General features: G+C 40.3%; 5 protein-coding genes and 1 pseudogene across 8 annotated transcripts; 4 read left to right on the top strand and 2 right to left on the bottom strand.

Moving 5' to 3' along the window:
* Positions 1-231: 231 nt before the first annotated feature.
* Positions 232-4,325, bottom strand: LOC143421986 (cilia- and flagella-associated protein 337-like). The gene is made up of 9 exons (XM_076892049.1): positions 4,258-4,325; positions 3,630-3,882; positions 2,350-2,403; positions 2,175-2,258; positions 1,953-2,018; positions 1,331-1,561; positions 573-658; positions 385-477; positions 232-301 (listed from the first exon to the last, which is right to left on the bottom strand). The coding sequence occupies exons 1-9, from the start codon at positions 4,323-4,325 to the stop codon at positions 232-234; spliced, it is 1,005 nt and encodes a 334-aa protein (XP_076748164.1).
* A 7,307-nt stretch (positions 4,326-11,632) lies between these two features.
* Positions 11,633-14,736, top strand: LOC101464815 (high mobility group protein B1-like; annotated as a pseudogene).
* On the top strand, positions 14,598-18,353 carry hmgb1b (high mobility group box 1b). Of its 2 annotated transcripts, none has more exons than XM_014410092.3 (5): positions 14,598-14,777; positions 15,868-16,023; positions 16,123-16,268; positions 16,381-16,555; positions 16,654-18,353. In XM_014410092.3, exons 2-5 carry the CDS (start codon positions 15,877-15,879, stop codon positions 16,789-16,791), a joined length of 606 nt encoding a protein of 201 aa, XP_014265578.1. In that variant the 5' UTR covers positions 14,598-14,777; positions 15,868-15,876; the 3' UTR covers positions 16,792-18,353. The 2 variants fall into 2 exon arrangements, with proteins under 2 accessions (XP_014265578.1, XP_014265579.1); XM_014410093.3 differs by lacking the exon at positions 14,598-14,777 and adding an exon at positions 15,128-15,241.
* Positions 18,354-19,601: 1,248 nt separating this feature from the next.
* On the top strand, positions 19,602-31,414 carry LOC101465395 (protocadherin Fat 4). Of its 3 annotated transcripts, XM_076873339.1 has the most exons (12): positions 19,602-19,877; positions 20,048-20,288; positions 20,478-20,819; positions 22,320-23,230; positions 23,340-23,514; positions 23,631-23,811; positions 23,953-24,203; positions 24,327-28,658; positions 28,766-28,867; positions 30,178-30,479; positions 30,991-31,076; positions 31,189-31,414. In XM_076873339.1, the coding sequence occupies exons 1-12, from the start codon at positions 19,824-19,826 to the stop codon at positions 31,379-31,381; spliced, it is 7,170 nt and encodes a 2,389-aa protein (XP_076729454.1). In that variant the 5' UTR covers positions 19,602-19,823; the 3' UTR covers positions 31,382-31,414. The 3 variants fall into 3 exon arrangements, with proteins under 3 accessions (XP_076729454.1, XP_024660842.2, XP_076729455.1); XM_024805074.2 differs by having other exon boundaries at positions 19,602-20,288; XM_076873340.1 differs by lacking the exons at positions 19,602-19,877; positions 20,048-20,288 and having other exon boundaries at positions 20,596-20,671.
* A 1,839-nt stretch (positions 31,415-33,253) lies between these two features.
* LOC105941129 (protocadherin Fat 4-like) lies at positions 33,254-38,114 on the top strand. The gene is made up of 4 exons (XM_012921632.2): positions 33,254-33,373; positions 33,468-33,682; positions 33,761-34,016; positions 34,272-38,114. Exons 2-4 carry the CDS (start codon positions 33,470-33,472, stop codon positions 35,624-35,626), a joined length of 1,824 nt encoding a protein of 607 aa, XP_012777086.2. The 5' UTR covers positions 33,254-33,373; positions 33,468-33,469; the 3' UTR covers positions 35,627-38,114.
* Positions 38,115-42,493: 4,379 nt separating this feature from the next.
* On the bottom strand, positions 42,494-44,421 carry LOC101465681 (olfactory receptor 1500-like). The gene is made up of 2 exons (XM_024805073.2): positions 43,483-44,421; positions 42,494-42,580 (listed from the first exon to the last, which is right to left on the bottom strand). Exons 1-2 carry the CDS (start codon positions 44,419-44,421, stop codon positions 42,494-42,496), a joined length of 1,026 nt encoding a protein of 341 aa, XP_024660841.2.
* Between the last annotated feature and the right edge of the window lie 14,095 nt (positions 44,422-58,516).

The following is a 58,516-nucleotide window of genomic DNA, read 5'->3' as shown; positions in this document are numbered from 1 at the left end:
ATTTGAATAGCCAAAATGTTTTGCTTAAAGTCACAAAAATATGTCACAAAAATATCTTCAAATGCATTCATAATATATACAGAAACAAAACTTGAATTTAAGTGAGTGTAAGTATTTGAAAAAGCAACATTACCTGAAAGTATCTCCAGCAGAGGATATTAAAATAATAGTCACACATCCCTGAGAGACAAAGCAGTTAGATCTCTGCCAGATTTTTGTTTGATAATTCAATCAGCTTTTAATAACAAGACCTACTTCAGAGTCTCCATACAGAACACAGCATTTATCCTGGCCATTGTAGCTATGAGCAGAAAAACAAACACCGTGTAAAGAATTCATTTAGGTAATCATAAGACGATGCTAGCGTGAAGAATTGCTGCTCACCTGTAGTCCACTGTCAGGGGTATTGTTTCTAGTTCACTGATCTGACAATAAGGCTCCAGAGAGAAAAGGTTATAAAGCTGGAGCTCTCTGTCCCTGCACAATAGTAAAGATATCTACATAAACAAACTTAGCAGAGCCCAGGACCTGTAGTTAATGAGACTAAATTTTATTTCACCACTTCTCATTACCCTGTCGCGATCATCAGCTTGTTGTACTCGCTCATCAGAGCAAAGTCACTTGCCCATTTTGACTTTGTATTTGTTGGATCTTCATTCTGTGAAAATTAACAAATACATTAAAAACTCATATTTACAAAATTCAAGGTCACTCTGAAATGACAATTGACCTGCTGTTCTGAGTTTGCTGTTTGTTATGTTAGCTAAATAATATGAATATGCTACAATCACCGTTAGAACAATTTTAAAGGTTTAAATGCTTTTCAAAAAAATTTTTTTTATTTAAATGCCCTCGTCGCTGATGTGCTGCATATTCTAGTATCAGTAATTATTTCCACAGTGTCACAATACCTGCCTCTTTTAGGAATTTACTGGTCTTTTTAAAAATATATACACTGGCAAGCTGGTTTGAAAGAATGTTCAACAGGAACTATTTAACTCAAGGCTGAATGCAACAGACTTTAAAAAGTCCATCCATCCATTCGCTTCCGCTTATCCTTTTCAGGGTCGCGGGGGGGCGCTGGAGCCTATCCCAGCTGTCATAGGGCGAGAGGCAGGGTACACCCTGGACAGGTCGCCAGTCTGTCGCAGGGCCAACACACAGGGACAGACAACCATTCGCACTCACATTCACTCGCACATTCACACCTAGTGGTAATTTGGATTATCCAATTAACCTATCCCCACAAGTTGACTTTAAAAAGTCATCAGGAAGTAATCATGGTGTTGACAGTAAGCATTCAGGTAAATGTGCACAAGCTGAAACATACAAACAGGTGTTTGGTCTTCTGGGGTTTAAGTTCAGGACTCCAGTGGCAAGCACACCCGTCTTCTCGCACTGTTACGATGGTGCCATCATGAGTAGACTGGATGTTGACGATAGGAATCCCGTGATTAAAGGAATTCATGGTGGCTGGCAGAATGAAGGCCACCTGGTTGTTGCGTCTTGCAGTTTCCTCCTGCCCTTTATACTGCTGCAGCATGTATGTGCAGAACTCACCCTGTATCACATTATGTTGTGTGTTAGAAAAGCCAGTGTTCTTCTGTATATTATTATTATTACAATTGTATCAGTTCTTTAAGGAATTATTTTTAGCCTTTTCTTTACTAACCTAAAATTTTGCAATTAAATTAAAGGTCATAATCCAATGTCCAGGGAAGATACATTACTATTACTGCACAAGGTGAATATATTAGTTTACAGTCAACCTAGGGCTAGGAGCACTCTGATAATTATTAGTTATACTTGGTTCACAAATCCCCACTAGCCAAAGTAATTTTACTGCTGTCTAGCTTTTGTTTTTTTTTTAATTGCATAATCCTGGTGTTTACATACATGGGAAAGTGTTTTGAAGGGGTGTATGCTTCACAAAAAAACATAAATAATCTCACCCATGAAATCGTCCCTTTGCCTAAATAATCAATCTTCTTAAATAACCCTTGAATCTCCATGTAGGTCTGTGAAATTTAAAGAGTGGAAGAATGAACTGACACTTTTCTACGGTAAATTCTTCAGGCAATTTCCTTAATTGTAGATAAAGGGAAATACAGACGAGGCAGATTTAAAAAAAATTCTGAGACAGAGATGCAAAAAGAGGTGTGATGCTATCTTACTGCATTAGGTAAATCCAAACACTTCTTCATCATAGGTCCAAATTTGGCCACATCAATGTATCTCAATCCACCTGATTCAAATTCCTTTGCAAGAAAAAAAATTTAAATCACATTTCAGAAATGAATAACCAGACAATACATTTTTTTTTAAAAAACAGAAGAGATCACACAATACCTCAAATGCTAGTTTCAGTTTCTCAAGGGTCTCAAGTGATATTTTCTCATCAATCTTAATCAGAAGGAGGGAATTGTGAGTTATTATGCAAGGCAACCTGGATTATTAGAATAAATCAGCATGGTGAAAAATAAAACAAGTAATTAAGTGTAATTGGCAAATATGCTACTTCCATTTTCTTTCACTCCATTTAAGCAGTTCTTAAAATCTGAGTGCTAAAAATGCAATTTAAAAGTATTTTTTTTTTATGTATATATTTATTTTACACTGAACCATTATCAGCACATATGATTAGGGCTCAACCTCAGAGTATAATTACTATCTGTAATGGTCACCACAGGCACCACCAGCAATGTCATGTCTCGAAGATGCTTCCACAAGGCCGGATGGCAGGCCATGCTCTCTGTGTTAATGGCCTATCCTCAGATTTTCCATGGTTTCCTAGCAACTGGTCCCTGATCCATGAAGCTCTTTGATCGATCATTAATAAATAACACGGATAAACAGCCTAATTCCTCAAGGATGAAACTAGGGTTGAGGTTTCCCCACGGTATCTCCTGAACTGGGGAGATAATTGTTTAATCAGTCAGAGTGATGGAAGGACTAAAAGTGTTCACATAACCTCGACTGCTTTGCAGATCCCTTTATAAGAGATGCATAACTTTGAACTCCTGAGCCTTTTCTGCCTAATCTGTTAAGGCGCACTGCTCATTACATTAGCTAGGAGTCTGACTGACATCTGCAACTGAAACCCACAAAGTTGAGCTGCTGCATTTGCACCAGCCTCCCACATAATTCTATCATTTTTGTCAGCTTGAAAGCTTGAATTTGAATCTACTGGGGACCTTTTAAGTAGTTGGCTCAGCCACAATGTTTGTTTTACTTTGGCCTGAAACATGGCCATCCTGGGCTCTGGGATAGATTGTCCTGCCCGATGTGCTGTCAGGGAGCAAGTAAATTGATCATCAACTTGATTTAAAATGGCATTTTTGGCATTAGCTCACATCCATGCTGCTACTGGTAGGATGTGCTTCAGCTGTAGTCAAGTTTAAAAGCTCTTCGAGATCTGTAACATGGTCTGTAAAGTCAAGTTCAGAACTGCAGCACTCTAGTGACATCTTCAGGTTAAATGTAGCAACTCTAGAAAAGAAAGCTCATGGGCAAGGGGTGAAAATATATAATGATGTTATCCCATCTGGACTTTGTTCTTGGAGAGATGGTTTGGTTAACATTTATTCACTCATTTCATTTCGCATTTAGCTTGATATTTAGATTTTTACCTTGAGGTTGTAAGTTGAATTGATGAGGTAATATTGCTGTCTCGTGATTTTCTCATTATCTCCGAGTGTGACAGAGTGCCTCCGTCTGCTCTGTTTGAGCAGCTCTTTCACCAACCAGTCAGGCTGTTCTTTTCCATCCTCGCTGTCAGTCAGTTGTCTTGGTACTGAAGAATCATCTGCTTTCTCATCCCGATATCCCAGCCCAGATGTGTTTCTTGTCCTCTCCTCTAAACCACTCAGTTCTGAGAGGATGCTGGAGGATTTGATATATGGGTAAGTAACGTTTAACCTTCAGTTATACAAGAAGGGACTTATTAGAGGAATCAAAATTCTCACATGTTTGAAAAAGAAACATTAGCGATGTTGCATATGATCTGTTTAATCCTAGGAATGTGATTATGATTCCCAGGTGACAGTGCTTCCTGCATTACAGGATAACTACTAAGTACTACCACAGATGGCAACACAAGCCCCATGACTACAGCAAACATTTTGTAACCAAGACTGAGAATAAAGCAAGGCTTCAACTTTTATCACTTGTCTAGACATTTAAACTCTGTTAGAGCTGACATTTAAAAGCAATGTGATTTCCAGTGGCGGCAGGGTAAACAATAACAGAGCAGATTACCTGTGTACATGTTGAGTCTCTAATCTTCCCGAAGCTGAAGAAGAGCGAACCTTTTTCCCCAAAGGCATTCTTTTTAATTCCTGTATCTTAAAGGTTGGTGTGACGTAAAAGGCACATTTTAGTGTTAAACATTTCTTCAAAGAGACCTCCAAACAGACGTTAATCAGTCAGATCTTACACTAGCTCACCTGATACTCACTTATGCATTACACCTGAACAGAGCAGGTGGCCCCGTGGTAACTAAGACACCAAAAGTGACAACTGAGACTACACAGCTTAAAACAAGACCCAGTGCTTGCAAAGAATCAGGGCTGTGACCATGTAAACATTGCAAATGGATAGAAATAAGCTATTGAGATATTGTTCTGTATTTTAAACTACTGTGCCACATTTTAACTTTCACTTCATTTAATTTACATTGCAAACCTACAGTTGCTAATATGTGTCAACAAAGGTTAAGCATTTTTCTTTTATTGTTATCAAGCTGTATAAGAATTGAGTTAAGTCCGATTGGGGAATATATTTTATATAAAACTAAGAGAAGCACGAGAACATTTGATTATTGGGCACAGACGTTAGGTCACAATATCACGCACACAAAAACTAAATCAGCAAAAATGAATTCTTTCATGTTTAATTCATAATATTATTGTGCTGATTTTACAGACTGAACTGAGATTACATAAAAACACAAACAGCTAATATAAAATGATGAAATTCAGTGAGGTCCTGGCCAGCTTGATCTCCACTCTGGCGAGTCTGAGTTACGCACAGCTGCTGGAAGTTTATTGACTTTCTCCTTATTGTTTGGACAGACATCTTTACTCAAAACCACTTTTAGAGCCTCCTGCTCTGTAAAGCCAAAAGATAAAAACCAACATAAGCACATCTGTCAAACCACAATCACTGAACAATCTGTTATAAAGCTAAAACATCAAAATAAATAAATAAATAAATAAATAAAATAAACTGGTGCTAACCCCTTTTAGGTAAAATTCTGTGTAACTGCTCCAGCTCCTGGGGTGTCAGAGACTTCATCACAGATGTGACAGTATTGACTGGCTTTCCGAAAAAATGGTCATAGGTTGTTACATTAGCACGATTCTTCTGAATCTGCAAGTTTCTTGGTACAACAGTGGGAACTGTAACATAGACAATCATCATCTAATACACTGCAAATCACCAGAGCTGCTGTTTACATGCATCTTCTATAGTTTTTGAGTAGACAGTACCTATACCGGGGCAGGTCACATTTGGATCTGTTTTGCAACAGCGAGAAACACTGACCATGAGTTCAGATTTTTGGTTTGGCTGGCGATAATTGGCCCTCATCACAGTGTCAGTAGAGAGTGATATGCGGTGCCTGTTGTGCATAGGTGCAAACCATCTGGCTGCTTTTTCAGTGTCATTGTACTCTGTCAAGAAGAAAATACCATGACAAAATGAAAATGAATGGCAAATGGAAAATGAACTGTAGAGAGAAATGTCATGAAATGTTATGACATCTGGATGTGTGTGCACAGATGTAGTCAGCCATTCTGACAAGTTCTCGTACATGAGATTGACTGAAAATTGTGTACCTTGAGGTGTACCCATGAAGTCACATTTGTAAGTGGAGAGGTACTGTGCGGTTAGGGCCTTACGGATCTCACCCTCAGAAGGGAGGCATTTCAAAGGGAATGCAATATGGTCAGAGTTTCTTGCAACATCCCTTGGCAGCCTCCACATCATGAAAGACTTGGGGGAAAATAGCTTAATTTAAAGGTTACAATACACTGTGAAAGGTCAAGCATGCCATTTCACTATAAATGTAAAAACTGAGGGTTGGTGCCAACCTTGCTGGGATGTGGGTTATTTCTCCTCTGCCCTGAGGCTGTTCCTGTACGAATGCATTCAGGTTTACAGGCAGGCTTCCAGCTAAAGTCCTTACTGTATATACTTGAACCAAAAGGTCCAGACTGTGAATATGAGTCTATCAATGACGTTGACAGGGGCTTCCTACATAAGTACCAGCACAGACACATAATTACACACACAACCATGCATAATATGTATGCTTATTTAGAGCCTCATAAGTCCATGATTTTACTTACAGGAAAATATCTGCAGCTGAACTTGGCTGGTAGACGAATTGCCTTTTGTGAGTTGTTTCATATGGATCCCACCACTGTTTCCCCCCTGGAAAAAATACTACTATACTGTAACTACTTTTTTAAGTATTTCAATCACTGTAGACATGGCACATCTAAAGCTGAGTTCAAATTAAACTTTTTGATCTACATAGTAACGACAGTATAACAAAGGCTACTGTATACCTCTGTAATGTAACTGTGCTTAAAATAAATGTTACTTTTTGATCCATTAAAATGTAGACTTGTACTAAAAAATGAATCTGTACTTCTAAGTTCTGTTGTTCTCTGTAATTTTAATATTATCCAGATTTTGCTTGAAATATTAACATGGACTTGGACAAAAATCACATAAAACAAAAGCATACTGGAAAATTTACTGTTAGTCAATTTGGTCAAAATTGCCAGGTAAAACATGAGTAGTAATTGGTGCATCTTTTTAATAAGAGAGTATAAAATGGGATATTGTGACTGTGGTGCATGTGCTTGTATTATAAGGATTTGTTAGAGGTGCCTTATATACACTGAACAAAAATATAAACGCAACACTTTTGTTTTTGCTCCCATTCCCCATGGGATGGACGTAGAGACCTAAAATTCATTCCAGATACACAATATAACCATCCCTCCCAAACAGTGGTCACAAATCAGTCCAAATGTGTGGTAGTGGGCACATCTGCTATATTGAGATAATCCATCCCACCTCACAGGTGTGCCACATCAGGATGCTGATCTGACATCATGAGTAGTGCACAGGTGTACCTCAGACTGCCCACAACAAAAGGTCACCCTGGAATGTGCAGTTTTTTGCGCTATTGGGGGTCTGGGGACCCAGAACCGGTCAGTATCTGGTGTGACCACCATTTGCCTCATGCAGTGCAACACATCGTCGCATGGAGTCTATCAGATTGTCAATTGTGGCCTGTGGAATGTTGGTCCACTCCACTTCAATGGCTGTGCGAGGTTGTTGGATATTCGTGGGAACTGGTACACGCTGTCGTATACGCTGGTCAAGCACATCCCGAACATGCTCAATGGGTGACATGTCTGGTGAGTATGCTGGCCATGCAAGAACTGGGACATTCTCAGCTGCCATCTGCCCTGAACAATGTGAACCATGATTCATCCGTGAAGCGCACACCTCTCCAACGTGCCAGACGCCATCGAATGTGAGCATTTGCCCACACAAGTCTGTTACGGCGACGAGCTGGAGTCAGGTCAAGACCCCGATGAGGACGACGGGCATGCAGTTGAGCATCCCTGAGACGGTTTCTGACAGTTTGTGCAGAAATTGTTTGGTTGTGCAAACCAATTGTTCCAGCAGCTGTCTGGGTGGCTGGTCTCAGACGATCTTGGAGGTGAACCTGCTGGATGTGGAGGTCCTGGGCTGGTGTGGTTACACGAGGTCTGCGGTTGTGAGGCCGGTTGGATGTGCTGCCATATTCTCGGAAACGCCTGTGGAGACAACTTATGGTTGAGAAATGAACATTCAATGCACGGGCGACAGATCTGGTTGACATTCCTGCTGTCAGCATGCCAATTGCACGCTCCCTCATTGCTTGTGGCATCTGTGGCATTTTGCTGTGAGACAAAACTGCATATTCCAGGGTGGCCTTTTGTTGTGGGCAGTCTGAGGTACACCTGTGCACTACTCATGATGTCAGATCAGCATCCTGATGTGGCACACCTGTGAGGTGGGATGGATTATTTCAATATAGCAGATGTGCCCACTACCACACATTTGGACTGATTTGTGACCACTGTTTGGGAGGGATGGTTATATTGTGTATCTGGAATGAATTTTAGGTCTCTACGTCCATCCCATGGGGAATGGGAGCAAAAACAAAAGTGTTGCGTTTATATTTTTGTTCAGTGTATATAGTAACAGACATATAAGGTGCCTTATATCCAATGTTCTCTCTAATTTTTCATGTGTCTGAGCGAACGCACAAACTCCCTGAGCGGTCCCTTGGACCACTGTGAGCAACAGTAGACGTGTGCACTGTGGTCACGCCAGCATCGAATCCATCCAAGTTACATGGTTTATTAAAATAATCAAATTACAGCATTTACATTTATGTTAGACTCCTTTTAACTGCTTTATCCCACTTACAATGAAAATGTAAAAACATCTTGTTCATGACCTGTGTAGTATGTTAACACTATTGGAAGTAAAAATAACTTGAACTCAAATTTTGAAAACAAAACTTTCTTTTTTTTTTTTTTTTTAATAAAGCGGACTATGAGTCTGTGGTCTGGGAGAGAGTCCTGTAACTCTCTGTCTGCAAAATAAAGTATACAAAGACCAATGTTGGGTAATTAATTATATAGTTACTTCTTTAAAAAGTTACTGAGTTTTGCAAACAACAAAGTTTTTTGCAGCTGTTTACCTAAAAATGCTGCCAAGGCGTTTTTTAAATAAACATTTCAAAATATTTACAGAACAACCAGCTGTTCTGCATCAAATTTGATGCCACACAAATTATTTGTGCTACTCCAAAAAATCATTTCTGTCCACTGTGAGATAAAGGAGAACATCAAAAGCCTGATACCTGCAGGCCTGACAACAGGAGATGTATCACTGCTGTAACACCTGTAACATTCAGCAGTCGCCTCATTGTTCTGACGCACACAACAAAACTATTGACTACACTACACACTAACTACACAAAATTTGCTCTAAACGTTGCAAATCTCTGGCATTTCAAAACCGTCGTCACTCCTAAAACTTCCTGGAGTGCTTTCAAGCGTTTTCCTTATATGTTTTTACCGTTCCTTCCCGCAGTAAATATAAACAACGATAGTAATCCAGAAGAAAACCAAACATTGCATATATTTTTATCATAACTCTGGTTTTACGTGGCCTATCAACACAATTTAAAAACTGGTATAAAGTCCACACTTTTTCCGTCAATTGTTCCTTCTGTCCTGCTCACATCTGCAATGGTTGTACACGTTGTCATTAACGTGGCTTCACTCCACAACAGCCACGCGGCGCCGCTTTTCTAGCTAAAACACCGGTGTCGGCACATAAGGACGCTGTCATAGCCTATCAACGACGTTGATTAGCTGTGCATTTACGTGAATGTGAATTGCGTGATTGGCTGGACTATGGGATAAGGTGGCATCGTTCTAATCCCATACTGGAGCCGCCAGTCACTTATTGACTAACACTTCAAAACAGAATTGTCAAAGTTTTAATTTTAATTTCAATTCAGGTTAGATTTTTTTTTTGTGCGCAACGCAGATTTTTTCTGCGCAGGGACCGTGCCATCAGCGCGCAATTGCGCACGCATGCAGTTTAGAGGGAACATTGCATATGTCTGCTATAGGTGATAGTGGGCAAAACAATTCCTAACTTCTCAAATCTTATAATCTGACAAATACTCATATTACAACCACAAACAACTAAAAATAACACCCCAAAATAATAAAAACTAAACATTTTAAAACAAGAAAAAACAAAACATAAAAAAGCAGATAAGTAAGTTTAAAAAACACAAAACTGGTATAACATGTACGTTAATTAAACAAAACCTTTTGATGTTACAATAACATGCAAAATAAATGCAAGAAAACATTTTAAGTTCCATACTGGGTTTCTTTTTGTGTTTACCTATCCTTGGTTTAACATTACCTTGCGTTGCCATTGGTGACTGGTGGTTTGTTCTAGCATCTCCTCTTATAGCTGATTTCAGTGTACTTAAATCCATTTAATTTTTAGATGAAAAGTTACTTCATTGGTATCCTGATGAAAAGCATATGCTGACAATTCCTGTGAGTATTAAAATTAGAGCATTATACGTACACAAGCTTTATCTACACAGTGTCAAAGCTGATCCAAGCAGGATGTAGTATGCACTGTGGTTATGGAGACCTACAACATTTAAACAGAAGCACAGCAGGGGAGATGTTGAATTAAAAATTTAGCATTGTTACAGGCGCCTTATATGTCTGTTACTGGTGATAGTGGGTAGTAACTAAGTACATTTGGGTATATTTTTCGGTAATCAATATTCAACTCATCAACAATTCAAAGAGAAATAACTTACAGCAATAGATTTAATAGTTCCTGAACATTTTATAAATAAAAAACATTAAAAGAGAAATGGGCAATTCTTCTGTACTGCACTTCTTTCAACTGTATTACACATCTTTTAACTGTATAAACTAAACTTTAGATAATATCATGATTTGTTTTTTCTAAAAATAGTACATGACATAAAATAAGATATTTCATAGTTGCAGGAGGTAAACATTTAACATTTTGGCTTTGTTCATCCATCCTTGTCCACACAAAAAATGGACTTCAGAAGTTTTTACTATTAGAAGTCACCTCAAAGCTTTGCTATTATTACTTTTGCTGCTGCTAAAAATGATAACACTACATTCCCTAACTTAAAAGTGAGTGCTTCCTAAACCTAATAACTAGTTTGACCACTTTTGGCAGCAATGACTATAGTATATACAATCAAGCATTTGTGATAACTGGCAATGAGTCTTGGGATTGCTTTAATTTAGGCCCAGTGAAGGATTTTAAAACATGAATGACCTGTTTAAGGCCACGCAAAAGCATTTCAATTGGATTTAACCTCGGTCTCTGAGTGGGCCGCTCTAAAACCATCCTTTTATTTATTATTTTTTGAGACATTCAGAGACTTAGTCTTGTGCATAACCAAACTGTACTTCACAGCTTTGGGTCACAAACTGATGGCCGGATATTATTCTTCAGGATTTTCTGATAGAAAGCAGAATTCATGGTTCCATCAGTTTCGACAAGAACCTGAAGCAGTATAGCATCCTGAAATCATCACACTAGCACCACCATGTCTGACTGCTGGTATGATGTCCTTTTTATGAAATGCTATGCTAGTTTAATGCAAGGCTTCCAAAAAGTTGTACTTATGTCCCATCAGTCCACAGAATATTTTCTCAAAAGTTTTGGGATGTTCTTTGGAGGATGTTTTTTGGCAAATGCAAGACAAGCCTATGTATTCTTGTTGATCAGCAGTAAACTCACCCATGGATGCTACTTTTTTCCCAGTCTCTTTCTTATTGTTGAATTATGAACACTGACCTTATTGGCACATTCCAGTTACCTCATACGTTGGGTGACAGAACTCAGGAGGGCTGTTACTCCCGAGTTAAAATAAATATAAAGAAAAACAGGATTTGATTTGCTTCTCAACAAGGAAGAGCCATTCCTGTGTCGCAAACAATACAGCATAATACTTGCTTTTTGTAATATGCTGTATTTGTATTATGCACAGCTGCAGGTTGGTGGGGCTGGTACTTTCAGAAAAGAAAATTGGAGTCGAAGGGACATTCCAGACCAACAAAAAAAACATCTTAAGGCAACTGTTGTTGTAATTAAATATTTTTTTTCTAAATTCAGTATTTAATTTTTTAGATTGTTTAAAATTGGCTGTGTTTCTCCAAAGACAATGTCTCCAAAAGAGAAAGGCAAGTTTGAAGACATGGCCAAGCAAGACAAGTTGCGTTATGAGCGGGAAATGAAGAATTACGTGCCTCCCAAGGGCCAGAAGAAGAAGTGATTCAAGGACCCCAATGCCCCCAAGAGACCACCGTATGTGCCATAATCTACACTTTCTCATTTTCTTTCAGACTGTAGGGGTATTTTGAGCAATTAAACGGCAACGTTTTTGGTTTTTTTCCGTTTCCTTCTTTTCCCCCCACAGGTCTGCATTTTTCCTCTTCTGTGCAGATTTTCGCCCAAAAATAAAAAGTGAAAATCCAGGCCTTTCCATTGGGGACACAGCAAAGAAGTTGGGAGAGATGTGGAACAGCTCATCTGCGGAAGAAAAGCAGCCATATGAGAAGAAGGCTGCCAAGTTGAAGGAGAAATATGACAAGGTGATAATCCAAAATGATTATCACCTTGTCATATTTTCCCCCCACAGGTCTGCATTTTTCCTCTTCTGTGCAGATTTTCGCCCAAAAATAAAAAGTTAATTAATTGAACTGAAATAAATATAACAATTGCAACTGGGAACTTGGAAATTCCGACTTAATCTGAAATGCAGGATAACTGAGGGAAGTGAGACTGCGAGTTTTTTTTAGATATTGCTCTGGGTTCTTTTATGACCTCATGGACGAGTTGTCAATCCAGTCTTTTGAGTCATTTTAGTAGGCTGGAAAATCCTGGGAAGGTTTCCTGTACAAAGTTGTTGCATGATGTGCTTTTTGAGATCTTTAAGACCACTAGTGGTGTGCGGATCGATACTGAAATATCGATTCTTCTGATACCAGTAAGTTATGTTGTAGAATCGATTCTCATATTAAAATATCGATATTTTAGTACTTTGGGGTAAATTTGTAGTTTATCATTAAAAGGAACACAGTAGAAAGAAACTATATCATTTGGATCGTCTAAATTGGAAGGAACTACTTCCTCTTACGCCTTTCATAGTCATATGTGAAACACGGCTGTACATGATACTACATGTTACATGATGATGTGTTTCCCTCTTTATGCACTGAAGCTGGCACGTTCCCTGAGTTTTTCCAGCAAGATGGTGCACCACCACATTATGGGTGCCAGGTCCGAGCATTCCTAGATGAAGTTTCCTGAAAAGTGGATTGGTCGTCGTAGGCCAGTTGAATGGCCCCCAAGGTCTCCCGATCTGACCCCCTTAGACTTTTATCTTTGGAGTCATCTGAAGGCAATTGTCTATGGTGTGAAGATACGAGATGTGCAGCACCTAAAACTACGGATACTGGATACCTGTGCTGGCATTTCTCCTTCGGTGTTGTTATCAGTGTGTGATGAGTGGGAGAAGAGGGTTGCATTGACAATCCAACACAATGGGCAGCACATTGAACACATTTTATAAGTGGTCAGAAACTTGTAAATAACTCATGAAAGAATAAAGTTACGTTGAAACCAAGCACACCATTGTTTTTCTTGTGACATTACCAATAAGTCTGATGTGTCACATGGCCCTCTTCCTATTGAAAAAACAAAAGTTGTATCTAAGATGGCTGACTTCTAAATGGCCACCATGGTCACCACCAATCTTGAGGAGTTTGCCCCCTCACATATACTAATGTGCCACAAACAGGACTTTAATATCACCAACCATTCCCATTTTATTACGTTGTATCCATATAAATGGCCCACCCTGTATAAATGTGTGGCAGCCCCTTGGCGTACGCACTCACAACAATGGCAGAGTGTTAACGGAGTCATGTGTGGACGTATTTTACATCCACAAACAGCCAAGACGCGGTTTGCGATACATGTGGCAAGACAGTGAGGTGTTGTGGCAACACCACTAACCTCGTCAAACACCTCAGAGTAAATCATATCACAGAATATGATGAGCTTATGTTGAGGTGAACTGAAGAGGAGGAGAGGGACAGGTGCTGATAGGGCGAGACAGACGTATCTCGCGGAGTCCTTTAGTGTTGCAGGCAGGCAACATGCTCAAATAGAGCACAACTTCAAGTTTTTTTTTTATTTCTATATGATAATTCTGCATTATTAAGCAATAAGAACAAGTAGTCTAATGTTCTGTAATCATTATGAAGCTATATTATTATATTATTATTACAATTACATAATACAATTATATATTGTATTATGAAATACAATGAAACATTAAGTTTTCGTACAAAGTATTGGTATCGGATCAGTATCTTCGATACCACCCTGGATTTTACTTGGTATCGGATCGGAAAAGAAATCAGTGGAATCGCACATCACTAAAGACCACTTCATTTTGTCAAAACCTAATTAAGTGCTTTCCATAGCCAGTGAAATTGAACTCCGCTTTTCAAAAAAAATGTGTTAAATCATACCTAATTCATTAATATTTAATAATAATTAATATTTCGCTGGATAAATGAAACTATCATTTAAATTTTTTTTAATTTATTCTTGTCTAATATTAAAACTTGCTTTAACATGTACATGTGGTAAAATAGACAATAAATAAATCAGAACGGGGACAAACACACTTTCTCAAAGCAGTGTGTTACGTAAACGATATGATTCGCTGATAATGCTCCTTTAAGGTAAGCTTAGGAGTAACTTCAAATTGCTAGTCTTTCCTTTTTGTTTTTTACTAATGGGCTCTGCATTTCTTTCCGTTTGTGTTTCCCTGCAGTTAAACTCACTGGCATTCAAGCCGAGCGCCATCACACCGCCGTGTTTTGAACAACCAACCGTTCAACAAGCAGGACTGACAGCGCGTGTCCAATAAGATACTCCAAGGAGTTGGCGGCAGCCAATGTCCGACAGCCGGTGCCCAACACACAGAATAAACACAGACGGATTCTCGCAGCCGAAAGACCGCGCACTGACGGTGCTTTTCGTCCCATTGTTTGAGACGTACCGACGTGCGGCTGGCCTCATATAGCGCTGTAGGGGTAAGCACTATAAACGTAATCTTAAACAAAGCGAATAGTGTGCGGCTCTTATGAATGAAACGATTCTCTGGGATATGCTTTGCACAGTATACATTAACGTTGTACGTAGTTGGTTGCATGGCTGAGCTGAATGGGATGCTAACTCAGTATCACGCTCCTGGTGTTTAACGTTATCTTGCTAACTTGGCTAAGTAGTTACCGTACAGTGACATTCACCACGGCCATGAGTAATAACTAAAATAAAGTGGCCATTGGGTTAAAGGACAAGAGCCCTGATGGTCGAGTTAACTGTCTGCCACACTTCGCTTAACGTAACGTCCGCTGCTGTGGTGCGTGCTAAAGGTGGCTGGATGCTACCATAAAGGCTAGCACTAGCTGGCTGTTGAATGTAGGTTAATACCGTTGACTGGTGCTGAGGCAACCGGAGTACGGTGATACAGGCAGAGCATCATTCTCCGGCATTAGTACGACTTTCACTAAACTTTTAGTCGAATAATATTTAGCGTTTAGACAGGTGACAACAGTAACAGGCAAATTTGTTCTGAAGGACGTAAGGGGTGTTTGAAAAACGGGCAGCTAGCCATTGTTAGCAGTCTAATCAGCCATTTTCATAATCGTCTCCCGAGATGAGCACCGTGACATGCTAGCCTAGCTTGAAGGCTAACGCTGATAGCAAGAGGACACAAAGCAAGATGGCTAAAAGCTAATGAACAATCAAATGAGGTGGACGCTAATGTGTTCACGTAGAACCTTTAGCCGGTTAGCTTCACGTTATATTGTCGGAGTGCTAAAATTAAGCAGTACTATACTGTTTTTACTAGCTTGTATAGGTAAACGTTTGATCTAACGCGCCAGTAGAGTAATGTGTAGCTGATTGTAGTTTTAATAAATGCTAGCCTCTTCATACAATGGATCATCAGTCACCCCAGGCACCCTCCTCCCACCACCCAGTTTAAACAATAGATGTGAGGAACTGATGGAGTAGGAGGCAGACTATTGGCGAGGGCCATTCAGATTCTATTACTTACATTGCATGAAAGTGCTGGTATACTTTGAATTTAAAACTGTATTTTCTCTCCTTAAAATTTAGTAAGCCAAAATGGGGAAGGATCCAAAGAAGCCGAGGGGCAAAATGTCCTCATATGCCTACTTTGTGCAGACGTGCCGGGAGGAGCATAAGAAGAAACACCCTGATGCCAGTGTCAACTTCTCAGAGTTCTCCAAGAAATGCTCTGAGCGATGGAAGGTAAAAGGAATTATTCATAATATTAGATTTTATTTTCAGTTTTCTAAATTCAGTATTTTATTTTTTAGATTGTTTAAAACTGGCTGTGTTTCTCCAAAGACAATGTCTCCAAAAGAGAAAGGCAAGTTTGAAGACATGGCCAAGCAAGACAAGTTGCGTTATGAGCGGGAAATGAAGAATTACGTGCCTCCCAAGGGCCAGAAGAAGAAGCGATTCAAGGACCCCAATGCCCCCAAGAGACCACCGTATGTGCCATAATCTACACTTTCTCATTTTCTTTCAGACCATAGGGGTATTTTGAGCAATTAAACGGCAACGTTTTTGGTTTTTTCCCATTTCCTTCTTTTCCCCCCACAGGTCTGCATTTTTCCTCTTCTGTGCAGATTTTCGCCCAAAAATAAAAAGTGAAAATCCAGGCCTTTCCATTGGGGACACAGCAAAGAAGTTGGGAGAGATGTGGAACAGCTCATCTGCGGAAGAAAAGCAGCCATATGAGAAGAAGGCTGCCAAGTTGAAGGAGAAATATGACAAGGTGATAATCCAAAATGACATGGAAGTTAAACTTGTTGATTTGATAGAAAAATGTTATTGTCTGTGGAGCATGGAAAAGAGCCTATCTCTCTGTTACAGGATATTGTTGCTTACCGCACAAAGGGAAAAGTGGATTCAGGACCAGCTGCTGCAGCTGATGATGATGATGATGACAATGAAGAAGAAGAGGAGGAAGGAGAAGAAGAAGAGGAAGATGAGGATGATGATGATGAGTAGCTCACTTGGGGATGGGACCTGCAGTTTTGTTTATGCCATATATCCTTATATCTCAATTCACCATCTTGAAAAACCGAAGTCAGATTGACCAAGATCATGTGTATATTTAATGTTTTTAAGATGTACAGTGTTATTCTCCTTTTCTTTTTCTTTTGTTTTTTTTGTAAAGTCAACACTACATATCTTACGTTTGGAATTTTCTAGTGGTAGTACTTTATCCCTGCCATATTATGTAACAGTCTAGGAGGACTACAAATAAGTATGAAAGTAACTAGTCCTTAGGTGTTCCAACTCAAAAATGAGATTTCTGAGTTGCTAGTGTATTTTTGTTTATTTTGAAAAATATTTTTTTATGTGCTGTCCCAATGTCTTTTTATTGTTCTTTGAATACCACTCTAATATCAAATGCAGCTGTCGACATTCAAGAATGTCTTCAATAAAGGTCGTTTTTTTTTTTTTTTTTTTAACAAGTTTGTTTTTTTTTTTCCTCCTAATTTTAATCATCTCACAATATCTAAAAACTACCAAACTTCAAACTTCCATGTATTCTATATTCATTACATGCAAATAGGGCCCTTCAGTCCATCTGTAATTCTGTGTTGGGTGTTTCTCATCTTCCTCTTGGGTTCAGGTTTGTTAGCAGCCCAATAATGCGGTCAGCAAGCTATTTGATAGTTTTGGCGCTGTGGGAAGCTTCTAGGTCTTGCTGTAAAAGGAAATAAGAATCTCTATAAAGCCTGTCAGCAGTGGAAAGCAAGAAGTACTCTAAAATCTAGTGGTTCAGTATTAGGAATGCGGCAGTTGTAGCTCCTTTCCTAGTACTGAGCCACTAGATGTCCATGTGTGGTGGATCTTAATCCTCTGTCACCGGCCTCAGTTCTCTGTTTGCAAAGCTCTCCCAAGTTCCTGATTTGACTTACCTTGACAATCTTCTCTTTATATCACACTTCCCTTTTAGACAGATGTTTAAATACAGCAGTCTGCAAACAACTTGCCTTTTTCACAAATGAGACTTAACCTCTTGTGGAGGATAACCATCATTATCTGCAAAACTGTCAAGTCAGTAGTCCATTTTTTAAGTCTTGAATAATAAATGTACCTTTTTCAATCAAGTTCACAATACTAGTTAATCTATGAGTAATTCAGAGTTTGAGGCTTTTTATGTAAACAGATTGCTAATGGCACAAATGACTAAGGATAATTGACAAGTAATAATTCTTACTTACCAGTACTGGACTCATAGTATTATTAAACCAGAAGGTCAGATATTTGACAATAGCAAGTAATACGAACACAATTAAGGATATCACATTGTTCTATTGGAAAATAAACAAACTTTTATTGATTTTAACAATTTAAGAAAAAGATATTGCCTAATGGCTGTTATTTCCAAAGTGCTAAGGCATTCACATCCTCAGCAATGTTTTATAAACTCTCTGGAAAGTAAGAAACATCGATCATGCTACAGTAGTTTGAGCAACCTCAATCCAGAAGGTGGCGCCATGATATAAAAAACCTGTATGTGTATGTGTGTGTGTGGCATTAAAAAACTTTAAACTACACTTGTTTTGTCATGCGCACACAAGTGACAAGTCCATATAGGTTCTACAGAGTGTTTTTTTTTTTTTCAGGATGATAATGACTCCATCTGTAGGACACGGAGGATCACTGCCTGGTTTAAAGGGACAGCTGTTAGCAGTCACCCAAAAAATGATCAAAACACCAGATTAGGGAATTTCTTTTGTAGGAATAGTTTTTGCTTTCCTCCTGGGGAGTTCCAGAGGCTTGGATAATCAATGCAAAAAGCACAAGAAGATGCTCCACTACACAATATTATTATGGATGTCTTTTATTCCCAGCCAAGTACCAAATGAACATAAGAAAAGTACTCCTTCTCCGAGTGCTCTCTTTCCCAAGGCAGGGACCTTTTGTGATCCCTTGGTCGTATTGAGTTGCAATTCCCTGTAACTGGAGGCAAGCTCACAGGCACGGTGGCCTCACCATCACTTAGAGGGGGTTCACATGTCCATTCATCAGGCTTTTCTCAGTAGTGTTTTCCCTTGCAGTAACCGTTCTTAGAAGTGTTAGCGAATATGAATGAAACCTCTGTGTTCTCCTTTCAGTAGGTCTGACACACAAACAAGCTCAGTGTTCCTGCATGTAGTTAACATTAGGGTCACAACAGTTGTTTTTTATTGAAAGCAAGCATAAAGATGGTAAAAGCCCTGTTTCTTTAGAAAGAAGAGTTTAGTGAGTCCAGCAGCAACTGAATTTTGAATATTAAATAAAAAGTTAATAATTCAATATCAGTTGAAATGATTAAAAATGAATTACATTTGCTCTAAAAGATATTGCCTTGTAGTTGGCAAATGGTTTCTGTCTGTTTGACATTGCTCTACAGTATCATGTCAAGTCAGTTTTGAGACCTGTGATTCTGAATAGTTTTTTCCCCTTCTTTTCACTCCCTTTTTACCAATTGAATGAATGCCATTCTGTCTCTGAATGAACCCCCCCCCCCAATCTGATATGCAACAACAAAGTCTGCCTCTAGGCTACCTAACTGCAGGCAACTGTTCAGAGAGTCCATTTCATGCCTACGCTGAATAACCTCAATAGCAAAATCCATGTCGAGAATATAAAACATACTGATTCAGTAAACCATAGCTGGATATACTATTAATGCTTTTTACCTGGTAATTTTTCTTCAACCGTTTGCTTTTTTCACAAGCAAATAAATAGAAAAGAAAATGTAATCTGCTTCACTCTCAAGTCCCATGAAACTTTTTTTTCCTCCCCAGCTGCAGGATTTGCATAGAGTGATGTCAAAGAGGCGTGTCAGTCAGGATTACAAACTGAACAGATTGAGTAATCACCATGGATACAGCTTTAATACTTTACCATTTGTTGGGCTTGTGTGGGGGCTGCACAGTTATGGGATTTTACCTTTTAGTGCCACGTCTGTTTTGTGTGCTATTATTACTTGATTTTGTAACTATGGTCAACAAAGAGGTGCTGAAGAAGTAAACTTTATAATGGATTCTACCGGATGTAGGAGGAAATATATAATTATTATTATTCACTTTGTGGTAAGTTGGCCTGTTGGTTGATGTGTTTTGATAACTGGCTTCAAATTTTGTTTAGATGTCTATTTGTGTTTAAGGCTTCCAGCACATTTTACATATCTCCAATAATTTCATTACTTCAGAAGTTGACAATTTATGCTTGCTTCGAAACTGTGACTCCTTGCCTTCTTCAGGTGTTTATTACTACATCATCTCATAAACTTTCATCTGGAAATAGGGTGAATGTAAGTAGTGTGAGGGAGCTTGCAGATATCGTACTAGGGCAGCATACGCTCCCCTCCTGGTATCCTTCGTCTGTTGATGCTGTGCTGGAGCATGGTGAAGTAAGCCTACACCCTCATAACAGATGGCAAACACAGATGGCTTTCTTCAAAACTGTTTACTCGTTTCAAGTGAAAGAAGACACACTACCAGGTTAGTCATCTTTCCCCATGTAAGCGCATATGCATGTTAGCTGAGAGATTATTTTTTGAAATATTAATGTGTAACTTTGGGTCCCCATTTCAAATATACTTCAAATTATTCCATTTTGACATAACTTTGCTGCTCAATCCACTATTATTATTATTATTTATTATTTATTTATTTCCACTGTGTTCACAGGAACAATTGTGGGAAAAGTGGAAACACAGTTTGAGAGTCTCACAGCTATCACATACTCAGTTCAGGAGGATGACGGTGAGAACCTATTCCTTCTCAGCCCTTTCTCGGGGGAGTTCCTATTAACCCGCAGCCTGGATTTTGAAGCACAAAGGTTCTACATTCTCACAGTGGAGGCGCAGCAGGGGGATCTGCAGGTATCTGGTATCAGGGTGTATTTCAATTTGCTAGATGTGAATGACAACCTCCCTGTTTTCAGTCAAGATACCTTTTCTGCAGTGTTATTGGAGAACACAAACATTGGAACTTGTTTCCTGTCTCTGAATGTGTCAGATAAAGATGAGGGTAAGTGTGCAAAGTGAATATAAAATGTTACTACCATCATACGTTCAATGGATTTTACTTTCACCTTAACCCTTTTACACATAGTGATCACTACATTGGACAGCTATTCAAAGGCCGTTTTCTTGTATTTGTGTCAGTGTGTACTTGCACATAAACCATTACATTGGAAACTGATGTGTCACTCCATACCCTGCCACCCACTCCAAAGGTGATGTTGTCCACCTAAGTGGGCATTTAAAAGACAAGATGTTAAGAAAAAATGAAATTCAAAAATATTTTTTCATGCCTACAGATGAATAAGAAAACTTAAGAAAACAATCCTGATTGAGGTTGTCATAATTCATGCACGAAAGGGTTAAAGCAACATTTTCCTAATCTTCTGTTGTCCAATTTTGGTGAGCCAATGTGAATTTTAGCCTCAGTTTCCTGTTCTTAACTGACAGGAATGACGCTCAGTGTGGTCACCTGCTTTTGTAACCCATCTGCTTCAAAGTTTTGAAGTATGTAGAAGAGCAGAAGAAATGTTCTTCTAAATATTTTGGTAGTAGCAAGTGATTATTTAAGTTACAGTTGTCCTGCTGTCTCTGCTTGAAGCAGTCCAGCCATTCTCTTCTGACCTCTGGCATCAACAAGGCATTTTCTCTAACAGAACTGCCACACTGGACATTTTCTCTTTTTCAGACCATTCTCTGCAAACCTTAGAGATGGTCTCCAGATCCATCCAGCACTAACAGTCACACAACATTCAAAACCATTTAAATCACCTTTCTTTTGCCTTCTGACACTCAGTTTCAATTTCAGCAGTTTGTCACGACAATGTCTACATGCCTAAATGTGTTGCTGCAATGTGATTGGCTGATTCCTTTGTGTTAAAGAGCAGTTGAACAGCTGTACCTAACAAAATGGCCAATGACTGTACATTATATTACATAAAATATATAAATGAATCCTGCATTTGTAGTAATACAGGATACATTCTATCCGCATTGCATTATTATTATTATTATTTTATTGGAGCTGCTCCTCAAGCAAATGATTTATACATTCATCTAGTCAGTGGGGATCATACCCATAACCATCCCTGTATTTCACTGTTCAGATAAAGTTAATGAGAGGCTGTTGTCAAGTATTCTGTGGAATAGTGTATTTGTTAAGAAAACATATTTCATATAAATAAAATGACAGAAAGGAATCAGCAGCTAGATTGAACTTTAGCCCTGTAAGTCATTGATGTAAAACCACACATTTTTCACAGTTCACATTCAAGCGCCTCATTTTGCCCTTCGATTTATACAGGTTTAAGACAACTGCAATGAAAATATAAGGATTATGATACAAATGTGTTTTCAGAAAGTATAATATAATGCATTTATCATTTTTAGTTATGCTTCCAAGAAAGGTCTATAATCGATGTCTATAACTGATATCTTACTTGACAACAAGTCTAAACCCATTTTATCCTTTTTAATAATTTACATGCTATATTTTCTTGTCTGCAAGGTGATAATGGAAAAATGACACTGAGAGTGATCAGTGGTGACGACGAGGAAGTGTTTGTCACAGATTCAACTGGTACCTTATGCCTTAACAAACCTCTGGACAGGGAGAGACAGTCCTACTACAATCTGACTGTGGCAGCCAATGACTGTGCCCAGCCTGCATCTTTACAATTCACAAGTACAGCGCGTGTTATTGTGATTACTGAAGATGTCAACGACAATGCTCCAATGTTTGTGTCAGCCGAAAGTGTTAGTATACCAGAAGACACTGCACTGCATTCTGTTGTAATAACTGCTCATGCTGAGGATGAAGACGCTGGATCCAACGGGAGGGTTTTGTATTATTTAAACACCTCCGGTGGGATATTCAGCATTGATAACAGAAGTGGAAAGATATACCTGGAGGAGTTATTAGACAGAGAAGAAGTAGATACTCTGACTGTTACTATAATAGCTACTGATGAAGGCTTACCCATGCTGGCAACCACTATGAAACTCACAGTGCATGTTGAGGATGTGAATGATCATGACCCTGAGTTTTTACAAAGCAGTTATAACCTGACAGTCAGAGAGGATATCCCCAGGGGAACAAGCCTGCTGCAGGTTCAGGCTCACGATCAAGACATTGGATCCAATGGACAAGTACGGTACATGTTGGCCCACATTGGTCCATTTGTGGTGGACATAATTCGAGGAGTTCTCACAGTCATGGATGAACTAGATAGAGAGAGGGACTCAAACTACACATTGATGATAACTGCTGTAGATCGGGGGAACATACCCAGATCTGCTAGTGCTGCAATCCATATCACAGTGATGGATGTCAATGACTTTGCACCCCAGTTTGTTCCAGAAACATTGACCATTCATGTGAAGGAGAATGAGGAGGATCCAACTCAGCTAACATATCAGGTGCAGTAAAATTCTGCTGAAAAACAACAGCATTTTAATGTTTGTCTTTTTATTTATTTATTTATTTTCTGTTATTGTTTTTTTCTTTTTGTTTTTAAAATTTTGCCAGGTCTCAGCTTTGGATGAAGATTTAGGAAACAACAGTCAGCTTACCTATTTTATAGAGAAAGGAAATGGATATAATTTATTTTCTATCACTCCCAGTGGCACATTTCATATTTTGCACACCTTAGACAGAGAGAAGGAGTCGCTATATATAGTCACCATCACTGCTGTTGATTCAGGTAACTTATATCCAAATAAAATTGCACGATACTTAATTCAGTATGGAAATAATGGTCTATGTTTTTCTAATACTCACTTCACACTGTTTGATGATGACTTCCACTGTCATTTGAAGGACTGCCATCCCTAACAGGCACTTTGACTGTGCACATCATAGTTGACGATGTCAATGATAATCACCCAGAGTTTACCGAGGAAGTCTACAACACCATAGTGCCTGAGGACAGTCTTATAGGCACTGTGTTTGCTGTGATAATCGCTTCTGATGTCGACGAGGGTGTCAGTGGGGAAGTAAGGTAAATGTGATAATTTGTTTCTTAAAACAAAATGCTTTTATAGTATTTTGATAATCTTCTGAATTTAATGACTGTGTTATATTAGAGTAACTTTCAGGGTTTTGCATAGTGCACTGCTTTATTTTTATTTGTTTTGTTTAGCTATTCTATGGAAAACCTCAATGTGCCTTTCGCCATTGATGAAACATCTGGAGAGCTATTTACAACAAACATACTGGACAGGGAGACAGTGGCCATTTACAATTTGGAAGTGACTGCGAGTGATAAGCATCCCATTCAGCCTCTGTCCAGCTCTGTGCTTGTTACTGTACTTATTGGAGATATTAATGACCACTGGCCCCAGTTTATGAATGGGCCTTATGTGGCCTATGTGCCAATCGAGTTAGCTCCAGGTGAGAGATTACCTTTCTATTTGACAGCTATATGTTTTATTCTGGGTAATATTGGCAATCGTATTAATATTGTATTATCCCCCCCCCCCCCCCCCCCCCTTTTTTTTTTTTTTTTTTCTGCAGGCTCTGTTGTTTGTGCAGTGAGAGCATTAGATGACGACACTGAGATCAATGCAGAACTACATTATTCGTTACAGGGAGAAAGCTCTGATATGTTTTCAATCGATCCTTACAGTGGCACTGTTTTCACTTCAGCAGCTCTACAGTCAGTGGATGATGTTATTGTCACTGTGCGTGTGGAAGATTCTGGGGAAGATCCCAAATTTGACACCACAACTATTAGTGTCAGGTTTCAGAACACCGCTGATTTCCCAAAGATGAACGTGGATGTTCTGAGTTATTCCCTCACAGAGGATGAGCGAGTGGAAACACTGGTGGCTGTGGTATCTGCCCTGAGTATTAGAGCTGAACCTGTCACTTTTTATCTCGCTTCTGGAAACTTTGAAAACATGTTTCACATCGATCATTCAAGTGGAGCCCTGATAGTAGAGAGACCATTGGATTTTGAGAGCAAAAAAGAGTTTCCTTTGTTGATAGAAGCCAGAGACTCAGGCCTGCCTCCTTTCTCCTCTTTTTCTGAAATTCACATAAACATCACTGATGCAAATGATAATTTCCCACAGTTTACTCAAGCTGAGTACAGGTGTGAGGTTTTTGAGAACTCCCCGCCTACCGTGGTTTGTGATGTACTTGCAATTGATGCAGATTCTGGCTATTATGGCACAGTGCAATACAACATAACAGACGGAAACCACGGTAACTTCTTCACAATTGACCCTGAAAATGGTTACTTGAGTACCACTGTAAGTTTAGACAGAGAACATATTCCTGAATTTAATTTAACAGTTGAAGCAGAAGAACTAGAAAACATGCTTCACAAAGACAAAGCAACTGTTATCATCACTGTTTTAGACAGAAATGATAATGCCCCTCTATTTTCTCAGATTTTTCTCACAGAGGTGTCTGAAGATACCCCTGTTGGACAGACAATTATAAAAGTCACCTCTACAGATGATGACACTGATGCCAATGCAGTGATTAATTACTTGATAGTTGAGCAAAGTGATGACATGCTTTTTAATATTGATTTCACCACTGGCTACATCACCGTTGAAGGAGTTTTGGACAGGGAAATGCAGGATCATTATATCTTTAAAGTAAGTGCAAATGATTCAGCATGGAGTATAAGCACAGATGTGACTATAGTCATTTTAGACGTCAATGATAACAGACCAGTATTTTCTGAACATTTCTATAACATTATCCTCCCTGAAACAAAAGATGAAGAGGCATTTGTTTTGCAGATTCTTGCTACAGATGCAGACATTGGGAAAAACAGTGAGATTTTCTATGTTATTGACCCTCCACATGAGGAGTTTTGGCTGAACGCTACCACTGGTGAAATCTATACAAAGCAGCCCATGATGTTACGTGACTGTAATTTTGAAATCTATCAATTTATGGTTACTGCTTTTGACCGTGGCAGTATCCCCCTACATAGTAATGTCACTATCAGAGTAAGATTGGAACACTACAACAACCACCCTCCTATGTTTTTCCCTTTACAACCCTTGATGGCTATTCCTTATCACCTGGCTGTGGGAAGTGAGGTGGTCCAGTTTACAGCAGTAGATCTGGATGTCAATGGCAATAGTAGCATTAAGTATTTTTTGAATGGAGGAAATGCATCTGATTTCTTTTGGATTCAAGGTGACACTGGAAAACTAATTTTAAATCAGACTTTAGGAGAGAATGAAAATCAGATCCTCACTTTAATAGCTGTGGCTGAAGATGAGGGCACCCCCCCTTTAACATCCCAAGCTGAAATCACTTTCCAAATTACTGGGAGGAATCAATTTACTCCGAGCTTTAGCGAATCTTATGTTACTTTCTCTGTCCCTGAGGACCTGCCTGTAGGATCAGTAATAGGAAATATTCAAGCAGAAGATGGGGATTATGGTCCCAATGGGGAGATCACATACAACATTACCCCAGAAAATCAATTTTTACCACTATCTGTGGGAGAATTTTCAGGACTGATAACACTGATCAGAGAGCTTGACTTTGAAGAACAAAGTATTTATCATTTCCAAATTAAAGCTAAAGATGAGGGCTGGTTCTCTAAAACTGGCACATTAAATGTCACGGTGTTAGTCATGGATGTGAACGACAATCCCCCAGTCTTTTCATCCTCAGAGTACATAACATCAGTTCGTGAAAACTCAGCTGTTGGAACGAATGTTCTCGATGTAACAGCCACAGATATTGACTCAGGTGCAAATGCACAAATATTCTACTCTCTCATTGGTGGCCATATAGATAAATTTGCAGTTGATTCAGGAAATGGCACCATCACCACTTTGGCCATGTTTGATTATGAGCAAGAGCAGATGTTTGATTTAACAATCAAAGGTTCCAATACTGGAGGACATGCTTTATTTAGTTTAGCACATGTTGTCATCCAAATCTCAGATGTTAATGAGTTCACGCCTAGATTCATCAAAAAAGAATTTAACTTCTCAGTACTTAAAAACGTGCCTATTGGAACTGTTGTTGGAAAAGTGATGGCTACAGATGGTGACCGAGGCACTGAAGGTCAAGTGTTTTACTTTTTGTTTGCCAGGAAAAAAAAAAAGAGCTTTGAAATTCACGAACGTTCTGGAGACGTATATACGACCAATAGTTTGAGGAAACAAGGCAACAGCCATGTAGTTTTGAAAGTTCTGGCCAAGAACTCTGGTGTTATTACTGGCACAGATATAGATGAGACTTTTGTCCACATCAGTGTGATTGACACAAATGAAGCTCCCATGTTCACATCTCCCCGCTATATGGCGAATGTTACAGAAGACACCCCAATTGGGACATCTGTTGCAACTGTGAGTGCTGTGGACGAGGACTCCATTGTTAACTGGAATCATTTCTTCTTCACCATTGAGCATGGAAACACCAATTTCTCCTTCTCTATTGATCCATCTAATGGTATCATTTCTGTGAATTCTCCACTGGACAGAGAAGTCTGGCCAGTCTATAATCTTACTGTCATAGCCACAGATAATGGCTCTCCACCAGCCACTGGGACTACTAATGTCATTGTGACTATTGGTGATATTAATGACAATGCCCCCAAACTCACATCAACTGAAGCTCATGTGAGAGAAAATCAACCTGAAGGCACCATAGTCACTAAATTAACTGCATTTGACTCTGATTTACCACCCAACCAAGGCCCTTTTATGTACTGGTTATTAGACTCCTCGGTGGCCAGTGCTTTTTCTCTCACTCCTGATGGAGTTCTGCTCACCACCCGCCCAATTGATCGGGAACAAATCTCTGCATATCAAGTGCTTGTGGCTGTCAGGGATTCAGGATTTCCCTTGCCACTATCATCAACATCAACCTTCCACATCCGGGTTGTGGATGAAAACGACAACCCTTCAATGGCAAGAAATATCTTTATTGAGGTGAAATATTTTGGTAGTTCTTTCCAAGGTGGCATGATTGGTAATGTCCATCCTGAGGATCAGGATGAGTCTGACAGATTCAACTGCACCATCAAAAGTGGGCCAACTCACATGTTCACAATCCTTAATGGCACATGTGAGCTGTGGTCTTTTCCCTTTCAAGGCGAAGCTACGTTTAACATCTCCATTGAAGCTACAGACCAGCTGCACTTTCCCGTAAACAACAGCGTCTACGTTAACTACAAAGGTTTTACAAATGCTTCTATAGACAATTGTATATTATTCTCTTTGTCATCATCTTCAGTAGAGCAGTTTTTGTCTAATAACTATTTGAGGTTCGTAAAAGCTCTGGACAGTCTGTTTAACCTACAAGCCTCTAAGACTCATGTATTTGGAATCAAACATATTGGGTGGGAAATCCTTCTGTTGGCTGCAGTCAAAAATTACAACGGTCAGTACCTTAGCAGAGAGGTGGCGAGTGGTATATCATCTGGACACAAGAAATTACTGGAGGCTCAGAGCAATGTGACAATTTCTCACATCACCAGTGATCCATGTCTGAGCAGCCCTTGTCAAAATGGAGCATCATGCCACAAAAATATTTACATCAGCCAGGAGGTTGCTGTCCTTGAAAGTGTAGCGGTCATCTTTGTTGCACCAAAGAAAGAGATTTTTAACTGTACTTGTCCATCCGGATTTACTGGTTCACTGTGTGAAGAAGAAATTGATGAATGTGAGCTAAATCCCTGTGAGAATAAAGGCACATGTGTGAATACAGTGGGAAGTTTCTTCTGTCACTGTCAGGTTGGCTTCTCTGGTTCCCACTGCGCTGCTGATGTCAATGGATGCCTGAAGGTGAAGTGCCAAAATGGTGGGACTTGTATCCCCTCCGAGGATGGATATCAGTGCCACTGTGTGCCTGGATTTGGAGGTACATTTTCTCATGTATAGATAGATAGGAAAAAAATTAATATGTGAGAACCAACTGTTAATTTGTTTTTTAAAATAAAACTTCTTTTTTTAATTTAATTGTTTCAGGAGAAACCTGTGATGAGTTCATAGACTACTGCAAATCATCACCCTGTGTTCATGGTATCTGCATTAATTCACAAACAGGATTCTCTTGTAATTGTCACTTTGGTAAGAATGATACATAATGCTAGATGTACATTTGTCTACAAAAGTGTAAAATCATAGGAAAGACACACTTTCTTGCATATATTTAGAAAAAAAGGGTTGCTTGTAACAAACTGTATACAAATGATGGACATAGCAAAGCTGATGACACCCACTCTTTAGTTATGTCTCATTGTGAAGCTTTAAGCTGAGCATTTTTTAGCATCATTTTTAATCCAGGAAGAGTAATAACTCGTCAGTCACAAGGTAAACCCACTCTAACACCTAATTTATGCTTCAACTGGAAACTTCACAATGTAACCTCCAACATAAGTGCAAACTCGTCAGTCCCCTTGGACACATGTAGGTTACACTGTAGGCTCTACAAAGATCTAAATCAGGCCTAAAGCATGCCCTGCTTTATTTTCCTTCTTGACTCTAACTGGGGCCACAATTTACAAAATAAGTATAAAATCAACACAAAAATATTTACTGAGGTCGAAGCATGGGTACCAAAGTGTCATTTATCCACTGACTGATGTACAGGCCTCTACTTTATGGCTCGTAACTTTGTCAACACATCTGTCAATCAAAGTGACTACCCCTAACTTGAAATTTAACAAAATTCAAGAGTGGTTGTATCACCAAAGGTGGTGTACAGTGGTTAAAAAAAAAGAGAAATTAACTATTGAGACCAAACTCATGTTCTGTACCTGGCTATAATCATGTTCATTTTATCCTTAAGTTGATTATTTTAAAACATACAAGTCAATGGGAACAGACTGATTTTTGGAGCCAGTGTCAAGTAGCCATTTAAAGAACGGCAGTTTTTGTGTGTGTGTGTGTGTTCATTTTCATCCACAGCAGACATACATAGCTTCGGTCTAAAAAGTGAAACCAGTACAGAATTGACTTAAATCTGCATTCATTGTCATGTGTACCAGTTTGTGACTCCTCTGGGTGCAAAAGATGTTCTCAACTCGCTTGGTCTATGAAAGCTTTCCTCATGAGATTCCGGCTGAGCCACTAGTTTCATGTCATACTGAATATAAGATGAGATTAATTGTGTAAACTATGATGCATATTAGTGTCCAGAAGAAAGATAAAGCTTGTCTATATGAAGTATTCCTTGCATTATCAGCAAGATCCACTGTTTGCTTGTTATACAGTTTCAAAACACCAAAATAGCAACAGCAAAATGCTCAGCCTAAGACCTCAATGGGTGATATCAGTGGCTATATATGCTATCTGTTTATGCGCATATATGAAATATGCTAAGAGGTTTTCTAAGAATTAAATGGGAAAAAATAATATGGAACTCATCTTTATGTTAGGAGTCAGTGGAGTCCGGTGTGAGGATCACAGTTATGGCTTTGAGGAGCTGTCCTTCATGGAGTTTCCACCACTGGATCGTAGGACTAATTTAATCTCTTTGGAGTTTGCCACAATGCAGAGGGACTCCCTCCTCCTCTACAATCCAGGAGGTTCAAACAGCAGAGAGTTCTTTGCACTGGAGATACTGGATGGAGCAGTACATCTCTCTTATGATCTGGGTTCAGGACCTGTGAGGTTGCAAACATACAAGCAAGTTGCAGATGGATATTTTCACAGTGTTATTGCCAGGAGGATTGGCAGTGTGAGTTTTAAATATATCAGTATAAGAAAACAACAATGAAAAAAACCAACTGCCAGGTCACAGGGTTGCCTGCAGAGAAATGTTTACTCATTAGAGTACTTTGCATTACATGAGCAACTTAGCAATACATTTACTTCTGAGTATACTGATCTTTTAGATCAGCAGTTTCTGAAACACTTAGATCAGCCCAACTGGCACCAACAACAATGCTATGTTTAAAGTAATTTAAATCATCTTACATTCCCATTCTGTTGCCTTAATCCCTTGAGGTGCTGCCATGATTAGTTGATTAACAATGAGTTTGACTGTTGTACCCAACAAAGTGGCTAATAGTATGTCTACTATCAATGGATTACTCATTTAAATAAGAAAATGACTGTTTACTTGAACTGCAGAAGTAATGTTTTGTTTCTTCATTGAAAAAGTAATTTGAGTACTTTAATACATTAGCATGTTTTATTGAATTTGAGTTACATTCATATATCTTTTTATTATTTATTGCATTTCACAGATGGGTTCACTGCATGTGGACAACTGCACGGATGACGAAAACAATAGATTCTGTTTTTCAACGAATGATGGAAGTATTTCAGAAAGGTAGCAGTGAAATATTTAATTGGAATATTCCGCATTTCTAATTTTCATCTTCATGTAAGCAATATTTTTCATTTTTCGATTTTTTTCTTTCTTTGTCTTTATCGCCAAATAGGACACTTGATGTTGGCAACAGTAATATGACCTTTGGAGGATTAAGAACTACTGAAGCTATTTTAGTGCATCCTTCTCAGATAAGAGCCCATGACTTTGTTGGATGTATCCGAAACTTTCATGTTAATGGCATCCTCCTGAGACCCTCAATGGCTCTAGCGGCATATAACATCTTTGACAGGCAGGCTTATTAAAATTAGTGCATGTAGATGTCTTTATACTTTAAACATTGCTGGATACATATTTGATACATATTTGAGCTCATATATATATATATATATATATATATATATATATATATATATATATATATATATATATTAGGGGTGCAACGATATTCGTATCGATATTGAACCGTTCGATACAGTGCTTTCGGTTCGGTACGCATATGTATCGAACAATACAACATTTGTAATTTATTTTATCAATTTTCCTTCTGACGATGCTGTCTGTGTTGAGCGCTCAGTGAATCTGTGTTCGACTACTCCGCCTAGGCTGCACTGTCCAGCGCAGATCCACTGAGCGCTCAACACAGACAGCATAGTCAGAAGGAAGAGCGCAGGGCACCTCCCCCACCCTCATTCAGTTCTGGCGTTTGGAATTATTTTGGTTTTCATGTGACGTATGACCCTGAAGGTAAGCGAGTCATGGACTAAAGTAAAACAGTATGTTGGATGTGCCATGCAATGCTCAATTACATTGGTGGGAACTAGTGTGTTAGCGCAGTTAGCTCGTTAACGTGTTGGCCGTCTAGCCCCATGCACGGAGCGATCGGCGGTAGCTCGTTAACGGAGATTTGCCGTGTTGTGGCGTTAAGGTCATTTCAACGAGATTAACCTGAAAGCACTAGTGGGAACACAACGAATATGACTGCACATTTACGCCGACATCATCCTAGTGCAAAGACAAGTGGAAGCAGACAAAAAAAAGCAAGCATGCTACTAACTTTAGCCGAGTCATTTAGACAGCTGTTAGCACATGATTCTCCTTATGCTGCTGAGAATATAGCCCGGAAGAAGCGGATAGTATAGCTTTTATTTTGGAAAGAGCCATTTCTCTGTAATAAACTCTCTTTTCCAAAGATGAGTGATTCCTCAATCAGATACAGGGCTCGCAATATCGCTAGCCCGACGTCCCGGAGCTAGCGATTTTTTCAGTCGGGCTACCAAAATCTATCTCTGCCCTGCCCGTCGGGCTATTGTAGGAAAAATATATGTCAATGCTTTTGCATTCTTTCAGAAATGTAGCTGGGTAATTATGTCATTGGCATCGGTGAGCCACTGTCAATATGTGACATATTGAAGTCGCGTTTGAATTTGCGCTTGTTTTTTTGCTTTCACTTTGCAATTGTGCGAACTGTGTATAGAGAGCGACAGCACTGATCTGTGAGTGATGATAATTTGTGCACCAATTCCTCTGACATCGTCTTATTAATCGTTAGCTTACTATGCAAACATGACAAGTGAAATCTCCCGCAGCAAGCTTAAACATGTGAGAGGTTGATCGCGCAGAGAATCGCTGAGCTTATGTGAGTGAGTGTGTAAAAGCATTTCAGTTCTGCTGAGCCAAATAAGACAGGTCAGGGTGAAGAAGTGACAGCCAAAGAAAAGCTTACCACAAAACGGAGAAGTTATGACAAATCAGACTATAAGGCAAAAAGAAAGTGCAGCTTTATGGTTTCATGGACAAAAGAATTTCTGTGGCTGCAATATGACGAGCTAAATAACCAGGGCTGCACATAAGTGGTCCGCAGGTGCGCATTCGCTGTCAAAATAAAAAACACGCACAAGGGTTAGGGTTAAATTTAAAAACTGTACTTTTGAGTTAAAATATATATTTATAATTTTAATAAATGACAAATTAAAAATGCATGAACATTTTTTTGTATCGAAAAAATATCGAACCGTGACACCAAAGTATCGAACCGAACCGTGAATTTTGTGTATCGTTGCGCCCCTAATATATATATATATATATATATATATATATATATATATATATATATATATATATATATATATATATATATATATAAAATGTCTTACTGTTTATCTTTAGGTGTCCTCGAGCAGCAGTGTCATTATGCTATAGTGTCCCATGCAAGAATGGTGGTGTGTGTCATGACCTTTGGTCCAACTATTTTTGCGAGTGCAAAAGCCCTTTTACAGGAAAAAACTGTGACAAAGGTATAAATAATAGTGCATATGATATTGAGCTTCTGTTTTAAAATCAGGTGCAGAAGATTAAATTGAGTTTTTTTAAACTCTTTTTTTCAAACAGAAATGTCAGAGGAACTTGTTTTGAAATTTAATGGCAGTGACTACATTGATTATGTTATTAAGGAGAAATTTAAGAGAGACTACCTAATGAAAGAGATTTTGGATGAAAATTTGGGATTAAACAGAGACCAACAAACGATTAACATCAAGTTCAAGACCAAACATGATGGTGTGCTGATGTTTATCCGTGGACAGAGAGCATATATTATGCTGAAGGTAGGTGAAATTCATTTAACTATATACACGTCTTGTATTCTATATTCAAGTATGAAACTGTTTTTCCCCTTTATTCAGATAAAAGACAAGAAGCCTGTCTACATTTTTGAAGATGCACTTTTGGGACACCTGTCAGACTTCTCTGTGGACCGTCCTGTGGCTGATGGAGTTTGGCATCTCCTCTCCTTGTTCAGCAGGGGACAGAACACTTTCCTCTCTGTGGATGGTAAACCAGTTTTGAACATCACTGGCCAAAGTATGGATCTCACTCCACTTAGCGTAGAAAAGATCACTCTTGGTGCTGCTCCCACAAGAGAAACAGTCAATCAATCAGGTAAAGTTTATTCTTAAAGTCAGTTTTTAAAATGCCAACTTTTGTACAACATGTGAAATGAAGGCCAGAAAATATACACTGCATACAGTCTTGTCATTGCACTTGATGAGAGTTTTGGATAACTGTTTAATCAGACTGGATCTTCTTACCTGTTTAAACTGATCACTCTAAAAGCAACATGTACCAGTAAAGTTAAACTGAAGGAGTAACGTGGAAGTAAGTGGACCTCTGAACCTTCTTTGTTTTTTATGACAGGGTTCAGTGGATGTGTGCAGTATTTCAATGTGACAGGTTACTCTCTGCCTGTCAGCGGACACAGCATAATGGTGGATGTCAGGCCAAGCTCTACTCTCACCCAGACCAACTGCAGCTTTCCGCATTTTTGCCTCGCTTCAGGATGCTCTGAGAAGGATGGTCCCAGCAGGACTTGTCTCTCACACTGTCAAAATCACTGGACATGTGAACCTGGTGTGCAGAACAACTCCTGCATCTGTTTACACAATGTTACTGACCATTTCTGTGATATATGCATCTCCACAAAGGATAGCCATGATCACTGCTCTGAAATGCAAGGCAACCTGCCACTGTGGCTCATTGCTGTGGTTCTTCCTCTCATTGCCATTCTGGTGATTGCAGTAATGTGTGTTGGCCTTTACAAAGTAAGACATTCTCATTCAAGATGTCAGAGTGCGAGCTTACCAGTGAAAACAGAGCATGGGGCAGACAACAAAGCATTTTCGTTTGATGACAAACGAAAATGCACAATGCCCACAGAAGCTCTGTCACCAGAAAAAGGGAACAGACCTGACCTCATGAGTACCAATCAGTCAAAGTCAAGTGCAGAGATATACTGTGATAACAGTCTGTCAAATGTTCAGCCATTACCAAAGAGTGAGGTTGAGTATTATGAAATCGGCAGCATCTGTAGTGCATTTCATTCAGATGATACCTCACTGAAACTCAGCTGGCAGAAGCATCTATACAGCTCAAAATGTGTGAAAGCTGATCCGAAACAGTGGGGAGATTTGAGGATGCTGTTTGCAGGATATAAGAAAGAAAGCTCTAGTGATGACAAAAGCTCCCCAAAGCCTCAAAATGTTACTTTGATAAATGAACAGTTGCTGAATAAGTTTCATTCAAAACAGTCCCAGCAGACAGATTCTTGTTACACAAAGAGATTCATACAGCCAGAATTCCTGGAGCCAATGCAATGTCTCACTTTTGAAGAAATTAGCAAGCTAAACACACCTGTGAAAAAAACATTGCATCAGTCAGCTCTGAAATGTGCAGTCACAGACCAAATCACAATGGTGGATGACTCATGTGATAGTGAAACACAAGGCGTGCTTATGTGCTCAGAGTCTGAGTTCAGACAGTTTTCTGTTGTCACTGGTGGGAATTACATACATGACCATTCATTAAGGCAACAACAGAACCTACCTTTCAACCCAGAGAGTATTCCCTTAGGTATATTTGAGCAGTGGGAAAATATTTTAAATATGCACCTACCTTTTAGCAGCTATGCCCCTGTATTTGAAGATATTGCATGCCTATCCAGTGAAGCCAGTAATAGTAATGACATGCAAAGTGACATAGAAGAAATTATTTGATTTTCATATCACCCATATAGATTTAACAAAGGTTTCATCTGGATAGTCTAACTGTTGCACATTTTAGAATTTTTGATATTATTATCTATAGTTAAAATGTCTACTTGATCAATAACATAACAACATAAATTAATTACTGAGTGGACAAAGAACCTGTTCATTTTTACTTCATCAATGTGTTGCTGGTTATCTTTAAAGACTTGTCAGGTAAAAGTTAATTATGTATCTTCAGAATAGCCAGAGATTTTGTCTCACAGTTCACTTTATATGAACACACATAGATCAATAACAGCATTTAATCTTAATGGACAATAAAATTGTTCATAGGCTTCAAATTGTTCTCAATATCTAGACATATTTCTTTCACCGATTGTTTTTTAATCAGTTTTTTGATGCTGCACGAAGATGCTGTTTGCATACTGGGAATAGGGAACTAGTTAAAACATGCAAAAGAAAGGTTTATACTAAAGAGTAGGGATGGGTACCGGTATCCGGTGCCATGATGGCACCGGTTCTGACATAAACGGTAGTACCCAGACCGAAAAGCAGCGCACATTTCGGTGCTTTATTTCGGTGCTTTTTTTTCCTTAGCTGTGATACACTTTAGATTCTAGCCAATCATTTTACATTTCCAAGGATAGTAGGTGGGTCCAGGTATGTACGTTCTTTTATTTTTTATTTTTTTTTATTTTATTTTATTTTTTTCGCCTGTCCCATTTGGTTCTCTAGCCATCAGAATTGTTGTCTGAAGACCAACAAGGATACCCAATGGATTTACTTTGCCAAATGGATCATCGTGGCATTGCCGTATTGGTCCATTTGGTCGATCTTTGTTTTTATTATTTATTATATTTTATTTTCAGATGTTACAGACGGGACAGTCATGAGTGAGAGATAGGAAAGGGAGAAAGAAAGAGGAAGGGAAGGAAAAACAGAAGGGGAGAGGGACAATGAGAAAGGGGGGGAGAAAAAAAATAAAAATCTCCTGGATCACCTGTTGAGAGAAGAATAGAAAACAAGCAAAAAAAGACAAAAAAAAACAAAAAACAAAGCAACATACTAAACACAACACCATCGCATTAATCTAGCTAAGTGTAAACAGCAGTAAATACTAAATATTCAATGTTGTTGTGCAGCACGCAGGACAGATGTGCTTCGAAGTAGCAGCCAAGAAAGGTGTAATTTGGGTCTACGAGCAGTGAACACCCGTGTGCATACCTGTGTGGATCAGCGCGCTTGTATTCCAAAGGTTTCTCCATGTAACGATCTGCTAGGGAGTGTGGGGGGGCCACAGCCCCGTCCTCCAGGGTGTGAAGCAGGTATGGAGGAGATCAAAACTCCAGACATCCAGAGGCCCCCAGAACACAAGAAACCATGGAAGACCAACAGAGGGGCAGCCGCGCCACTGTTCCAGTAAGAGCTGAGGAGAGTCCCAGATGAGGGTTCACTCAGCAGCCGCGGAGCAGAAGCCAGGGGGAGTTGCAGTGACGCGCCCGTGAGCTCCGCCGGCCGCCAGCTGTGCCTGAGTGACCGAGCCCCAGGCCGAGAGGCCGGGGGCACCCCACCCCCGAAGTGGCCCGAGCGAGCCCCAGGCTCCAGGCCCCGATAAGCGGCCGCCAAGGAGTGAGCCGGTGTGTACCTGGACGCCCACCCCCAGACACAAAGAACCACCAACGCACCGACACCTGAGGGAGTCCGCCACCGGCAGGGGAAGTGGTGGTAGGTGGAGATAGGCCTCCAAACCTTGGAGGGCCTGAGGTGTCCCCAGAGAGGTGGCGTCTGATACCCAACCTGACATATAGACACAGACATACAGGCACACACAGACACAAACATCCATTCCCACCCTCATGCTCTCATATGCACTCACTCCACACTCAACCAACGTGGAGACAGACATAAAGAGACGCTGTACACACGATCACACTCCCCAAGCGTACTCTACAAACCGGGTCTAGGTACCCTTGCTCCTGGAGGGGGGAACTGCACCCAGACCCAGGTGGTGTTACCCTTTTCCCTGCGGTGGGGAGAGGCAGACCACCCCGACTCCGTAGCAGCAGGGAGGACCCACACTCCAGACCGCAGTCGGACGGCCAACTCCACCTAGCCCTCCCGCTCCAGCAGGCTGCAGAGAATGGGGGTGGGAGAAGACTCCAAACCTCCCTCCACCCGCTCATTGTAGTGTTGATGCATGTGTGTTCTAAGGTGCAATTAAAACCCAGGAGGGCATGGAGCTACCTGCCAAGGAGCAGCAGGTAAGCGCATAGTCCCTCCTGATAGCCCTCAATGTCTAAGTGTATTTAAAATTGAGAGGTGGGCAACGACGCCACGGGTGAGGTGTACACCCTGATGGTAATTTGGACTCCGTGATTGTGCCCACCCCCAAGATCCTATATGTATGTGTAATGAGAGTGTGAATAATGTGAATGTCTAAGTTGTGGGATAAAATTGAGGCAGAGGCAGCCAGAAGGGGACAGAGGGGGGGGGGGGGGGGGGGGGTAGCCTCCTCTGCACCCTGGTGACATACCCCTACTCCAAGGCCCTGCATGTGTGGGTGGTTGTGGTGGAGCGGGAAGAGAGAGGCAGCTGGAGATGGGGAGGGAAGGAAGGGAGGGGCAGGTAACCCCTCCCTGGGGCTAGCTCCCCCGCTGACCCCAGTAGGCACTCCCACACTCCGCGACCCGCCAGGGAAAGGGGGCCCAGGCCCATCCAGACCGGGGCCCAGTGCAGCAGCGCCTCCCGGCCCCACAGAGCCCGGGACAGTCCACCCAACCCCACCACAGAGAAAACTGCACCCACCCCACCATCCACTCATCTTCCAGACTACATAAGACAGTAAACGCCCAGGCTGAGATCTTCCTCCACCTCTCCTGTATCTCCCCCTCCTGCAGAGAGAGTTCCTGAAGAGAGGAAAGCTCCTGCAAGATGTGACCATCTCCCCCACCAGTTGAAGAGCCCCCCAGGTGGTTCGACGCACCGGCGGCACTCCGCTCCAGGGCCGGGCCCCCATGCACCCACCCGCCCACAACCCCGGCAACACACCAACCAGGATCCAAGCCCCCGAGGCCCGGCCCGGGCCCCAGCCCAGAGACGGAGCGCCCCCAGAACCTCACGCCCATCCCGGACCCACCCAGGGCCAGCCAGGCTACCAGGTCAGTAACCCACGTCCGTCAGCACAGACCCTCCCCTAGCCCCGCTGCACGCAGCCGCGAGGAAACAGTCACCTGAGAGCCAACAGAGCCCCCAACCGGACATGACCGCTACCCCGGGTTGAGCCCCCCAAGGAAGATGCCTCCGGGGAACCCCCCGACGCCCTAAGCCTGTCCCTACCCCCACACCAATCACAACAGTGAAGGCGGGACCAAATTATGACCCCCCACCCCCACTAGGTGATGGAGCTGATAAAAGGAGTCCAGAGCAATTGATCTGATGTGGTGGCAGAGGCTGTATCTAGACTAATGTAATCTAATAGATAATTTCTATATTGGTTAGAATTAAGATTATTTTTATTTTTCCAGTTCATGAGGACTGTTTTCTTGGCTATGCATAGGGCAGTGAAAATCATATGGGCTATATTCTTTTCTGAAGTGACATTATCTAAGCTGCCCAGTAAACACACTAAGGGGGAGGTTGGAATGTTACATTTCAGACACTTTGATAAGTCTTCACATATCTCGCGCCAAAACTTTTGCACTGGTGGACAGAACCAAAGAGCGTGGATGTAATTGTCTGGTGTATTGCCTTGACAGTGTGAGCAGTTGTTGGAAGATGTAAAGCCCATCTTGAACATCCGATGACCTGTATAGTGCACTCTATGTAGTATTTTGTATTGTATTAATTGCAGACTGGGATTTTTAATTAATTTAAAGGTTTTTAAGCAAATCTGAGACCAGAAGTTTTGGTCTAAGCTGACTGATAAATCTGCTTCCCACTTTGCAATAGGAAGGGATATTGATTCATCTAATTTAGAAAGTGTTCTGTATATTTTAGATAATAATTTGGGGGATTTAAGAGTAAGAAAATGTGCCGCACTTAGTGGTGTTTGTAATTCAACTTGACTGAGGTTAAATTTCTTTTTTACTATGGATTTAATTTGTTGATATTCTAAAAATCTTGTCTTGTTGATCCCATATTGTGCAACTAGTCTGTCAAATGGAATAAATTCTGTTCCCTCTAATATATGTTCTAAGTATTTAATTCCTTTACAACTCCATTCTGGGAAATTAATCATATTATTGTTTTGTAATATGTCAGGGTTATTCCAGATAGGTGTACGTTTGCATGGGATTAATGAAGACTCCGTTATTTTTAGAAACTCCCACCATGCTGTCAGAGAAAAGCTGATGTTGATACTTTTAAAGCATTCATGTCTTTTGATGTTTGAGCTAATAAATGGTAGGTCTGAAATCTCTAGATCCTTGCATAGTGCCTGTTCAACATCTAGCCAGGGCTCAACTAAGAAGGTATGTTTTAACCATTCTGAGATGAACTGAAGCCTGTTGGCTAAGAAGTATTGGTGAAAATTAGGCAGATCTAATCCTCCTCTATCCTTGGTTCTTTGTAGCGTTTTTAAGCTGATACGCGGGGGTTTATCTTTCCAAAGGAATTTGGAAATATATGAATCCAGAGATCTGAACCAATCTTGTGATGGTTTGTTAGGGATCATCAAAAATAAGTAATTTATTTTTGGCAAGATCATCATTTTTATAGTGGCGACCCTTCCCATGAGTGATATGGGTAAAGATTTCCATCTAGTCAGATCGCCTTCTACTTTCTTTAGAAGTGGGATGTGGTTTAATTTAGTTAAGTCTGAAAGCTTAGGAGAGACATTAATACCTAAATATTTAATATTTCCGGATTGCAGTGGGGCAGAGGAAGAATTATGGAAGGAGCAGTTAATGGGGAGAACTGTAGATTTTGGCCAGTTAATTGAATAATCTGAAACTCTTGAAAACCAGTTTATTAAAGTAATTACCTCAGAGAGGTTGGTTTGTGTGTTTTGCAGAAAAAGCAACACATCATCCGCATAGAGACTGATTTTATGTTCTATGTTCTTACATTTTATGCCCTTAATTGTTGTAGCCTGTCTAAATGCTGCTGCAAGAGGTTCGATAAAAATTGCAAAAAGTGAAGGGGAGAGTGGGCATCCCTGTCTTTTCAGCGGCAAGCGTTTCCACCTGCTGCTGGCTGAATTCCAGGGATTCTCTCAGAGATTTAAATTCCCGGTGTAAAATCTCCACCAGGGACAGCCTCGCATCGAAACTGGACAATCGCTTGTCAATTGACTCCAGGATGTCTGCGATGTCTTTGCCGGCAGGCGATGTTGTACCGGGGGAGTCTGCCGGGCGACATCTCTTCGATGACGGCGTCTCAATTTTGGCTGGGGAAGATGCACTCTGGGCCTTATTCATTACTAAATCTTGAAAACAGCGGTCGATGTAATCTTGGAGAGCGTCTAAACTCTCCCCGTTGTCCTCCAGGGTGTTAGAGATGATAAAACAGATGTTGTTAGTTATATGACAATTGATTAGTATATTTGGTAATACTGAAGCTTGAAAAACCTTTGTTAAACTCTATGCTACCATTTGCTTTTTCTCCGCCAAAATCTCCGGCGTCTGACGTCACCTACAACATGGGTCGCTTACCTTGTCGCTTGCCTTGTGTCGCTTACCTTGTCGGTCACTTCCGTCACTTACCCTTGCCCCGTCCTCCTCCTCTATGTACGTTCTTTTAGAGCAGAGCTACAGATTAAAAATGCCCAAGGCGAAGCGGTCAAAAGTCTGGCTGTACTTCACAGCAAAAGATGCAAACTCAGCAGCCTGCAACAAGTGCTTTAAGGTGATACTGTGATACTGTCAAAGGAGGTAACACCTCGAATCCGATGAAACACCTGGCGACGCATAGCGTTTTTTTAAAAGCCGAGAAATGCGCCGTATTTGATAGCTTAATGCGAGACCTCACACCGAGCACATCTACTGTGGGTGTGGTGCCTCTTATCGGACCCGGAGTTAGCAACATCCCCCAAAAACCCGAAGAGTAGAGTCCTGGCCCCTAGCCCTGCCAGTGTAGCAGAAATGATGACGGATGATGATGCAGCAGCCGTTCTTCTCTGCGTGAGTAGCTTAATGTTGTTCGTGTGTAATTTACGTTGAGTAGGCTCACCACGTTATTACATTAATGCATGTAAGGTGAACTAGCAAACATCCTCATAGCTACATGCGGCTGTCTTCTTGTTTGATGGCAGATACTCCCTTCACCCTGGCCAAAAAGGCTAAAATGACCAAAGAAAAAGTGGAAAACAGTTAAACGTGAGAGGTTTTTGGACAAAGTTTGTGTTTTTCCATTGATTAAGCACTGCTTCCAGCCAAGAGTGATGCCATATATGCCCCATAGATGCAGAAAAGGCTAACATTGTTATCTTTTTACAAAAAAACAGCTGAACATGAGTGGTTTTAGGACCAAATTTGTGTTCTCCATTCTTTAAGCACCAGTTTGAGCACCGTTTAAGCACCAGCACCGTTTCAAAAGTACCGGTTTGGCACCGGTATCGGATAAAACCTAAACGATACCCATCCCTACTAAAGAGATAAGGAAATCTGCTGTGAGAGTCTCAGTTTCAGTCTATAATGTCCTGTAACATTTAGAATTTTCAAATAAATAAACAATCTCCTGCACATACCTTCAATATACCCACGTGTATCTTAATTTTCTAAAATTCAGTGATAAAATATTATTAAGGATATCACCTGGTAACACTTGATGGGCTGTTTTGGCGTGGTTGCTGGCCTGGTTGCTTGTGGATTATAGATACAGGGTGGCTTAGACCTCTTCGTGGCACGGTGAGGGGTCGGTTGGAGTTAGGTGAGTCTAGGGCAACTTCCTGCTGCCTCTGGTCCCCTGGCACTCCTGCCCTTGGCTGCGAGAGCTCCATCCGCGGCCTCCCTTTTCGCTAACCTGGGGTGGATGCACGGCTGTCATCAGGATATGGACTCAGATCTTCAGCTCTCTTGGGGGCCATGGACAGCCAGGGTCTCTTCTTTCCTTGTCAACCACTGGCTTGGGGGAGTAAAATTGTATTTGTTGTTGTGTCGTCTGAATGTGCTTTGTTACAAATGCGGGAACTGGAGACCCAGCATGTGTGTTCATCCTTTGCTCCCGCCTCCCCTAACCCCATTTTTTCTCCCTTTCTTTCTTCCCTTTTCTTTTTCAATTCCTCTGCTTTCTATTTCTCTGCTTTTCTATTCCCCCTCTTCGCCTACCTTTTGCCAATCTGACCTTCGCCCCCTCTCTGTGCCAGCATAATATCCAATCAGATAAAACTATGAATAATAACAAAGTCTGCTTGCTACAACTGCTGGACAGGACAGGTTTAAAAAAAATGCAACCCTGGTTATTTTTTCATTGGGAAATTTATTCTCATTGAGAGTAAAATTTGAAATCATATATAATGTAAAAATTTAAATTTAAAATGAATAAATATATTTATTTTCAAAAACATCTTTCAAAGGCAGCTGAAGAATTCACTAAATTTGAAAAAAACAAACAAACAAACTATATTTCCCCACCTTCTACATGCCCTGTCATCCCCTCCTGTGAAATGAAAATTATTTTTTGCAAATAAAAAGTGTAACTCGGTCTTCACTCCATCAAATATACTGAGCCAATTAGTTTTAAAACTTATTGTAAAGTGACCTCTAGTGGTCATATGACGTAGTGTCAGTTGTTTCAGAACCAAATACTCTTGTTATTTATTACAGAAAGCCAAGATAACAGCCTGATTATAAGACTTCTTCGGTGTTGTACTGTTTGGATTTTGTAAAGATTTATTTGCATTCAGTTTTTAATCCAGTGCTCACTTTTCCTTTTTTAAATCTCCGCATCAAAACATTTTTAATGTCTTTAGTCTTGAAACAGTATATGATTGGATTAACAGCAGCAGGTATGAGGCTGTACATCATTGTAATAATAATCCGAATAACAAGATTAAAATTAAATCCTAAAACATTAGCAAGATAAACAAAGCATCTTGGCACATAGTAAAGGCAGGTAATAAAGAGCTGAGGGGCACAAGTGGACAGCACTTTGTGACGTCTCTCAGTTTGAGACATCCTCAGAACAGCTATGATGACAGAAAAATAGGATAAAATTATGAATGTTAAAGGAACCAGGAGAGTGACCATTGCATTAGCAAGTGCAACACTGTTCACATATGCCAGCCCATCACCACAACCCAGCCTTGTTATTGATATATGATCACAGTAACACTGCATGATAATATTCTGGTCACAGTAAGGTAAAGTTAAGGCATGAAGCACAATTCCCAGCAAACGTATAAATGTTAAAACCCAGCACATGGTGCAAGCAATAGCCACTGCTTTGTTTGTAAATAAAATGGGATATTTGAATGGAAACCATATGGCAACAAAACGATCCAAAGCCATCATCAGCAAGTTTAAAGACTGAATAGCTCCCAAAGAATGAACAAAATACATCTGTGTAAAACAAGCTCCAAAAGAAGTGATCATGTCATTCCACCAGTATCTGGCTATGATTTTTGGAAGAGTCACCACGCCAAAGCAGATGTCTGTCATTGCAAGGTTAGAAAAGATCACATATATTGGTTTGTGCAGAGTCCGCTCAAAAATGATAACAGCTATAGTGAAACCATTTCCAATTACAATAGCAAGGAAAACAAGAAGAAGAAGAACAGACACTGGACCATAATATTCAGGAGGAAGTCCAGGAAATCCAATAATAATGAACTCTTTTATAGTGGTAATATTGGTGTATTTCATAATTATATATACAAAGAAATAATCATAAACCAAAGGTAAAATTAAACAAACCACATTTTAGTCCTATGACAAAAATGATACAAATGTTTGGATTAGATACTCTATTATAATAATGATTAATTCGCTCTATTCATATCAATACACCTCAGCTCTTTAGCTCTAACTATGCAAGAACATAACCCACTTTCCAAAACAGTGTTGATGGTTTTATATTGTAAATGTTTCCAACAGAGTCTGAACTAATGATGTGTGGGGTAAATAACACTCAGAGGAAACAACTCCCATGTGCACTCAAACTTTTGAAGTGACTCGTTGCTTCTACTGTATAATGAAATGATTTGTGATAGGTTTGTAGCTTTAGACTAGAACAGACGTAGCTACGTTAATCCTACCGTAAAACAATAAGACAAGGTACGACCTCTCTCGTGCTCCCAGAGTGCTCTCTAATGCACACAAAGTTTGCAGACTATCAAGGATCAAACCTCTACCAATCTACAACTAATTACAAAACTCTAAGCATATATAAGTAGATATTTCTAAGCATAAATGACAATCAACAATACAAAACCTAACAATTTGCACTGAAGATTGTCAGAGCTTCACTGTGCAAAACTAAAGAAAAAGTTTATTTAATCCAACAAATCACAGATAAAATCTTTCAAATTACATAGCTTGCTGTGCTGTTAAGCATGCTCTTGATCTTCCCAGAGTTTGTGATAAACTTTTGGAAATTGAAATTCTTGTATTTTAGCTGTGTGTTACTTGTTAATAATTAACACAAATCTTTTTCCATTACATAGCTTGCTGTGCTGTTAAGCATGCTCTTGATCTTCCCAGAGTTTGTGATAAACTTTTGGAAATTGAAATTCTTGTATTTTAGCTGTGTGTTACTTGTTAATAATTAACACAAATCTTTTTCCATTGTGTTGCACCATGCACCTTACTACCAAATTTACTAGTCTTGAACGATAACATAGCTCTCAATACTCTGGTCCACACCAGGGTCATATTGTGAATTCATCATTTCTACATTTTTTCTGTAAACTGGGGATATGTGTTAGTCATCCAGTACTGTACAAGAATCTTCAGTCACCTTAAATTTCTTTATATTTTGCAACGAGACTTTAGTTCTCCAAGCTTTCTGAAGTTCTTTCAAAGTATTTATTTGGACATTTGCTGCTTTTTCACTTGTTATCAGGTCAGTCTTTGTACCTAGGACAATTTCCAGAGGAATGTTTTATTTGTTAAATACTGGCCCATGAGTCTTTTAATCACTAAAAAAGACACCTGACTTAAGGGATAAACCATTGTTGTGTCTGCACATAACAGACAATTTAGCAACAACCACCTGCAAAACACAATTTGGCAGAGGTGTGGACTCGAGTCACATGACTTGGACTCGAGTCAGACTCGAGTCATTAATTTTATGACTTTAGACTTGACTTGAAAAAATGTTCTAAGACTTGTGACTTGACTTGGACTTTTACACCAATGACCTGGGACTTGAATTGGACTTGAACCGGTTTACTTGAAAAGACTTGATATTTCACCCCAAATATAAAATTTAACATGCATATTATATAGAGATTGAAAATGTGACGTCATTCAGGGGTAAAACCGCAAAGGATTCTGGGAACTCGTGGCAAGAGGTACTAGCGCACGCAGGCTTTCAATTGAAATCACAGCGATAAAAAAGAAACACAAAAATGGCAAGAAGCTGTTGTATTATTAACTGCAATAGCCGGTCGCATGACAGCCACGGAAAGCCGACGGGTAAAGAGATCGGCTGTTATCGGATTACGTCGTTGAAGAGAAATTGTTCGAGCCATGTTTCCGAAGTAACAAAGACGCGACGGGTGGCCTGGATTGCAGCCATTCAAAGACCAAATATAACGTCCCAGAACCCTCCAGCTCACAGGTTAGTCTGCTCCAAGCATTTACACAAAGGCAAATCTTCTGTTGTAGTTAATGCGTCATTTTCATAACATAATTGGTGATATAGGTTACAAGCAAGTCTGGCACTGAACAGAAATTGTCGCGCTATGCTCCTTTGTTTATTGTGCATAAATAGTGAATTGTCCTGACACAATATTGCATTTCGCTTCTGTTATTATGGTACAGTGACAAAAACATATACTTTTATTCACAGGATAAAACAGGTTTTTTGTATCACTAATTGCCCAGTACGATTACAGCATACAGTATTATTGTCACTGCTACATTTCTGTAACGCGTACCAGAAATTATTTCCACTGCTAATTAATTACCGTTGAGCTTAAAGGTCCTATTAATAAACGGTTAACGATTGTGTATTTATGAAGACGATTTATGAGACTGGTAAACTTATGATACGTACGATGGTCTTTCGTTCTACACGGTGCATTTCAAGGTCCTGTACCCATCCGTCGGTAAACTGTACCTGGGCTTGTTGCAGTGACCTGAAGTTACTATGTCGTGCCAAACTGCATCCAAGAATAACATGCAGCTTATCTCAGAACTGTCGGTGAAAATTATTCTTGGAGCTAGGTTTAATTGAGCTGCATTTTAAAGAGGTGCAATTTCACAATTTGTGTATATTTTCTAAGTTCACTATTTTGTCATGTGTTGAGAAAAACACAGATTTAAAAATTACATGGTCTAATATTTACATTTAGCATAACTGCAACAATCTTTTTTCGTTTTTTTTTTTTTAAAGACTCGAAAGGACTTGAAATTCAAAATTTCAGACTTGTGACTTTACTCGGACTTTTACACCAGTGACTTGAGACTCGACTCTGACTTGCCTGACATTACTTGAGACTTGACTTGAGACTTGAGGATAAAGACTTGAGACTTACTTGAGACTTGCAAAACAATGACTTGGTCCCACCTCTGCAATTTGGTCCCATTAACTTAACTGAATCTAAAAATTATTAGCCAAAACATACATATATCTGGACATTTGGTTGTGTGTCCTTAAAACCTTTGAGGAAACTGGACCCAAAAAAGTCTAACTTTTAACTTTTAACTCCTACATCAATAGACCCTGATATCTGAACACACAGAGCCTGCAATGATGGATGACTCATGCAACAGAGAAGCAGATAGCAAATTCACCTGTTCTAATTGCAGGACTCTCCAAATCATCAGTAGGATTATTTCATCTTATTCAAAATGCAGCATTCCGAGGTATGGGGAAATTTTTTACCAAATTACCCCTGTATTGAAGGCACTTCATTGTCTCCAGGTACAATATAGAATAGAATAGTCTTATTGAAATGCTACCTTATCATGGTTGAGGGGTTTGTGTGTCCCAGGGGTTGCTGGGGCTGTGTTGTGGGGGGGCTTTTGCTGCTTGGTAGGATCTCCCATGGGAAATTAGTCCTGGGTGAGGGACCAGACAAAGAGCGATTCAGAAAACCCCTATAAGTAAAAGGGCGAGGGACCAGCTCACCCTGCCCGTTATAGGGTTAACGGGGCCTCACTCTGGAGCCAGGCCTGCATAACGTGCCCAAGAGGGAGCATCTGGTAATTGGGCCTTAGGCCATGGGCCTGCCGGGCACAATTCAAAAAAGGGACATGGGCCCACCCTCCTGTCTGCCCACCACCCATAGGAGGCGCTGTAGGAGTCTGGTGCATTGTGTGTCAGGCAGTGGCCACCAGGAGGCCCTGGTGGACTGATCCCTAGCTACCGAGACAAGTAACTGGGACACTGAATGTCACTTTTCTGTTGGGGAAGGAGCCTGAGTTAGTGCGTGAGGTTGAGAGGTACCAGCTAGATATAGCTGAGCTCAGCTCAACGCATGTCAACGGGCTGGGGTGTATCTCTTAGCATGCCCTTGGCTTGCTGTCTGTACGTGGGGTTTTTTTGGTGGACAAGAGCATTTTCTCCCTGCGGAGAATGGGTTCTGACTGCCGTCTACGCTTATGTGCCAAACGACGGTTAAAGTACCCAGCCTTCTTGGATCTGAACCTGAAGGGTGTTCAGTTACTGGACTTTTGTGCAAACCACAGTTTGTCAATAACGAGAACCATGTTCAAACATAAGAGTTTACATAAGGGAACGGACTCCAGAAGACACTCAATTTTGGAAACGTATCATTAGATCTGTGGCTATATGTTCTGGACACTTGGGTGAAGAGAGGGGCTGAGCTGTCAACTGATCACCACTTGGGGGTTTGGTCCACCAAATGGTGGACACCAGAGGTGAAGGGAGCCATCAGGCTAAAGACGGAGTCCTATCGGGCTTGGTTAGCCAGTTGGACTTTGGAGGCAGCCGGTAGGTACCGACAGGCCAAGTGGAAAGCTGCCCGGGCAGTTGCTGAAGCAAAAACTCGGATGTGGGAGGAGTTTGGAGAGACGATGGAAAAAGACTTTTAGACTGCCTCAAAGAGATTCTGGCAAACCATCAGGCAACTCAGGAGGGGAAAGCAGTGCTCTATCTGCACTGTGTATAGCAAGGATGGAGTAATGCTGGCTTCAGCTGAAAACATTTTGGGGCAGTGGTAGAAGTACTTCGAGCCTTTTGTGGAGAAAGCAAAGTCTGGGGGATGACTTGTCTAGCTTTGGGGGTGAAGTCACTTAGGCAGTTAAACAACTCTTTGGTGGCAGGGCCCCTGGGGTGGATGAGGTTTTCCCTGTTCCTGTAGTTCCTGGAGGCTCTGGATGTTGTAGGGCCGTCGTGGTTGGCATGCCTCTACAATGTTGCATGGAGATCAATTCAATTCAACTCAATTGTATTTATATAGCGCCATTGTTTTCTATTTGAGTCAATGATGTACTGGTGTCTTGGTTTATGATCGTTTGACGCTGTTATCCATCCGATCTTCAATGATGGCTCAAGATGTCTCATCCTCCTCCTCCTTTGGCACTTTCCATCCTCCGCCAGTGGCTGGATCCTCGGCCAGCGTCCTCAGCGATCCCCGCAGACCACGGAGAAGTAGAGGAAGAAGAGCAGGTATCCAGGTGAAGCTTAGGCTTTTCTGGTGGCGGGGTCTGACTGGAAAGCAATGTCGAGCATGCTTTATTACCTATCCTCAGAATAGCTCCATGGAGGGGAATTTGTTTTCCATGTCCCTGCTTGGATACGCAGAGCCTGGCTCTCCGAGACCGTGCTGCCTCAGGAGGATTCATCCAGACTCTTCTGCTGACTGGCTTTTCATCCCCTCATTGAGTAGAATCTACGAGCGTGAAGGTTCAAACCCCGAGTATTTGCGTCCTTTAACTTGAGCCTCTGCTAAAAATGATGCTTCCACCCCGCTGAACATGGCGCTTTTTAATGCCCGATCATTGACTAATAAATTGTTCGTTCTTAACGAGTTTATATCTTCTAAAAAACTGGACTTCTTATTTCTGACTGAGACCTGGCAGTGGGACTTGGACTATTCGTCCCTCATTGAACTGTGCCCAAACGGCTATTCCGTCATTAACCAGCCTCGGGGATCTGGTCGTGGAGGAGGTCTTGCTGTGGCATTTAATGGGCCATTTCTCCTGCCGCTCAGTGAAAGTTGGACACTTACTTTCATTTGAACTACAGCTGATTAAACTCGGAAGTAAGGATCCTTTTTATTGTGCTGTGGTGTATCGTCCACCTGGCCCAAATAGCTTGTTTTTATCAGAGGTCAGCGACTTCCTGTCCTCTACTATGAGGTTGTCCAGACTGCTTTTAGTTGGGGATTTTAGCATGCATGTTGATGATGACTCCGACCTCTTTGCCAGAGGTTTTATCAACATTATGGATACTTTTCATTTTACCCAGTATGTGTCAGGCCCCACACATAACAAAGGACACACACTGGACCTTGTTTTTACTTTGGGTTTGAATATTGATTCTATTTGTTCTGAGGACATTTTTTATCTCTGATCATCACTGGTTTGTTTCTTTGTTCGTGGTTTTGGGCGTCTGGAATCCGCCCTTGAAGGGGGGGCTCTGTCACGATCCTGGGTCTTATGACCCAGTGTTTTGAGTTTTAGTTCATTTTGATGTTTTAGTTTATGTAAGCCCTTCAGGTTCCTAAGTTCATTTGTTATCATGCTTAAGTGTTTCTAGTTATTATTTCCCCCTCGTGCTTCCACCATGTTAAGTCTCCCCTGCTTTTCATGTATTTCATGTCTGTGGCTTATGTTGTCAAGTTCAGGTTGTCATGTCTATATCTCACTCTGTTTCCTGTTTTATTGTGAAGAGGTCTGGCATTTCTGTGTTCATCGTGTTCAGTTTTACTCTCCCACTGTGACGTCATTATGTTCATGTGTGCCAGCTGTTTCCCCAGGTGTTGCCACTTCCCCTAATCACCTCCTGTGTATTTAAGTCCTCTGTTTTCAGTGTGTGATTGTCAGGTCGTCTGTTGTCCATGCCATGCCATGCTTCCAAGTTTCTTGTCTAGGTTTTTCTTATTGTTTGTTTAGATTTCCCAGTTTAGGTTTGTGTTAATTTTGCTTCAGTTTGCCTTGCCCTTTTGTTTGTACCTTTTCTACCAGCCATATTAAACGGCTCACCTTTTGTTAATATTCAAGTTTTGTTCCCTGTTCCTTGTAGTCTGCATTTTGGGTCCTTTTTTCAATTCATACAGTCTGCCCTCGCCAGACTGTGACACAATATCCGCTCCATAAAACGTGATTGTCATAAAGCTGAGCGCTTGTGGAAGAAAATTCATTTAAATGTTCATCTCCTGTACTTAAAGGATCTTTTAGCCTCTTTTAACAGTGCAATTAGAGATGCGAGGGCTGCTTATTTTTCTCATCTTGTCGCAAAGAGCAGAGGTAATCCTAAGGTGTTATTTCACACTATTTCTGATATTATTACTCCTGCTCCACCTGCTGCCATTATTACTTCTAATGAAGACTGTGAAACATTTCTTTCTTTCTTTCTAGAAAAAATTAGTAATGTAAGGAAAAAAATGTCCCCATCAGCATCTGCATTGTCAATTCCTACGCCAGCTCGGCCTGTCATTTTAGAAAGCTTTTTATCCCCCTCACTATCAGAGCTGGTAAAAATAGTTAATGCAACGAAAGCATCCTCCTGTTCACTCTAAATTTTACCTGTAACGTTATTCAAAAATGTCTTCCACTCTATTGGTCCCTGTGTGCACACCATAGTTATCATCTCACTGGGGTCTGGTGAAGTCCCTGCTTATTTTAAAACTGCTGCTATACACCCCCTGTTAAAAAAACCCCACGCAGGACCCATTTCTCACTAGCAATTATAGACCAATCTCAAAAATACAGTTAATTGCTAAGATATTAGAGAAGGTTGTGGCTAAGCAGCTTACAGCAGTTTTAGACAAACATAATATATTTGACAAATTTCAGTCTGGCTTTCATAGAGCTCATTCTACTGAGACATCCCTTCTTAGAGTTTCCAGTGACATTCTGATGCAAAATGATGCAGGAAAATGTTCTGTACTCCTAATGTTGGACCTCACGTCAGCCTTTGACACCGTTGACCATTACATTTTGCTTGAAAGACAAAAGTACTGGGTTGGAGTATCTGGGTCTGCCTTAGAGCGGTTCTCCTCATATCTCTTTGAATAGGGATGGGTATTGATAAGATTTTCACGATTCCGATTCCATTTTCGATTCTGTTAAACGATTCAATTCTTTATCGATTCTCTTATCGATTCTTTTTAAAAAAGGAGAACACTAAGGTCGATTAGCTTAGAACTTTGTGTATATCTTTTCTTTGAACAAGATAGAAATTTAGGAGTAACATGGCCTTACAAACCCAACAGTGAGATCTTAAGAGATCCAGCCTACAGCTCTTCAATGGGTCACAGGGTCCCCGGGAAAAAAATTGTAAATGTAAAATAATAAAAATAAATATTCATCTGTAGCAATAACAAAGTATAACATAAATTATTCTGTAGCAATTACACAAGAATATCCAGTAATGTCCCTGCCTACAATTAAACACATTCACTTACCGAAAATCGGGGGCATCTGCTGTGGCAAATGGGTGCAAGCCTTTTACCACAAACTTAGTCACTGCTCAGTGACACTCGTCTATCCTGGCCTGAAAGGAGACGCTACCGGTAGACTGCAGCGAGAACTGCCAGCATCTGAGCCAGCCAGACTCTGTCTCGCTCATCGTAGTCACTTAAATGCAGCGCACAGTAATGGTAGATTTTGTAGTGGATGGGTGTAACAATGAAACAGATGTGAGATGAGGGAAGTGCCAAATGTTCCTTTGTGTCTCCAAATAAAAATCAGTACTTCCTCAGATATCCTAAATAAATTGACTTTTGTGAAATAGAAAGTTCAGTGCCATCACTTATTCCTGAACCAATAGTTTACAGCTAGTGAAGTGTCAGTGACTTCTGGGTTGGTCCCTGATCTTCATCTTATGAGATTGTTATTTTAATAACACTTGATTTATTTAAAAGAAAAAGAAAAAACGAAAATATTTTCTCCCTGTTTTTTTTCTTATTCTCTGGGTCTCAGGAGGACATTATGTCCCTCTCGACTACAAGACTCTTGTTATGTCTAAAAAACAGTCATATTAAAATGATCCTCAATTGGACTCTGGCGCTTTCTCCCGACTTTCCTGACATGCTTCTGCGCGTGGACGGAGCAGCCGCACAGACGACTCGACTACCGTAGCGCCTAACTTAGCTATTGTAGGGCGCGCACACATCAATGAAACTAAACACATTTGACAATAAATCCAATTGACTTTGGCTAATTTTGTGAACATTCATTACAGTTTTAGTTAATTTTCCTTTTTTCTTGTTATTTCCGTTAAAGCAAACGTTTTTCCACTTCTAATTTTCGTTGTTTCATTTATTTTCTTTAATAATAATAATAACCCTGCTCCGCACACTGGAATAAACATAATCAACATGATCAACATTTTACTGCATGTTATTTCACTATCTTATTGAGTCAAATACTCCATCCTTATGTGGTTTACGACATTATATTTATCTAAACCTCCACTTTGTCTCTAAATGTTTAAAGAATTTTTTCAAGTTCAGGGTCAAATTTTGAGAATTTGACCATAAGTGAAAGTTATGGCGTTATCACCCCCTTTTGGGCTTACCTTTCCCAGTTTTGATGATATTCCTCTCTATTCTTTGCAAGTACCCCTTTTTCGGTGGCGAGAAACTGTTGGCGTGGCCAAGTGGGTGCTGAAAAAACAAAAGCTCAGGACAGAACAGGACAGAACAGTCACCAGTCATGTACTTCATACAAAATTAAGATATATCGACCTTCATATTGATCCTCTGAGTGTAATGTTACATTTTAATTTAAACTGCTCAAAGCTAAACACAATATTTTACTTTATTTTACTCTTGTTCTTGTGCAGCACCACCCCTATCGGTTCTCTCTTAGTTTTAAATTGCTGACTATTTCAAAAGGCACCCAAAAGGCGGGGACCAGTGTTTATCATTACATATCTCTCTTTTGAGTTTGGCAAGTTTATCATTTCCCTATTATTCATAAACCTCAGTGCAACCAAAGGGTTAAGTCTGCAGTTTACCCTCATGTGACGCTGCAGCCTCCCCCTTTAGTCTCTGTCAACCTTCTGTTCTCGCAAAACAAAACAAAGCAGGACAAAACATCCACCCTTCTTTTACAGAGTGGGTGAACTGTTTGTGGGCATCTACTAATCCTAAAGTCAGTACCGTTTTTGTCTCAATTTCAAGTCAATTAAAACTTTTAGTCATCAGTCCATCACAGTCCAGTCACATGCATACATCCACACACATTCATACCAGATATTGCTGATAATGGAGCTCCACGCGCAACCTACTCGAAGCTCCCTCACCAGCAAGATGACGTCATCATTTTAAAGGAAAACAGTTACTTGTTTTTTGGACCGGATTGGCTCGCTGCAATCCTTTTAGGCTCAGGACTTCTCATCCGACCAGTGTCCCATATAAGTGAATTTCTCCCCCGCCCATTATAATCATGGAGAAAAATTACTTTACGACTGTTTTCAGTAAGAATATTTCATAGCGCTCTAAAGTTCAATTTCTCAGGCCTGGATTAAGGAGCCGATTTGCTAAATCAGGAACTCACAAAATACCAAAATATCGCCACCGGTGGATCACACCTCTCAGATGTTCTTATCTCAGTGCACTGTAACAAAAGCAAAAACAACCATAACCAATAAAGTACTCATAAAATAACAAATACTGGGGCCCATTGCAAACATGTCCAAACATAAACCATCTTCCCCTCTCTTGGAGAAAGAAAATAATCCAAACCTCACTGATCAAATACACCTTGTGTCAAACAAAACCCAAAAATCAACCAAAACTTCACACACAATATTTAGCATTTGGTCAGGGTCACATCAAAGATGGTGGAGGAGAGAGCAAAGATGGTAGGGAGGGAGAGCAGGAGTCCAGGGTCAGCCTCGGCTTTCTGGGCGACAAAGCAGCCTGTAATCAAGCATAAAGAGAAAAAGGAAAGAGAAAAAACAAAACAAAACAAAACAAAACAAAATCGAACGAACCAGAATGATGTTTTATTGGCTGCGTCACTCAGAGAGGGGAGAAACACCGGGACCGAGCCCTGTGTCAACCTTCTCTCCCCCTTTTTTTGTTTTTTCTCTTATATATATAATATATCATATAATCAACTCATAACCCACCAAGCTGACAGGACAACACAGGTACATGTTAAAATTCTTAAGATCATGTTTAAAAGCACAAAAATGGAACTTTCTTTCACTCAATAATCACTTATGTTAACCCTTCAGCAAAAAACATGTCACAATTTGACTTTTCTAGCCACTAAATTTGTTGTATCGTCACTGGTTGGTCAGACCAGTTTTTTATTTTTATTTTTTTTTAAAGTTAAGTTGTTGTCCTGCAACCCAGAGAGTTTATTTGTTAGTACTGGATAAACTTTATTATTTAACGGCGGGTGTATATTAAGTTTCACTGCTTTAAACTTGCTGTAAAGTCTTCACACGTTCATGAGTGTAAGCTGTTTCTTCATTGCATGTGTGTGCATTTGTATAAAAGCAGGTTGATTTTAACTTTTCCTCAAACTAGGCGTTACCTTAAAAGGAGCCTTTCTCTCACATTTCTCTGCTTGTGTGTGTTTTTGTTTCACCTTTTGTTGTGATGCTCCGGACGCCTTCCCAACCTCCACAAGTTTGTTGGGCCCAATGTTATATGTTAAAAAACTCCTCTTAATTCCTCCTTTAATTCTCTGCTAGCTGCTGTCTTTTCCACAGCTGCTGATTCTTGCTGAATTTGGTTTCCATAACTATAATTTGCTTCGGCCGCTGTGCTTGTGGGGGCAGTTGGTCCAGGCCTGTAGCCGCCTGTATCAACACACTGAGAGATTTATTTAATATCATTTTCATCACAATCTTACTCTGCTGACTAAAGTGCCGGTCTTAATCATATACGATTTGTCACTTCTATATCAAAACCCAGCCGAACATCAAACATTCAGCATAGTCATTCAAAACCTTATTTATAATATTATAATCAGCAAAATCAGCGTTTTAATTACAGGCATGTATCATTGTTTGCAACTCATAATTATAAAACTCAAAAAACATGCTAAACAGCAACAAAAGTCCTCTGTACTCCTCCCAGCTCATTTGCATGTTAACACACAGTCTAAAAATAGCTCGCAGCGCTGCAGCTGCACGTCACACAGAGTCTCACACAAAGCTCAGGCAAAACTCTATTATTTTATATTACAAAGACGTCTTATATTTACAATCACTGACAGGCCTGACAGATTCAGCACCTAACAAATTTCGACAAATTTAATATAACGGGTCTCACCGAAGAAAGTCTCACTTTTTTGTAATCAATCAAACAGTATCTGTTACTTCTGGAACAGTTTCTGACCTAATTTCTAAAGAGCACCTACACAATTTCGACAAATTTAACCATAACGGGTCCAACCGAAGAAAGGTAACTTTTTTGTAATCAATTAAACAGTATCTGTTACTTCTGGAACAGTTTCTGACCTAATTTCTAAAATCCCTAACTCAATTTAACAGTATCCAAAAAAGCACATCACACCGTTCCAAACGGTGAGGAGACTCTAACTCCTAGCTTATTTCAGGATGCCCTGTACCCCACAGATAAGCCAAACTGAACTAACCCTGTTCGCCGACAGGTCAAGACCGCGCATCCACGGCCAGGAGGGAGCGTAACCTCCGGGCTATGCGCTTCTTAGCAACTTCTGGTGCCGTCCTATAATAATTTGTAACAATTTGAAACAACAGTCAACACCCTAAAACAAGAGTCTGACTAAGGCAAGTGCCACCTAGAGGTCAATGGAGCCAACCCTCACTTATAATCACACAGGACCACACTTATAGCCAATTTGGACTTTAACCAACAACATGACCAATTCCCTACCAAACTACCTGAGCCTTTAACTCAATATCCAGGGACTCAAACCCAACATTATTACGTTCATATTTTTTCAACTTCATTAAATACTCTTAACTGACTTTAACTGCATAACACACACGGATCCTCATCAAAATCAAAACAGACCCTCTACCAGTGATTTCAGTGAGTAGACTTTAATTTAGTCATATCCAATTTGGCACACTTTGGAAATAATTCAACAGGTAGTGCCTTACCTTTAGATAAGCCGGCTTATGCCCACTCACGTCAGACCACTGGCTTGTGCCTGTCCGTTCGACAACCTCGGACCGTCCAAACCTTTAAATTCCACCCCAATACCACAGGACGAGCCCCCAAGCTGTTACGAGTTCAAATTGGGGATGGACACAAGAGAAAAACCACAATAACAACACTGGTCCGGCCGGGTTGAGTCAAACGATGATTTTAATGCACACACGCGTGGGAGATGGACACTGTATGCAGACAGCCTCAGATCTCAAAATGGTGGAGCATTACTCAAACTCTTATAGCCTCTGGTGCCTCCACCTTATCATAAAAAGCCTAAACATTCACACTCAAAAGCCTAAACACTCACATGCTTTTCTCTCACACGACGCCTAAGCTACAACCTTGGCTCCCTGTTTATCTGCTCCTGCTGAGATGGGGCAGAAAACTCCAGTATACTCTCTCTTCTAATCAGACAAACAAGGCGATGACTTTCTGCGAACAGTATTTCTTATAACTCAGCAGTATAATGCATCATAAAACAATATCATTCATTCACAATAAATCAGCAGTCTACTTTAATGCAAATCAGTTTAACTAATGCAATAGTTGTCAGCTTCTTCTAATTCAGGAGAATAATGCAAACTAAAACTACATAATAATTCACAATCTTTAATTAGGGGTATAACATGGCATAAAATAATATTATAATCTAACAGCAGTCAGCACACCTCACTAAGGGACCACTGCTTTCTGCTGCCACTGGTCCTGCCTCACCTTCAAGAGTGCCAGGGGTAGGGATGTCGAGCACGCTACAGATCAGGACTCTGAGTTGACGTGACAGATTTGAAGAGGGGAACCTCTGCTCTGCCCATGGTTTGATGAGTGCCAATGCCAAAGCCTCCTCTGCATTTGGTTTTCACCTGTCTTCATTGCATTCTCATTGTGAATGATCCATGAGTTTATCACACCAGCATTGATGATGCCATAGAACACGCAAAGGGGCCATCTCTTGGTTTTTCTTCCATAACCATAGTGAGCGCACATCTGGTCAAAAGTATCGACACCTCCCTTTGTTTTGTTGTAAAATTCAATCACTTCGGGCTTACGAGTGGGTCTTATGCTTGGTTGTGTATGCATGGATGACAGGAGCAGTACAACCTTCTTTTTTGAAGCTTTGTCAGGGAGGAAGGACACCAAGGTTAGTTCTTTGGTAAAAAGAAATGCACTGGAGCCTGGCACGTGATTTTCTTTAACTTTCATCACTTGTGGGATCTCCCTTTTGTTTGCTTTTATTGTTCCCACTAAGGTCATGCCACAGTTCTGCAGCAGATCAATCGCCAGTGGCACAGAAGTGAACCAATTATCAGTGGTCACATTCCTGTTTGTATGGTGATATTGTTTGGTCAGCTCCTTGGTGAAATGCTGGCCAAGACTTTGTCCATCCTGTCGTTGTGTTACAAGTTTCCCCAGGTATGGTATTCCTGTCAGCAGGTACTTGCTTTGGGAATCATTGGCAAGGACAAGCTTGATACCATATTTGGCAGGTTTGTTGGGGATGC

The sequence above is a fragment of the Maylandia zebra genome, linkage group LG14, assembly GCF_041146795.1.
Source record: "Maylandia zebra isolate NMK-2024a linkage group LG14, Mzebra_GT3a, whole genome shotgun sequence".
NCBI lineage: Eukaryota > Metazoa > Chordata > Actinopteri > Cichliformes > Cichlidae > Maylandia > Maylandia zebra.
This window is presented reverse-complemented; position numbering and strand designations above follow the sequence as displayed.

What these genes read in the sequence shown, in the direction of transcription:
- LOC143421986 (XM_076892049.1), bottom strand. Translation starts at nt 4,325, where the DNA reads ATGCCTTTGGGGAAAAAGGTTCGCTCTTCTTCAGCTTCGGGAAGATTA. An exon ending in AGAAGACCAAACACCTGTTT is followed by an intron (nt 659 to 1,330) that starts GTATGTTTCAGC and finishes TAATTTTCACAG; the next exon opens with AATGAAGATCCAACAAATAC. An exon ending in AAGCTGATGATCGCGACAGG is followed by an intron (nt 478 to 572) that starts GTAATGAGAAGT and finishes ACTATTGTGCAG; the next exon opens with GGACAGAGAGCTCCAGCTTT.
- LOC105941129 (XM_012921632.2), top strand. Translation starts at nt 33,470, where the DNA reads ATGTCAGAGGAACTTGTTTTGAAATTTAATGGCAGTGACTACATTGAT. An exon ending in GAGCATATATTATGCTGAAG is followed by an intron (nt 33,683 to 33,760) that starts GTAGGTGAAATT and finishes CCCTTTATTCAG; the next exon opens with ATAAAAGACAAGAAGCCTGT. An exon ending in AGAAACAGTCAATCAATCAG is followed by an intron (nt 34,017 to 34,271) that starts GTAAAGTTTATT and finishes TTTTTATGACAG; the next exon opens with GGTTCAGTGGATGTGTGCAG.
- LOC101465395 (XM_024805074.2), top strand. Translation starts at nt 19,898, where the DNA reads ATGTGTTTTGATAACTGGCTTCAAATTTTGTTTAGATGTCTATTTGTG. An exon ending in TGTGTCAGATAAAGATGAGG is followed by an intron (nt 20,820 to 22,319) that starts GTAAGTGTGCAA and finishes CTTGTCTGCAAG; the next exon opens with GTGATAATGGAAAAATGACA. An exon ending in CATCACTGCTGTTGATTCAG is followed by an intron (nt 23,515 to 23,630) that starts GTAACTTATATC and finishes TGTCATTTGAAG; the next exon opens with GACTGCCATCCCTAACAGGC.
- LOC101465681 (XM_024805073.2), bottom strand. Translation starts at nt 44,421, where the DNA reads ATGAAATACACCAATATTACCACTATAAAAGAGTTCATTATTATTGGA. An exon ending in GGAGATTTAAAAAAGGAAAA is followed by an intron (nt 42,581 to 43,482) that starts GTGAGCACTGGA and finishes CATCCACCCCAG; the next exon opens with GTTAGCGAAAAGGGAGGCCG.
- hmgb1b (XM_014410092.3), top strand. Translation starts at nt 15,877, where the DNA reads ATGGGGAAGGATCCAAAGAAGCCGAGGGGCAAAATGTCCTCATATGCC. An exon ending in AATGCTCTGAGCGATGGAAG is followed by an intron (nt 16,024 to 16,122) that starts GTAAAAGGAATT and finishes GTTTCTCCAAAG; the next exon opens with ACAATGTCTCCAAAAGAGAA. An exon ending in TGAAGGAGAAATATGACAAG is followed by an intron (nt 16,556 to 16,653) that starts GTGATAATCCAA and finishes TCTCTGTTACAG; the next exon opens with GATATTGTTGCTTACCGCAC.